The sequence below is a fragment of the Gossypium raimondii genome, chromosome 13, assembly GCF_025698545.1.
Source record: "Gossypium raimondii isolate GPD5lz chromosome 13, ASM2569854v1, whole genome shotgun sequence".
Lineage (NCBI taxonomy): Eukaryota > Viridiplantae > Streptophyta > Magnoliopsida > Malvales > Malvaceae > Gossypium > Gossypium raimondii.
In genome coordinates, this window is record NC_068577.1 from 49,838,314 (window position 1) to 49,910,402 (window position 72,089).

General features: G+C 32.0%; 5 protein-coding genes, 1 long non-coding RNA gene, 1 other non-coding gene and 1 pseudogene across 7 annotated transcripts; 5 read left to right on the forward strand and 3 right to left on the reverse strand.

The window, feature by feature from the left end:
* Positions 1-4,778: 4,778 nt before the first annotated feature.
* On the reverse strand, positions 4,779-7,601 carry LOC105782064 (uncharacterized). Its single transcript, XM_012606547.2, has 7 exons — positions 7,390-7,601; positions 6,367-6,510; positions 6,095-6,162; positions 5,939-5,989; positions 5,772-5,831; positions 5,253-5,690; positions 4,779-5,054 (listed from the first exon to the last, which is right to left on the reverse strand). The coding sequence occupies exons 1-7, from the start codon at positions 7,520-7,522 to the stop codon at positions 5,016-5,018; spliced, it is 933 nt and encodes a 310-aa protein (XP_012462001.1). The 5' UTR covers positions 7,523-7,601; the 3' UTR covers positions 4,779-5,015.
* Positions 7,602-9,123: 1,522 nt separating this feature from the next.
* On the forward strand, positions 9,124-12,753 carry LOC105782065 (serine/threonine-protein phosphatase PP1). Its single transcript, XM_012606548.2, has 4 exons — positions 9,124-9,539; positions 11,194-11,753; positions 11,919-12,188; positions 12,366-12,753. Exons 1-4 carry the CDS (start codon positions 9,365-9,367, stop codon positions 12,387-12,389), a joined length of 1,029 nt encoding a protein of 342 aa, XP_012462002.1. The 5' UTR covers positions 9,124-9,364; the 3' UTR covers positions 12,390-12,753.
* A 3,272-nt stretch (positions 12,754-16,025) lies between these two features.
* Positions 16,026-16,098, reverse strand: TRNAR-CCG (transfer RNA arginine (anticodon CCG)). Its single transcript has one exon. It is a non-coding gene; the product is annotated as a tRNA-Arg (tRNA).
* Positions 16,099-18,239: 2,141 nt separating this feature from the next.
* Positions 18,240-19,324, forward strand: LOC105782066 (actin-related protein 2/3 complex subunit 5A-like; annotated as a pseudogene).
* Positions 19,325-21,741: 2,417 nt separating this feature from the next.
* LOC105782061 (cell division cycle 5-like protein) lies at positions 21,742-26,739 on the forward strand. The gene is made up of 4 exons (XM_012606544.2): positions 21,742-22,102; positions 22,795-24,507; positions 24,968-25,249; positions 25,733-26,739. Exons 1-4 carry the CDS (start codon positions 21,926-21,928, stop codon positions 26,435-26,437), a joined length of 2,877 nt encoding a protein of 958 aa, XP_012461998.1. The 5' UTR covers positions 21,742-21,925; the 3' UTR covers positions 26,438-26,739.
* Positions 26,740-27,078: 339 nt separating this feature from the next.
* LOC128036062 (uncharacterized) lies at positions 27,079-28,033 on the reverse strand. Its single transcript, XR_008192899.1, has 2 exons — positions 27,738-28,033; positions 27,079-27,429 (listed from the first exon to the last, which is right to left on the reverse strand). It is a non-coding gene; the product is annotated as an uncharacterized LOC128036062 (long non-coding RNA).
* Positions 28,034-28,649: 616 nt separating this feature from the next.
* Positions 28,650-32,260, forward strand: LOC105782062 (low-specificity L-threonine aldolase 1). Its single transcript, XM_012606545.2, has 11 exons — positions 28,650-28,866; positions 28,974-29,104; positions 29,394-29,841; positions 30,092-30,203; positions 30,502-30,552; positions 30,672-30,743; positions 30,829-30,961; positions 31,087-31,145; positions 31,558-31,658; positions 31,780-31,846; positions 32,039-32,260. Exons 3-11 carry the CDS (start codon positions 29,399-29,401, stop codon positions 32,075-32,077), a joined length of 1,077 nt encoding a protein of 358 aa, XP_012461999.1. The 5' UTR covers positions 28,650-28,866; positions 28,974-29,104; positions 29,394-29,398; the 3' UTR covers positions 32,078-32,260.
* Positions 32,261-50,518: 18,258 nt separating this feature from the next.
* LOC105784462 (protein LIGHT-DEPENDENT SHORT HYPOCOTYLS 1) lies at positions 50,519-52,319 on the forward strand. The gene is made up of 2 exons (XM_012610349.2): positions 50,519-51,681; positions 52,104-52,319. Exons 1-2 carry the CDS (start codon positions 51,081-51,083, stop codon positions 52,115-52,117), a joined length of 615 nt encoding a protein of 204 aa, XP_012465803.1. The 5' UTR covers positions 50,519-51,080; the 3' UTR covers positions 52,118-52,319.
* Positions 52,320-72,089: the final 19,770 nt, after the last annotated feature.

Sequence of the window (72,089 nt, forward strand, 5' to 3'; positions counted from 1 at the left end):
TAAAACGACTTTCTCACACTAATGTCACATATCATTTGGAAATGGTTGAAATTCAAACATAGCTATTGGCATCTATAGTTTGATTCTTAACATGGTTGAAATATTTTTTTTTGGTGCATAAAAGTTCAAACATTTTAAGGGAACAGAATATATGACAAGAATATCTTTTTTAATCTTATTGATAAACTTCAAGTGTATACATAATATTTATATAGCAATAGTCATGTAAGAATAAGAAAAGTATATAATATATTTTTAAATACATGAAAAGATACATATTATATTCCTAAAAGATAATATCTCATAATAATATAATATCCTAACACCCCCTCTCAAGTTGGAGCATGCAAATTATAAATGTCCAATTTGTTGAGAAGGTATTCAAATGGTAGTTTACCAAGCGCCTTTGTAAAAATATCAACCAACTAAACGAGGTCAAGATATAAGAATGTGTGATTAACCCATCATGGATTGCATCCTTAATAAAGTGGCTATCCACTTCAATATGTTTAGTACACTCGTGAAAAACAGAATTCTGTGCAATATGCAATGCAGAATGACCATCACAAATAAAGAAATAGCTTTAGGATGATGAACACATAAGCTCAATAACAAGGCTTTCAATCACTTGATCTCACAAGTGATGGAAGCCGTATATTTATACTCAACCTTAGCAGAAGACTGAGAAAACATATCTATCACCACAACCCCTTACTCAAATGGGGCAAGAAAACAACAAAAACAGATGAAAACATCAAAAGGTAATTTGAGACACATGTTGGTTCCTCATTGCAACCTTTACCCTTCTTGCAACTACCACTTCTTTAGCAGTCCGTGGATAATCCATACTAATCAATTCATCATCAAATGCATTCAAATCCGCAAAGATAATGCGACGCGAATAGCATAAGCTCAATCATCGAAACTGTCGAGCTTTAATTGAATAGGAGTAATAAAATCACCGAGTTATTCTTGAGGAGCCAAGAAAAATGGAGTGTTAGGTTCAATTTTAGGTGATGATGATGAAATAGAATCGCTGCCAACCATTGAGAACGATAAAAAATTTTGTGTTAAAAGGCAAGTGATAACCAACCCGAAGGCTGACACCGCCGCACCATTGGGCAAAACAAAAGATAAACAGTTTGGAGAAGAAAAAAAAAAAGTGGAACCTAAGCTCTTGATACTAGGGTAATCCCTTTCAATCTTATTAATAGATATTAAGAGTATACATAATATTTATACAGCAGTAATCACGTATGAGTAGGAAAGATATATAATATATTCCTAAATATATAGAAACATATATAATATATTCTTAAAAGATAATATCCCATAATAATATAATATCTTGTAATAATATCCTAACAATATGAAATATGATCAACATATTACATACATCCTATGATTAAAAGACATGCTATGGATATGGTCCTGGCTCCCTCCATGACGATGATGGAACCATTACAAGCATGGTTGATGGTGATGGAGCCGGTGCAACCATGGTTATAGTCTGACCAGATTTAGGCGGAGGTGGTGGCGATAATTCTACGACCCTATAGATCCCTATGTTCAAAGAAGATGAAGCAGAAGTAACCCTCCGTGCAACAGCCTTGCCGCTGAAACCAAACTGTGAAAGAAGCAATCCATGGATCAAAAACAAAGCAATCAAGCGTTGAATGTTACAAACAATTTTCTGATTCTTCATACTGTTGGAAGCATTTGTTTTTAAGCAAAGCCTTTTGCAAGTTTATGGTCTTTTATATATATAATTGGGAGGAAGTTTCTTTATGATTCATCAATTGAAGTAGAACTTGTCAACCTGTGTTTTTGCCTAAGCAGAGATGAACAAGTCTTGGAACTAATGAAAATATATTTCCTTGCTTTTAACTAATTTTTAATTAATATACCACATACATCTCTAATGTTTTTAAATTATAAATAACTTATTTTTCAGAGTAAACATATTGTTCATATAAGAAAACACTTATTTAATAAGTCTGATCACACAATGATGGGACTTATATTAGGTTAGGATTGAGTCAACCACACATTGGAAGGCAATTTAGATGAATGATGAAATTGATTTTGATGTATTTTTTGAGAGGAGAATTTCTTTTACATTTTTACCATTCAAAGCATTTTGTTTTAAAAATTTTAAATTTGCAACAATTCATCAAAATAGATTTTAAGCAAAATTCCTAAAGCCAATTTTAAATAAAAGTTGTATTATGGAAAGATAAGATTTTGATATATTTTATATAAAACCCTAATTTTTTAAAATAAAATTTATTAAAGAAAGAAATAATGTTATTAAATATATTGAATGCGCTTTAACTCATTTGACCTCACGTTCTCTTAATATTAATTAAGTCAAGACTCAATCACTCCTATCTTTTATTCTTACACTTACATAAGTTTGTTTATATATATATATATATATATATATATATATATATATGATTTAATTTCTACTTACATTAGCTTATAATCTGTTTTATAGTCCTAAAGCTGATCAAATATTAGTGTCTTTAAAACACTAAGTCTAACATAGGGCAAGAAATAATTCAATCTCTACGAGAAGAAGTTGAACACTACAAAAATTTATGTTCTGAAAAGTCTGCAATTATGAAGCAACTATAGGATGAGATCGACATACTGAAGAAAATCGTTGATTTAAACATGATGGACTGTTCAAATGTAACCAACAAATGGCAAGATGAACCTGGGGCAGATAAGAAAGGGAATTACATTTGGTACCTTTAAAAATTAAAAAAAGAAAATTTCTTTTTAATTCTTTTTAAAATATAAAATAAAATCATAAATTAATACCTAATAAAATTTAAATTTAACTTTTAAAAAATTTATAATTCAGTTTTCAACTCTCTAAAAAAACTTCTAGATATGAAAAATAGAATAACAATGACATGTTATTAGAAATAAAGAATGATAGATTCAAAGATTATTAGCTTTAGCTTTCTTTAGTTAATGGTCATTGGGTAGAGGAGAATGGAAAGAAGGTTTGAAGAATTCCTCATTCCAGGAAGAGACTATGGGAGGTTTTGGAAAGGAATGTCTACTTGGGTTTGTGAGTTGTTTACGTCTCTTTTATAGTAGGAAAGAAGTGTAGTATATATTTTAAAGCCGTTTTCGTGGAAGTTTGATTTGATAATTTTAACAATGATGGTGATGTTACATCTTAAGATAAGACGTCTTAGGTGATTTTTCACGGTGAAGATGTCTTGTTCCGAAATTCGGCAAGTGAAGATTCGCAAACTAGCCTTGGAGCTTGCGAGCTAATTTCAGATCCATAGTACTGTTGGTTTCGTTGAACAAATATGTTATGACGTTGGCGAAGTATGCTATAAAGTCCACAAAATTCGCTGCCTAAAGTATAACAAACAATGACACCTTTAAACACGTATTTTCTTCTGATATAAAAGCTTGAGCCTTGAGGAAGTTTATATAAAAATAAAATACAACATTTTATCAACCAACTGTAAGATTATTATTATTATTTTCTTTCAACTTCATTTGTTTCTATGATCGCAGAAAACCAAACCATAATTATTTATTACACACATGAAAAAAGTAGACGGGATGAGGACTGTATTCTTTGATCATGTCGATGGTGGCGCTGCTGGCGGTGGCTCTGGGAGTTGATGAACGACGGGATTGATAGTAGGGGAAGGTGGTGAGGGAGGCGTTTTGCCTCGTTTTGCAAGCATTCCGTACTTGAAGGATCCAGGAAAATCTTCAGTGGCTTCCACCACGACACCAGCATCGGATGTTAACAGCCCCAATATTACAAAGACTGCGAGGAAGCTTGAAATGGTAGCCATGGATGGTTACTGCTTATTGTAGCATCAGACTGCAAATAAATGCCCGTTATATGCTTTACGAGGTTTTCCATCCAAAGATTTCAATTAACAACTTGTGATTATAGTTTTGCAGTTCACATTATTCATGGAAAAAGGCTATTCAAAGACTTTGACATTTTTTTTTTTACCACCAAAAACTTGGATATCTTAATTAATTTCTTCATGCATTATTAGAGGTTTTCAGGTTGATATATATCATTATTAATATAGCAAGAAAAATATAAAATTACATTAATTAACCAAAGTAAAATATAAAGTTTGTATTAGATGTTGTAATGATTTACATTTGATTTTATTTGTGTAAAGGTAATAAGTTAATAAAACGAATCAGGTTTAAATTAAAAGTATTACTAAGTTTATCAAAATCCATAAAAAAATAAATATAAAATTTTAAGGGAAAGCAATTTTTTACCAATATTTAAGTAATAACATAAAATATATATTATAGCCATGACTAAAAACAATTAAAATTTTAGATCAATATATATTTTATCAAAATTAAAATAATAATATAATTTAATAAATATAACTAAATCAATTTAAAAATTTAAGAGGTCCCCACCAACCTCTAAATTCACGTCGATTTAATTATATATTCATTTTTCAACTAATATAAATAAAAAAACATATCCACTTACATTAATGTAAAATCTCGTATATAAGATATCACACGATGATTTCATCTCTAGGGAAATGACAGAAGTTTGGGCTGACTTTGATCCGGTCTTTTCTCTGACCATCAAATTATGGTTAATATTTTATGTAAATATAGATATTTGTTCTTTTTTTACAGAAAATGCATTGTCTTTCACTTCCAAAATATACATATAAAAGCACACATGTATAGAAACTATTTGTTAATGGTGAATGTTATTACTCGTTAACTACATATTAAAAAAGTTGTAAACTGAAAAATAGTGTTGGAGAATCCACTCTTGCATGAAATAGTCATCGTTTCTACACAATGTCAGAGTTTATAAATTAGAATAATCCATGAAAATTCAACAAATAAATCAAGCCCTAAGAACCAGAAACATACAAGGATAATTGAATCATACATTAAAATGGAAAAAGATTAATGAAGAAAATGAATTATACAAGCTCCTTGCCCTAAGAATTAGTTGACAACTTTGAGATTCATGATGGCTTCAGCCCCCTTAATGCCGCAGCAAAAATCTAAAAACATAAACATGGAGCAATCAGATATACATATCTTCAATTTTTCCAAGTTTTTTGCCAAGGTATTTGAAAGATTATATATCTCCGTCCTCGTATACGAATGTACGTCAAACACGGATACTTTAAGAAAAATGAAGAGTTACAATAGCATAGAGTTAAACACCAGAAATCATATTGAAGTAAATGAGTGCTTACCTTAGATGGGGCACCTGAATCCTGTTTTGGACGTGTAGGAGGTTGATTGCGACTACTGCTTCCCTCTTCCTCGACATAGTCACTTTGCTTTGAGGCTGAATTTGCCTCCATGGATCCTTCCTTTAAGTTACCATCAGGTATTCTATCATCTATAAATATCGTCCGCGTTTCAGTCGATACTGAATCAGGTGCACTGTTCAGGATGGCATTTGTACGAATATTTTGGTCCTTTGAAAACTGTGTAGCAGCTCCTCGTGCACCAGCTATTGCTGCACTGAGACTAGATGATTTCTCAATGGCAGATGCTTTTGAATTCGGAAAGGAAGCCGCAATCGATCCCGGCTTCAAGGAGAAAGGATCCCTCGGGTTTGGTAATGGAAATTTTACAGGTGCCGGACCGTCAACTGGGACAAGGCCTCTAACAGCAGCCTCATATATCTGTTAGAAATATTTCCATCAATAACAATTCAGAGCAAATTGAGAGAGTGGCATAAGCATGACTTCTTGCACACAGTTTACCTTCTTTTCCAAATTATAAATACGCTGGTATCCTCGCATCTCAAATGGAACTAACAATTTCTACAACGAACCCAAAAAGAAAAACCAATCACAATATAATATCTAATTGGAAAGAAACAGAACAAGAGAATAAATAGAATAGGAACTATCCAACGTGAAAGTAAAACCTTTGGTTGTTCACAAAGCCAGCAAAAATCAGTTTGTCCTTCTAGCCTAACCTGGGTACACAAAGAAAAACAAGAAAGAAAAATGAGTGGATCGAAATTGTTGCATATCATGTTGAGCACTGAATAACATAAGGGAAGAAAAGCTAAGTTGCTCACCCCTTCAGGTAGTGCCTCCCATTGAACCAATTCTTCACATGTCAAACAGCCAGCCACTTCGACACACCCTATGCCACGGAATAATTAATCTAGATTAGAAAGAAATAAGAAAAGGAGATCATTCAAAATTCAGATGAAATCTTTCTGCTTTCAAAAAAATTATTTTATCAATTTGCAATGTACCGATTTCAGTAAATAATGCAAAAACCGAAAACAAGCAATAAAGCACCAGGAATACCAAAAGAGATCAGATTAGTATAGAAAGGACTAACCTAGCAGTCTTGAGATAGGGTAATGTTCTGGAAATTTAATATCGGTAATTCCATTCAATGCGTAAATTTCCCTATAGAAATCCTCCATTGCTTTGATCGTAGATTCATCCGGGACTTTACTGGCAGCATGTATCCAAAGGCGGCCTGGAACAAAAATACAATATCACTTAGAGGCAGGTTGATTTCGAAGTATGGAAAAGAAATTTTCATTTCTCTAAATCGATATAGACATTCCCACTTCAGGGCTAATGCAAAGAATTGAAACAGAATATCTTGCTGGGGTCTTCTAGAAACACTTTCCCATTCGGGAACAGTCCGTTTCAACTGGACATGAAAAACTTATTGCTTACCAGAGCTTGAATGTCTACTTATTGTAGTAAACTAAAGTACCATCAAAATTGGCAGCATATTTATGCTTCTATTACCATCAAAATTTATATATCCCTCTTAATTCAGACTACCTCACCCTAATTTTCTTATGATGGAGTCACTTTATCAACTTCAATTATAGGTGTCCCAACCATTAATCAGCTAATTAGGTCAAAATAATCAAAACAAATTGAAAATCAGTAATTGTAAGATTGAAAAACAATCAAAAAAATTTTGGAACTTCTTTTACTCCTAACAACAAGCATTGTTTCTATAAGAAGTAAAGAAAACAAAAATAAAAAAAACTCCAAATTAAGTTCCGATACAAAGCAGCTAAAAACCTGAACCTTTTCTTCACTATTGAGTAAAGAAACTAGATATCTTATACTGTTGGGAAGGAAAATAATGGAAGCACCAAAGCTCCTAACCTTACTAAGGATCAATCAACCCCATAACTTAAAATCCTATACTATGGAGAAAAATATAAACATGAAAAGCATAAAAGTTGGTACTTTTTCCAAAAAATCTCCTACATATTGTAGAGTTTTTATCAAAAAAAAAAATAACCCCGTGAAATATAACCCCCCAAAAAATAGGGTATTAGGATTTATGCATAAATTTGAAAGCTTTATTTAAAGAAAAAAGAGCGGATACCTCTGATTGGAGCAGGCCAAGACCTGCCTTCTATACGTTTGATCCCATAAACTAACAATGAAGCCCATGGCTGATGCATCGTTAAACATGGATTCGTGTAGTTCCCTTCCTTTCTTGGCCCTGCTTTTCTCATTGTTTTTTTCCTTAACAGCGTTTGGTTGGTGAGAAACGCTGACAAAATCTGGGTTTTCGCAATAGGTTGAAGACGGAAGAAAATTGGGGGTTGTATCTTATAGATGTCACGTGACATTAAGGATTGCACGTGCTATTAAGAAAAAGTGAAAAACACCAAAGTCGTTTTTATTTATATTAAATCCGATTCTGAAGCCTAAGTTCAATACAAGTCCCCCTTGGGGGTGAAATAAATATATTCCTTTTATAAATTTTATATTATAAAAATAATCCTTTCAAAAATATAATAATCCATTTTTATATAATTTTCATTATAGATTCGGATTATATCTGCTCTTTTTTGATACAATATTTAGAATTACCCACAATTCATTCCTAACTCATAAATAAGAGAATAATGCGTGTCAACGCACTATAATCCACGCCCTTCTACAAATGCAACAATGTTTATGTCAATTAAGTTAAGAGTCAATCGATTAGTTTGAATTAAAGAGAAATAATCTATTTTTAAAAATGCAAATAATGGATAGTTTATCAAGAATAGAATAATATATTTTTTGACTCTTGAACTTAACAATTAGGTTCATTTTGGTCCAAGAACTTAAAAAAATATAAAAGTTTGTGTTGTGGCATTTTAAGATTGTGACATGTCATCACCTGAAAATTTTTAAAGTGTTACATGTAATATTTTAATAACTGAATTAGCATTAGAATCAATCAGACAATTGATTCTTGGTTCAATCGATTTGATCAGTTCAATTGCTATACCAACAACAATTAAAATAAAGAATTACAATTTTATAAAATAAAAAAATTTATTAAACATATTCAACTACTGGTTTTTGCCCCAATTTTTAATTTTCTTTTTATCAATTTTGAGTCATTTCTAGTTCAAAGTCAACCCTTTTGTTTGAACTTTGGACTAGTATATTAGTCAATTCGATTACCATTTCAGGTATGTTCCAAGAACACTAATCACATCATTCAGTCTTAATGTAATCCTAATTTAAAATCAAAATGAATCTAATTATTAAGTTTAGATGTCAAAGTAAACTAAAAATATACAAATATTTTTTGATAAAAACAATACAAATATTAAAGTGAATTTAGTTGGGACAACATATTATATTATCTCACTAATAATTGCACCCAGATAAAAATGAGCCTGTTAAAAATATTTTTTATAAAAATAATTGAATGGTATAATTATTTCTTTTTAAGAAATATTTCTATTTATTTAAAAATAATAATTTTATTCTTATTTTCATCAGCTTACTTGATATTAATAAATCAAGTGGTGAAGTTAATAAAAGTAGGTATAGATAGATATTACCTAACTTACTCAAGTCATTCCATGGTATTGAAAATTAAAATATTTTATCCAATAAATTAATTATTTTCATTTCCTTTTTATTCATATTTTGATTAATCTAAGCGGTTCTGATTTTTTTATATTTTAAAATTGAATTTGACATAATGCTTTTATTTATTAGGTTAAAGTTAATTCCTTTAATGTAATTTTACTCATAATAGTAATAATAATAATTCACAAACATAAACTAAAAATTCATAAATAAAATTTCCATCTTTGTTTTCTACATACCCTTTTTTTTCCCCTTTAACGCTTCAACCAAAACCCTATACACACATACAAAAAGCTCAATTTCTCTAGAACGACCTCGCCAATTCGCTCTTTCTTCGCTGGACGGCCTGCTGTTCTTCGCTCTCTTTACCCTTTTGCATCCCTCAGAAAAGAAGAAAAAAAACCGTTGACTTTTCGTTTGGGGGGGGGGGGGGCAAACTCGAAGACCCCAATTTGTTCAAAAAGAGAGAGGGTTGAAAAATGGATCAAGGGTTACTGGATGATATTATAAACCGGCTTTTGGAAGTTAGGGGTCGACCAGGGAAACAAGTTCAGTTATCTGAATCAGAGATCCGGCAGCTTTGTTTGGTTTCTAAAGAGATTTTCTTACAACAACCTAATTTGTTGGAACTTGAAGCCCCCATCAAGATTTGTGGTATTTTTTCACTTATTTTTTGAATACCCAATGCTTATTTTGTATGGTATTTATGATCCATATGTTTGCTTTGACTGACTTTGATGAGTTGAAGTTCAATTTTGTGACTTTAAGGTCTATCTTTTGGGAACTGCATCCTGGATTTGCCCTTTATTTTCTCATTTTTTGTTTATTACCTTGGGTTTTATTTACTCTTAACTTGGAATTAGTAAGTTAAGCTAATCTTGCTGAGTTATAAAGCATGAATTAGCTTGCAACCTCTCATATTACATTGGGATGGTTTTCGCTTATTAGGTAAAATTCATTGAGTGATGTTTTAGTTCGCTGTGTTCGTTTCATTAAATTGCAGTTTTATACCGAGGAATGACCTGGTTTTCTGTGTTTTTGGTTGCTTAAGGTTGGACTTCGGAGATGGTTCTGTTCATCTTTTAAGTTTTCAAGTTAGTGGGAATGTTATGATGATTGTCTATCTCGCATGTTCTTCTCGTATTGGATGAATTCACATACGAGCGTAGGTCAAAATGGCCAACTCAAAATAAGGCTTTCTTATGCTTTGGATTTTACAGTTGTTTTCAAAGTGGTCAAGATGGCTCACCATATTTTATTTTGCACCTAGACATGCATCATTGTTTTTTTGAAGACCAACTTTCTTTGTTAATCCTATGACTTAAATTGCTTTGGCTTTTTCTTTTTGTGAATTGGGTGTTCATCTAGTTGGGGTTTCCATTTGTGCTATATTATCATTGCAGCCTAATATTTGTCTTTTTTCTTTAATTACTTGTGGCATTGCACCTGCGGTATGCTAGTTATTCCTATCTCTTCGATTATCTATCTGTTTGTGCCCATTTTTCCTTCTGTTTGTGTCCTGAGTGTTTAATTTTTGGAAATTCTAAACTGTTTTGTCCTATACTAGATCTTTTGGAGAATTCACGTGAGTGTTTTCTTCATTATCTAATTTTGTCTCACGTATGTTGTTTACTAGAAATTTCTGATGTGATTTAGCTGAACAACCTGCAACAACCTGCAAGGACTCCAGTTTGTAATGTCTTTTGTCTTAAGAGCTCAAACTAGAAGTTTAGAATGTTTTGCTGCATGTTTGCTTTATGAATTTGATGCATAGATAGCCAATCATATTTATTTGAATTCTGGATCTTCTGCTCTAAAAGTACCACTGATTTGGTTCTTGGTATGTGATAATTTTCCTTGGTGTAGCATGAATGTTTGGTAGGACTACTCAATGGAGATGATACAATGTTGAATATCCACATTACTTATATTCCTTGTCTTTGTCTCTCTCTCTCTATCTCTTTCTCTGCCACATTATAAGTGAAACTTTTTGCTACATGTTGATATTTCTAAAGTATGGAGTGCTTCAATAAGTGCATGTCTTAAAATTTTAAACCAAGACAAAATCTCTGCATTATCCAGAGTAGGGCTGAATATTCATGAAACAATAAATTCTTTTAACAAAAGTACTTCAAATTGACTATTGTGTTGCAGTCGTGCTACTAGCTTTATTATTTATCGTATGAGGTAGCATTTGGGGGAAATTGTTTTCATCATATTGGTCCTAATTTTTACTTCTATTTTCCAAACGGTTATATAGAATGCTTTTGAATTCCTTTCCTGTCTGAAATCTGTTTATGACATTCAGGTGATATTCATGGTCAATATTCTGATCTTTTAAGGCTTTTTGAGTACGGTGGATTGCCACCAGATGCCAACTACTTATTTTTGGGGGACTATGTTGATCGAGGCAAGCAAAGTCTGGAGACCATATGTCTTCTTCTTGCTTACAAGATAAAACACCCTGAAAACTTTTTCCTCTTGAGGGGTAACCATGAATGTGCTTCTATAAACCGCATATATGGGTTCTATGATGAGTGTAAGAGAAGATTTAATGTTAGGCTATGGAGGACATTCACGGAATGTTTTAACTGCCTTCCAGTGGCAGCATTAATCGATGAGAAGATTCTGTGCATGCATGGAGGCCTTTCTCCCGATCTGAATAATTTGGATCATATTCGAAGTTTACAACGCCCGACTGATGTACCAGACACAGGTTTGCTCTGTGATCTTCTTTGGTCAGATCCCAGTAAAGATGTTCAAGGTTGGGGAATGAACGACAGAGGTGTTTCATTTACTTTTGGTCCTGACAAAGTGTCAGAGTTTTTACAGAAACATGACCTAGATCTCATTTGCCGTGCCCACCAGGTTTTACTTGCTTTAGCAGCTTACTTTATGCTTAACATGTGTTAGGAGTTAATATTCTATGTTGTTAATCAAGTTCTAGAAGAATGTAGCAGCAGGAGCAAATGCACATCTCATTTGTTAACCTATTTTATGTTTAACTAGGATATTTTAATATATTATTTGCAGGTTGTGGAAGATGGATATGAGTTTTTCGCCGACCGACAACTTGTAACTATATTTTCAGCGCCCAATTATTGCGGGGAATTCGATAATGCAGGAGCCATGATGAGTGTGGATGAGACTTTAATGTGCTCCTTTCAAATATTGAAGCCTGCTGATAAAAAACCCCGATTTAACTTTGGGGGCACGGCCACAGCCAGGCCTGGTAGCGCTTCTGCCAGTGTCTTTGGCAGCACGACAACAGCAAAGCCCGGAAATACTCCAGCAGGAGTCAAGGTAAATGCTCTGAGTAAATCCTCAACCATTTAAGTTAAACTAAAGGAGTATAGGCACTCGTGGCTATGAGTAAGTCAACTATGTTCATATGCCACTGTTTTTGGCATCTCCCATGGTTCTCACATTGTAGCTTCCATTTGTCACTAACTACCCTATATGTTTTCTATGTCATTTCAGTCGTTCCTTGGCACAAGGATTTGAGAGCCCCATATGCATTGTGGAAGGCAGAGCCAGGTTATGTCATGAACAAACCACAATTGCAGTAAAGACAACTTTGAGGTCCTTTTGATTTCCATATATTATGCTCAAATTTGTAAAAAAGATTGGAAGAGAAACAATCATTAGAACTAATTCAAATGATCTGTTCTCTTATTATATAAATTTGGGTTTGAAGATAGAAGGCCATAATTTTCCTTCTCTCCCCGCTTGTACACTATCTGCTACCCTTGCTGCCATGAATATACTAAGGTCTTGCTCGTTCAGTGTGCCAGGACTGTAACTGGTCTTGTTCTTTTGGTGATTCAGGGACATCAAATTGAATTCGGTACAAATTTTGTGCTTCGTATCTCTGATTTTTTTTCCCCAATTTCATGCAATATCGTAATTTAAGATGTTTTGATGATAAAAGGAGCTGCATATCTGAGTTACCAAAGATAAACATTTCTTTGGATTGTTGGTATACATGGGTTTACATATGTGTATGGTGAATTGAGGTCTTTAGTTTACCCATTCCATTTATCATAGACATGGTGAAAGGGCTTATATGTAAGATTGGAAACACTAGCTATTTTGTTGAAGAAATGTGAAAGACTTTGGAGGAAAAGATTGTTAGGTATTATATGAAAAAGTTTTTTATGGTAAATTCATATCTAATAATTATAATAATTTGTATTATGTTTATGTTTACTTGAGAAACAAGTTATCGTGTCTAGTTCTAACCTATTTCCTTTTTAAAAAGATAAAATTAAAAACACGTTAAATGAAAACTATAATCTATTTGGATAAACTATAAAGATAGTCACTTTTATTTATTTCAAATTACATTTTAGTCATTTATGTTTAAAATGTTACATTTTAGTTACTTATATTATCGTTTTGTTACGAAGTGATCACTCTATTATTTTTCTAACGGTAATCCTACATGGCAGTCCAAAAGAGTTTTAAATGTCAACTTGAATGTCTCATGTGACAGTCCAAATTAAATTTATTTATTTAAAAATCTATTTTCATCTCAATAACTGGGCATTCAAGTTGGCATTTAAAACTTATTTGGGCTGATGTTAGGGAGGTAACGGAGTTTAACGGTATAGTGACCACTTTGTAACAAAACGATGACATAAATGACTAAAATATAACATTTCAAACATAAAAGACTAAAATGTAATTTGAGACAAACAAAAGTGACTATTTTATATTTTAATCTATTTTTGAAAATAAAAATATGGTGGAAATAAAATGCATTAAAAACCATATTTGATTGAAAATTTTAGAAAAATAGAGGACTAATTTCTTAAAATAAATTTACATAATCTTATTTGAAACATGCTGCTTGTAATTCAAGTTGCTAATTTCTTTCTATTATTTTATGGTTTGAATAAATTGAATTAGTATTTAAAAATTTAATTCTCTAATTTTAAAAAGAATGTGATTTTAGCCCTTCATTTAACTTTCACCTTTTTAATCCTTAGATCACTTGAGAAACATAATGTTTGTTAATGTGGCACACGCGTAGATTACCGTGTTGGTGCTATGTCAGCAATTAACTAATTTTTTAAAATTAAAAAATTCAAAAAAAATAGTTTAAAATTTTAAAAATTATTTAAAAAAATCAATTGAAGTAAATATCTTAATCGACCTTTAACCAACTCAATAATTGCTCTTCTGTTTAGGCTTCTTTAGATTTAATTAGATGTTGATTTTAAAAAGTAAATAAAAAAATGAAATCGATTTGAACTCAATGATTGGTGTTTGGTTTAGGCTTCTTTGGTGTTGATTTTAAAGTCCATTTGTTTATGTTTGTTAATTAGGAATAATGATTTTCTTCCTTGAATTTGATGGGTTCCATCGGATGTAACATCTCTTTTCTTGCTTGTAATTTATAATTTCTTTATGAGCAACGCACGCTTCAGTTTCAATGCCAGTGGTTTTGATTATTTCCTTTATTCAATTTAAAATTTTCAATTAATCTAATGTATTGGTAATAAATTTACTATTTCGTGACAATGCGATAATATACATAAATAACTTTATATTATTATTATTTGTTTAAATTCATAATCTCCAATAGTGACAACTGAAATTAATTAAGGTATCAAGTTGCCTAGTGTCACATGAAACCAATGTTGGTACGTAGAATCAAATAGCAGATTCAGCAACCATGCCCACCTTTTTCCTATCAATTTCTACGTGCCATGATCACTGCCACTAGTTTTTGTAAATTAAATTATGAGATTCTTGTATAATTAGTGAACTTGATTAAAATAGTAAATTTTATTTATTTTAATTAAATGCAATTATGATAAAAATATATAAATACTGTTCATGGCGGAAACATGTCACATTTTTTTCCCTTTCTATTCAACGTCCCTGATTGCATATGAAACTAAGGAATAATAATTTCAGACGTAATTGAAATAGATTTTATTATTTGATTTTGTGTTAGAAGATTTAAAAAAAAACTTAATTAGGATAAAATTACTTAGAAATTATTAATTGGATGATTCAATGACAAATATTTTCTATTATACTTTTCGGAAAATCTACTCTCTTTTTCTTTCAAATAGCAATGTTGATAAAAGTACAAATTTATTTATTAACAAAATATTATTTAATGGCATTATTTGAAATAATAGCATTTTAATAATAAAATTAATATTAAATACATAAAACATTATTTATTATTAAATTTTTTCATTTAAAATATTTTAATAATTCATATCTTATATATCAATTCTAGAATTTTTTAAATAGAAATATATACATAAATATTAGATATTAATATTTGAAATAATAATAGATTAATAATATTTAAATTATTATATTAATATTAAAAACCCAAAACAATACTATGTTTTTCTGGTTTCCCAAGTTTTCACTGAAGCGAGCCTATTGATTAATTTTTCGCATTCTGTAGAATCATTAAGGGGTAGATGCTCTGCACGAGTTTTAAACTTGTTCCATACCCAATATGAGAATCAAACCCTTGACCATTGGTTAAGGTAAGAGAAACCCTTACTATCTCACCTAATTCTTGTGATTCAATACAATATTATTAAAGTATAATGTTAGTATTAATATTGCATTAATCATGTAAATGTTTTAAAATTATTAAAATAATTAAAATATTGTAATAATGATTTAAAATAATATTAGTACTAATATATATGCTATTAGTATATTATAAAACATTTATTAGTAAATATTTATACACTATAATTGATATATTTCTTATTATAATAGTAATATAAACATTTTAATAGTATAATATTAAATAATATTTTATTAAATTAATAAGTACTATTTAATTATATTAATAATTTATTAGTTATGTTTAATAACACTATAAATCCTAATACTTCTTTTTTAAAATCTAAAAATCATAATGTTAAGAGTAATATTTCATATGAAATTCATTTTAATGTTTCTAAATTTTAAAATTTAAATCTATTATCGATTTAATACTAATATTTTATTTAAGATAAGTTTTGATAATAAAAAAAATCATGTCACGTAAAAACTAAAAAGGCTATTTTCTAAAATTGTCTTATTTGTTCACTTAAAATAGAGAAAAAAAAACAAGCGAAAAAGGAGACAAAAAATGGAAAGATTTAAAAAAGTCGTTCACGGTGGGACTCGAACCCACAATCTCCCGCTCCGGAGGCGAGCGCCTTATCCATTAGGCCACGCGAACTGGTTGTTTGCAGTTGCTCACAAATAATATTTATCTTTATTTTGTATAACCTATGCCGAGTAAATTAAAGTGTAGGGTACAAGCTAATATTTAAGCTCCAAAACTATTAGGTTAAAGTTGGTTCCATTTATGCAATATATTTCATCCATTGTTTTGCATGGTTGAAAGTAGAAGGAATGTGCTGAGAGGAGATTAGCAAGTATGTCCCAAGGGAAGAGAATTTTATTGCGGTTTGGCTAGCCAAGGGGAGATAATTGATCGTTAGGGATTTGATTATTTACAATGAGTTTCTCATGGGTGTTGTCAACTTCTTATAATTATTAGTAGATATGATTGGCGTTGTATTCCTTAACTTAGTGTTTCAATGATTACATTCAAGTGTTTCTCTCTTACTTTTCATTAAAATGAATAATTTTTTTATTAATTAAGATTCTTGATTCAGAAATAATAATTTATTATTGAATTTTTGGATTTATCAATGTAATTGTGCATGTCAAATTTCAAAACGATCTAATATCTTTATCATATTGATCTAAAATATTGTCAATACTAATTCATATATATTTAACGGTTGAATTTTTTAACACAAATAAATAATTATTTTTTCTTTACTCCAAACTTGACAAGCATTTTCTATATGAATGGAAAACAAAATACGACTATTAAATTATTAAAATATTAATTGTAAAAAATTATAAAAGGTGTTAAAACCATATTAATTTTACACCAATATAAATAGATATCTCCTAATAAAATTAAATTCATTTTAAAAAAACACACCAATATTCTTCATAGAATCCTAATTAAAATGTGAACCAAATTTAAAATAAAAATAAAAATCAAATGATTCAAAAGAATATATCAAACAAATTTTAAAAGTAAACACTCTTAATAATCTAAAAAATAATAATAAGGTAAGGTTGTTAAAATTTTTAAAAATGGAGAGAGAATAATAGAAAGTATAACCGTTAATAATTTTTAAAAAAATTAAATTAAAAAAGTTAATATTAAACTATTTAAAAGACAGTTTTAAATATTATATTATTCTTTTATACGTTCTATTTGGATATTAAAAGGAATAAAAGAAAAGAAAATATGAGTCTAAATTCTATTTCGACTCTCTTAATAAAAATTTATTAACCAATCTTTTTTTCTTGGAAGGTGTTTGATGTTTTCTAATATTATAATTCCAATGATAGAAATGATATTACTGGAAAAGTTACTGTTGTGTGGAAGCGTGTAAAAGAGTAAAATTATTATACTAAAAAATCACACTAAGTTCAATTCCCAGAAAAGAGAGGTGGATCACAAGGATCGCTTAAGTACCAAGTCTTTCCTAGCCAGAATATTTCTCAATCGTAATTTAATAGCACAATAAATCACTATAATCACACTCACAGTTCATGCAGAATAATACAATAAAGAACACAAGAATTTAACGAGGTTCAGCAAATTTTGCCTACGTCCTCGGGCGCTACCAAATATATTTCACTCCAAAATACAAGTGAGAATTTACAAAGAGAGAGAGAATAATGCCTTAAGTAGAGAATGGCAAATATGAGATACAGAATGAGAGATGGTTATGCCTATTTATAGTTGAGGTTCAGGGATCAACTTGCAAAGTCACTTTACGATTAGGGACCAAATATTGCAAATACTCAGATTTCTTATGCCAATATCTCGATACCCATATCTTTGACTTTCCAATATTTGATACCCATATCTTTGACTTTATTTGATACCCATATCTTTGACTTTCCATAAATATGGATGATTTCCAATAGTTACTTTACAATATTTTGTATGTATTAAAAAGTATTGACTAAAATTTCAAAATTTTACATTAACACGTTTGATGCATTCAATATATTTCTTGAATGTAATGTTACTTTAAAAATTACCCTTTGGAATAAAAGATAATATTTATGTATTTTTATATTTTCAATAATCATTATTAACAAATATTTGAATAAAAGATTTAATAATCATATTTTTCAATAATCATTTTATTAACAAATATTTTAATTAATTCATAAGGTATGATTTTCACACATTTTGATTGAATTCATTGCACGAATACATTTGAAAATATTTTTTGTTTGGCAAGTGATTGATTAGAGAGAACGAGTGAATTAGTGATAATGGCAGAAACGGAGAAATCTGCGGGATCTGATAACACCGAGGATATACTAGCAAAAATAGAAAACAAATATCTCTGAAGATCGAGAGCTTAATTAAACAGTTGAAATTTCTAATATTAATTCAAGTTTCTCATTTAAAAGTTTTGAAAGGAAAAAAAACCCTAATTTTGTAAGATTGGTTTGTTTCTATCTCAGGTATAAACCCATTGAAGCTATTAAAATTGCACTCGAGACTTATCCTCCTCAAGACGAACGATGCAAGGTTTCGTACCCTAAAATGAAAAAAAAAATTTGTCCATTTTTTTCATTTTAATTTGGATATTGGCATTTGCAGTATGCTAATTGGATAGGTGTGCGTAAAGCATTAATAGCTATAAAAGATGTTGAAGGAATACTCCGTTCTTTAGATCCCCAGTACTATGATATTCTTATGAAGTGAGTCTTTTTTCTTCTTTTGGCATTTCACTTGTATATTTCACTCAATGATAGGGTCTCTTTCAAAGTTTTTTCTTCTTTATGCTTTTCCTCTTTTAGTAGTCATTAGTGCACAACTATTGTTGCACTGAATGTTACATTATTTGTGATAGCCCGAAATAGGGTTTAATCGGAACAGTGGTTTCGTAACCACAAATCCGAAGTGAAATAGTTTAATTTTATAAATTTTTATTAATTACCGATTGATTGAAATATTGTGTGAAAATATAGATAGGAAATTTTAATGATTTAGTGCCTAATTGAATTTTTAGGACTAAATTGAGAAAAAAATGTAAAGTGTGTCTAATTAGTGATTAAATGACTTAATTGAATTATTGCATGAAATTTGAAGTGTTTATGTGGCAAATAGACCATAAATTAGTTTATGGACACATAATGGTAATTCTAGAAAAATATCTAAGTAAATAAGTCAAGGGTATTTTTGTCAAAATTAAATAAAAGACAAAATAAGATGAAAATAAATGTCCATCTTCTTCAATGGGAGATCGCACCACATGTGATCAATGCCTTAAGATCCATGAAAAGCTGACAGAGAAGCCGATTTTGGATGCATACTTCGTTCCCTTGCAGACACTATGAATACAGTTTGACTCTAATCACCCCTTCTTCCCTTAATCACCCCTTCTTCCCTTTGAAAATATAATTATTATATAAATGTCCAACATTTTCTCTTCATTGTTCCACATGCATGTCAACCATAAGTTTTGTCCATCATTGAACGATTAGAGGCAGAGACTATAATTTATCATAAATTATTAACACAAATATTTGGCTTTTTAGCTTGGGGTCATTGCAAGTGCTTAATTATCAAATCATATTATTAGTAGAGGTGTTCATGGGCCGAGCTCGGGCCCAAAAAAATTCATCTCACATCCTAGGCCCGGGCCCGGGCCCGACCTGAAATATGGGCCTGAGATTTTGTCCAGGCCCGGCCTGGGAAAAAATCCTAAGCTAGAGCCTGGCCCAGCCAATTTTTTAATAAAAAACTAAAAATTTATTTTAAAAATAAATATTTTAAAATTAAAAAAATAAAAATATATATTTAGTACATTCGGGCCGGGCCGGGCTCGGAACATAAAAGCGGTGTCTGAGACCCGGCCCGTTTAGAGCCCATATTTCGGACCTATATTTTTACCCAAACCCTCCCATATTTCGGGCCGGGCCGGGCCACCCGGCCATGAGCACCTCTAATTACTAGTAAATCAGTTGTCTTTCTTTGTTTACTGCATTTTTTTTCCTTTAGTATATAAATCTTGTTACTTATTGATTGCAATGAAATTGTAAGAACAATGCGATTGATATACCAATCTGGTAGAGAAAAGAGAGTGGAGATGATGTAGTCCATAAATTAAGGGTCCAGTTATAAGAATAGGTTAATTATTATAGGAATTTCTTTTACATTTTATACAAATTTTTATCAAACTCTAGAAAAAAAATTGCATTAAAAACACTCTTTCTCTTTAACTGTCATCTTAACATGATCAATGTCATTAAGTAGGCTGGGGTTAATGTTTTCCATTAAATTAATAGTTATTTGTATAACTAAAACTAGTTGTCATTGTTGAAATTGAGGACTTGGTTATTAGCGGATTGAATGCATTTGAAGTCGTTTTCACCATAACATCAACTTATCCTCCATGTTCCTCTATGTTTACTTTGGGCTCAAAGGAGCATTTATGAGATATAACTATTTCAGAGTTGGTAATCTTTTGCCTATATATATATATAAGTCAATGCCGTGTGGAACTCATATATAAGTGTAAGAATTATTTCCTGTTTTTATTATATTGTTTTGACCAATCTTATATCTAATGTGGATTCCTCTTTTATAGAGTCATAAAGAAACTGGTCAATTCATACAATGTACTTTCCCTTACTATGACCAACTTACTTTCATATACGCAAAATATCGAGCCATTAAAAATTATGGTTATGTTGGTGATGTTTGGATGGTATAATGACATGATAGAATGCCACAGACTGTTATAACTTGTTGATGCTGTAAAATTTAACATATAGATTATGGCATATAAACTAATGACTTCGTGTAACTTTTTGTTAATGTATAAACATTATGTTTGGATATAAAATATAATTCTCAAGCTATTTATTACTTCTAATCTTTTGCTTTTTAGTTTAGAGGATAATTAAATTATTTGTTTAGCTAATGATATTCTAGCACATTAAATATGCATTGCGTTTAAAAATAATAAAGTAGGCTATATATTATTTTTCTAATATTATATATTATTAATTCATATTTTAATAATAAATATATTAAAATATGATTAAATTTTTAAAAATAAATTTTAAAAATTTGGAATTACATTCAACCAATTAAACAATTGAAAAAATGATAACTTTTAATTAAACCAAATGCCTTCTTCTTGGACTTAGCTTTTCTATATATTTTCATCTACACATGTTAGTTAAATTTGACGTGGAACATATTTAAAAAACAATGATTACAACATATATTTACTTATTTCATGGATAACTTGAATTTAATTTATTAAAAATAAAAACAACCCTCTTAAATATATGGAATAAGTTGTTTATGGAATAGGTATAAGCTAGTCTTGTATTGGTTTATGTGCATTTAATGTTGAAATCACAAATGGTAAATGGAAGGGATTTAACATTCAAGTTAACACCAAATTGACAAAACAACTTGATTGATACACCATTAAAACTTTAAAACTTACCATAGATTGGAGATGTAACACAAAAACTATAACAATTTCTAACTATAATCCATGAAAGATTATTCTGGGTATAGATAAATTTATTGATTTTAATTGTAAAAACATTGAGATTAAATTATTTTTAAAAATTTAAATAATTAAAACAATCAAATAAAAATCTAATTATAAATATTTTATACCGACAATAATGTGAATGTGGTAAGAATTATTGATGAACAAGTAATGCATATTTTTCTTCTTATTTTAGTTTTCAATTAGCGGGCTGAGGATCTTACTTTAATTATACAAATTCTAAGGGGTCAAAATAAAAAAATTATAAGATTAGGATCCCTTGTTCTGGCTCCGCAGTTACTCTTTAAACAGAAAATCTAGGGTTTAAAGAGCTTAAAATTCAGAGCTTTTTCAATTGAAAATCTAGGGTTTATAATTTTTGAAGCTTCCATTTCAATCAAATCTTTCAAGGGAAACAAAGAAACGTGAGCGAAGATGAGGATTATGATAAAAGGAGGAGTATGGAAGAACACGGAGGATGAGATCTTAAAAGCGGCGGTTATGAAATATGGGAAGAATCAATGGGCTCGGATTTCTTCTTTGCTTGTTCGTAAATCTGCTAAGCAATGTAAAGCTCGTTGGTATGAGTGGCTGGATCCTTCCATCAAAAAGGTAAATTTTCCTCTTCTTTTCTCTCCGTTTTAAAATAAAGTTTTAACGTTTTCGAGTTTGAGCATTTTCATTGGAGCTTTGTATTGCTTTAATATTGGTTAGCTTAGTTTGGTTTCTTCTTAAAAGATGAAATCAATTTTGGGTATTTAGGCTTTTCAGTGTTACGATTTGTGAGTTGGAATTTTCCGTGGACATCATTATTGTTAGAATTTTCTTGAGTTGGAGAAGTTATGTTTCATTTTAATTGTTTTTTATTTGAAACCTTTGGTTAGAGTTGCTGAGCTTAATTAAAAGAAACGTTCTTGTTGCTGCATGGTACATGCTTTTTGCTTGCTTGAATGTTTGGTTAGGAAACAAAGTTTAATGGTAAATAAACTAAATAATATATGATTATAAATACCAAATAGTTAAAATATGGAGCGTCAGGCTTTCAGATACAATTGTTTCATATGGATTGGCAAAAGAATTAAGGGTGGTCTAATTATTAGGAATTGCACTCTTCTGTGAATCAAACTGCAGGTAGCTTTCTTGCTGAGTAGGTGTTATTGTATTTCTTTGTGAACCCTTAAGGTTAATTGAAGTGTTTTTACTTTATTACTTTTGATGAAGAAAACTAGCAGTAATTTTTATAGTTATTTTGATAGAAGTAAGAACTTTCAAGTGATGAATTTGTGTTTTGTTGATGTATGCAGACTGAGTGGACTAGAGAAGAGGACGAGAAACTGCTTCATCTTGCTAAGCTCATGCCAACACAATGGAGAACGATTGCTCCAATTGTTGGTCGGACTCCATCGCAATGTCTTGAACGGTATGAGAAGCTCCTTGATGCAGCCTGTGCTAGAGATGAAAACTATGAGCCAGGTGATGATCCCCGGAAATTGCGCCCTGGAGAGATTGACCCAAATCCCGAATCAAAGCCTGCTCGTCCAGATCCTGTTGATATGGATGAGGATGAGAAGGAAATGCTTTCTGAAGCTCGTGCTCGGCTTGCTAATACTAGAGGCAAGAAAGCGAAGAGGAAAGCTAGGGAGAAACAGCTTGAAGAGGCCAGGAGACTTGCTTCTTTGCAAAAAAGGAGGGAGCTTAAGGCTGCTGGAATTGATACAAGGCAACGGAAGAGGAAGAGGAAGGGAATTGACTATAATGCTGAAATTCCTTTTGAGAAGAGGCCTCCTCCAGGCTTTTATGATGTTGCTGATGAAGATAGACCTGTAGAGCAGCCTAAGTTCCCAACTACTATTGAGGAACTTGAGGGAAAAAGAAGAGTTGATATAGAAGCACAGTTAAGAAAGCAGGATGTTGCGAAGAATAAAATTTCACAGAGGCAGGATACTCCATCAGCAATATTGCAGGCAAACAAGTTGAATGATCCAGAAACGGTAAGAAAGAGATCAAAACTTATGCTGCCATCACCCCAGATTTCTGATCATGAATTGGAGGAGATTGCAAAGATGGGATATGCCAGTGATCTTCTTGCAGAGAATGAGGAACTGGCTGGAGGGAGTGGTGCAACTCGTGCTCTTCTCGCAAATTATTCTCAGACACCACGTCCAGGAATGACACCTTTACGAACCCCACAAAGAACACCAGCTGGAAAAGGTGATGCTATTATGATGGAAGCTGAAAATTTGGCTAGGCTGAGAGAGTCCCAAACACCATTACTTGGTGGAGAAAATCCAGAGTTGCACCCTTCAGATTTCTCAGGGGTCACACCTAAAACACAGATCCAAACACCAAATCCAATGTTGACTCCTGCTGCAACTCCTGGAACTGCAGGTCTTACGCCTAGAACTGGAATGACACCATCAAGGGATGGCTATTCTTTTGCTTTGACCCCTAAAGGAACTCCTATCAGGGATGGGCTCCACATAAACGAAGAGATGGACCTTCATGACAGTGCCAAACTTGAGCAGCGGAGACAAGCTGATCTAAGAAGGAATTTGCGATCTGGACTTGGTACTCTTCCGCAGCCAAAGAATGAGTACCAAATAGTCATTCAGCCACCCCCAGAAGATAATGAAGAACCAGAGGAGAAGATTGAAGAAGACATGTCTGATCGGATTGCTAGAGAAAGGGCCGAGGAAGAAGCACGACAGCAGGCATTACTTAAGAAGAGATCAAAAGTGTTGCAGAGGGAGCTTCCGAGACCTCCTAGTGCCTCTCTGGAATTAATTAGAGATTCTTTGATGAGGACCGATGGTGACAAAAGTTCTTTTGTTCCCCCTACTTCAATTGAGCAGGCTGATGAAATGATAAGAAAAGAGCTTTTGTCCTTGCTGGAACATGATAATGCTAAGTATCCACTTGATGAAAAGGCAAATAAGGCGAAGAAAAAAGGTGCCAAGCGTCCTGCAAATGGATCCATTCCCAGTATTGAAGATTTCGAAGAAGAGGAAATGAAAGAGGTTTGTCATGCTTTTCTTGATTAATTATGTTGGCTTCATTTCATTATTTCATGTGTATTTATGTTTTCATACCTTAGTGAAGGTTTTTATCATCATATTAATGGTTTCTTATTAATGTAAGAAAATTTTGTTTTGGTGCCTGCTATAGAATTGGGTTCTGTTTTGTGATATAAATTGCCTATTAAAGAATCGAGTCATGCAAACAACCTAAAACCTCTTACAAGTAGTTGAGACTTGATTTTCATTTAGTTGCACCATATAAATATTTTGGTGCATGTAATTTTTGTTGAAAACCAAAAGAAAATCAACTACTTACAGTTTCCAGATTCAGGTCCCTGTCAGTCTGATCATTTTTTTTGGTCATTATCCTCAACTTTTGTAATATCAGAGATGATATGTAAGCATAACTGATAGTGATGCGCCTTCTGTGAACTGATAAAAAACCTTATTTTTTTGGCAGGCTGATTCTTTGATTAAGGAGGAGGCTGAATTTCTTCGTGTGGCAATGGGGCATGAAAATGAATCTCTTGATGATTTTGTGGAAGCACATAATACTTGCCTAAATGATCTCATGTACTTCCCTACTCGTAATGCTTATGGTCTATCAAGTGTTGCTGGAAATATGGAGAAACTTGCAGCCTTGCAAACTGAATTTGAAAATGTGAAAAAGAAGATGGATAATGATAAGTCGAAGGCAGAAAGCATGGAGAAGAAGTACAATGTTCTCACACAGGGTTATGAGGTATGTCATTAGATATATGCCGATAATTTTCATTTAATAATTTTCTTCTACTAACAGCATCTTATTTTTTATTGCAACTGTAGCATTTGAGTTTTAACTTCTATCATGCATTTTCTGTTATTCGATTTCATTTGGAAATTTCATAGCACTTAAATGAAAGCTTTATTCGGTATGTTTTCTTCATACATATCAGAATCTGAAAACCTTGATGCCTTGAGATCTGGGTTTGGGAGTCTGTATCTTTGTTCAAGTTTTTGTCATATTTTTCTTCCAATAATTTCTACAACCTGGTGAAATCCATTTTGGGTAATGGGTTGGAGTACTAGTAATTTACTCACTTTACACGTAGCTTACAAGTGATTGATTAAAGTGTGACACTCTAAATTCGAAAGCACAATATCATACTTTTAGTAATGGAACTTGGAACTTGTTTGAAATTTCAATTCCTGACGTGCTAAACAACCAACATTTTTTTATGATCAGAGACGGGCTGCAACTCTTTGGCGTCATATTGAGTCTACTGTTAAGCAGATAGATACTGCAGGAACAGAGCTAGAATGTTTTCAAGCATTACAAAAGCAGGAACATTTAGCGGCATCACACAGAATAAATGGTCTCTGGGAGGAAGTCCAGAAACAGAAGGAGCTTGAACAAACCTTACAAAGACGCTACGGGAATCTCATGTCTGAGTTGGAAAGGATGCAAAGACTTATGAATGTATATAGAGCACAAGCAGAAAAGCAAGAAGAGGCAGGTGAAAAGAATCATGCTCTTGAGTTGTCTGAGGCTGCAGCAAGCCAAGTTGCTGTACCTAGCGCAGGACATTCAGAGCCTGCACCTTCCTTGGAGCATCTTGACTCTTCTCTTGATGGCCTACCAAGTGCAGAAGTTGATGTGAATGCTGATTCAGGAAAAGAACATGCTACTATGGATATTGGAACAGATGGAAACATGCACATAAATGAGGCATTGGTTGTGGAAGACAAAGGAGATGATATCACACAGACAATTAATAAGATGAGTGGGGATGCTGCTACAAGTTCTGAGGTTGCTACAGAATCTATAAATCCGGATTCAGTCTCTACCAAACAGGAAAGCATCCAAGAAACGGTTGAAGCTACCGAGGTTGACAATTCTTGTGTCTTGGGTGGAGACACTGCTGAAAATCAAACTGGAATGGAGGAATAGCTTTTTGAGCTCTGAACAAGTATTGAGTTTCATCAGACAGCAAGAGATTAAAGCCTTATACAATGAGTAGTATTGGGGCATTTGATGGAACCATATCTGCTTCTCTATTTTTATAAATCATGAAAGTGTTACATGGATTCCAGCTATGTTCAGAGCTTTTTATGTTGTATTTCTTTGCATCACTGTATTTTCCAGTGCCAGAGTTTTTTGTCTCTTAGAAGAAACCTGGAAAAGAAATACCGGTAATATGAAACATGTGATCATTATAAGATTTGAATAACTGTTGTAGTTTTTTTGGGGAATCCTGGTTCTCATCGAGTTACCTTCAATTATCTCTTTTTATTCATTGGAAGTCCGGGGCTGAAAAACATGTGTTAATGATTGAGGGCACATGAAGGGACACAAAAAGGGGTAAAAGAATTCTGTCGCATATTTTCCTACTCATGCTTGCCAATGTACTTAATATGGGATTGAGAAAATTATTTTGCATTGCACCTAAATTATCCTCTTATTAGGGTTTATGCAGCTGCGTTTGATTGATAAAAAGGTCATCCCATATCTGAAAGTATTGTAGCTAGATCTTATGATACTACATTTGTGTTATGATCATGTATAATATTATTTATTTTTTATTACAAGTGTATAAAAGTAAAGTGTTATTTCAAAGGGAAAGCAAACACAGTCCAAAACAGCATGTTCAAAGAGGATCCAAGTAGCGCAGATAAAACAGCTTAAACACAGAAAAGAAGCAGACAAGCAGCAGTATGGTTAAAACAGACAGCACCCAATCTGAAAATAAAGAACACCAAGTGCCATGATTTTGACTGTAAATGAAAATCAAGTGAATTCACACCCATCGCATCTTCATCACTAATTTTCTTCTCTTCAGTCAGGCGGCAACCAACCTTCTCTTCCTGCAACTCACTCTGCTCCTGGGGGATTATTACTATTATTATTATTATTATTTATCCAATTGAGTCATCACCAATGTGCTGTGATGGCCACATAAGGGAAGAGTCAGAATTTCATCCTTTAGTCAAAAAGTATGTTTTGTTTTATTTATTTTATTCTTTAATCCCAAATTTTTGTTCCCATTCTATTTGCTTACCCAATTTTCAAGCAGCCTTATCTACACCTTGTATTTTAGAACCCAGAACTTAAAAATAATATGACACGATAAAATAATGTAAATTTGATATAAATATAGGAATATATAAATTTTATTTACCATACTGAATTTTATACAAATATAATAAACCAAATAAAAAAAATAGAAACACAAGAATACAAGAATACGTACACTGGATAAGCTTTGACTGCTTGAGCCACCATTATAAATAAGCCTTCTCTCTTCTGTTCTTACTATTCTCTCTTCACAAAAATCTTCTTTAAAATATTTCTCAATCCTCTTAGCCTCACGCAGGTATGCTTATATACAAACATACATACATCATTTATTACATAAGAAACTAAATTCTTCTCTCTATGATGTTATTTTAAATGATTGAAATGATCGACCATGCATGCATGCATGTTCTTACCATTAGCATTCGAAGGCGCAGAAAGCATCCATAGTTGTTTTGTGCATAAATTTGATAGTGTCATCTATGTTTCTTTTTTCCTCTTAAATTGTTTAAATCTTTGATATATATGTTTTGTTTTTTCGTTTGTAACACTATTAGTTTTGATTTTGAAAGAAGATTCTACGATGTAATACGTGTACATAATTGACTGAACCAGGTATTGTGGGGGGTTGTTGGCTAGCTTTTCAATCTGATGTTAACTTTTTATTACTTACAATGAATCTGTCATCCACTATTTTCTTGGCTGACTTTCATTCATCAAAGTAAGAGAATTTGAATTGATCCCCTAGTAGAAAAATATTTTCTTTTTGGTGAAGAAATCAAGTTGAAACACATTTAAATCACATGCATGATGTAAAACTCCAAATTATTACTAGGAAAGCCAAAAGGAAATTTTCTTCTCGCAAGCTTCCAACATTACATGATATACAAGCGACAAAAGCTAAATCGACCCACTAATTCATATATGTTATTTGATTCCTTCATGGAAACCAAATATCAAAGAAACAAACAAAAAATCATAATTCCCTTATTTTGTTTTCTTCCAACAAAGAAATGATCAAAAGGCCAAAAGAAAAAAAAGGTATTTGAATGCTATTAATTAAGTCTAGTTTCATTCCTTGGGGTCAGTACTTTATTAGTCAGCCTATTTTATGGGTGATTTAAAAGTATAAACATGATGTTTTAACTTTGAGAAGATTTTTTTTTTTAATTTTTCATGTCAAGTTGGTTCACTGAATATTATTGTGTTCTTCAGAACAGTTAGTTCGAGTTTAGCTAAAATAAGTGGTGTGTTTGAAGCCTAAGGTGTCATAAGCCCATAATTTCTTGAAATTCCTTTCAAAGGTAAAGTTCTGTTTTTTTCGGGTTTAATATTTTGCACGTAGTAAGTATATTTGTTGTAAAGCGTGAAATTTTTGGGTTCTAATATTTTTGCAATTCTCTTTTTGCAGAAATAAGAAACAATTAAACTGTTTCTGTCAAGGAAATTTGCTGCAATTTTCAGTTTTCTGGGAAACGTAGAGGCAAATTTTCCACTTTTTCGTTCTGGTTGTAAGGCAAAGAACAAGAAGAGCTTCAACTGGTAAAATATGGCCATCTCTCTCTATACACACACATGCATATATGTATATAATATGCATTTTTTAAACGGGTTTGTAGATTTTTTTTTAATGGATGGATTTCTTGAGTTTTCTTGGGATTAGTTCAACATGTTCTTGGCATGGTATAAAATTCCCTCTTAAATGGAAAGGCAGGGAAAATTTTTACCAGAAAAAGAAATGTAGTAAGGATCAATTTTCTTGGTGTAATTAATTTGGAGAAAGGAATCATTGGATTGTTTTGATTGATCTTTTTTGTGGGATAAATTTCAGAAACAATGGTGACCAAAAGTGTAGATCTTCGATCGGATACGGTAACGAAACCAACTGAGGCAATGAGGGCTGCAATGGCAACTGCTGAAGTTGATGATGATGTCTTGGGTGCTGATCCGACCGCGGCCCGGTTGGAATCTGAAGCCGCTAAGATCATGGGCAAGGAAGCCGGTTTATTTGTTGCATCAGGCACCATGGGTAACCTCATTAGTGTTCTTGTTCATTGTGATATTAGGGGAAGTGAAGTCATTCTTGGTGACAATTGTCATATCCATATTTATGAGAATGGTGGGATTTCAACCATTGGAGGTGTTCATCCAAGGCCGGTGAAGAACAATGATGATGGAACTATGGACATCGGTTTGATTGAAGCCGCCATTAGGGACCCAAGAGGAGAGATTGTTTACCCAACTACAAGGCTCATTTGCTTGGAGAATTCACATGCAAAGTAAGAGCTTTGTTCTAGTTTATGAAAATGTTGTAAACATGATCAATTTGAACAATGAGCGTGTATCTGGATATGCGTCAGAAATGGATACTTCAAGAAAAATAAAGACTCGAAGCAACTACTTTTGCATTGGCACTACATTACAAGAATGGATCATATATGCACTATAAATTCTAAATTATGCTTATGCCGACAATATGATTATATACATATTGAAATCCTCTGGTTATGGTTTACTCAATTCATGCAGCACCGGGGGTAGATGCTTGTCTGCGGAATACACTGACAAAGTTGGTGAGCTAGCTAAGAAGCATGGCTTAAAGCTTCACATTGATGGGGCTCGCATTTTCAATGCATCTGTGGTGAGCAACACATTTTTATATTTTCAGTCTATTTTCACTCGGTGTCTGTAGTAAATATGTGTCTAGTTCAAGTATGTTCAATTTGTTTTTCTAGTTATTTCATGTTTTTGGAGGATCATGTACGTCCATACTAATGTCCAAACAATATAGGATATAAGTATTAAACGCGGGTACTTTAAGTAAATGAAGAATCTGGGCAACACGACTAGCCTTCTATCGGTGTTGTACGCCTGTGTTTAAATGTATACACAAAAACTGTCAATTATCACGGTATCTAACTAAAGTATTGGTCTGCCAGGCACTTGGAGTTCCTGTTAACAGGCTTGTACAAGCTGCAGACTCGGTCTCGGTATACTTCATCTTAATTTAAACTGTCTTTTGCCAGAAATACAACTTCGACTTGAAATTTTCTTTATCTTATAAACAATGGATTTAGATTTTTTTTTTCATTGCTTTTGAATGCTGTAGGTATGCTTATCAAAAGGTTTAGGTGCTCCAGTTGGATCCGTCATTGTTGGATCCAAAAGCTTTATTAGCAAGGTAAAATCTGAAGTTTTTCCAGCTAAAAGACCTCTGCCATATACCGAAATTTATCTTCAAACTTCGTTTTCTTTGTTTTTTTTAGGCTAGAAGACTTAGGAAAACTTTAGGTGGTGGGATGAGGCAGCTTGGTTTCATTTGTGCTGCTGCTTTTGTTGCTTTAAAAGAAAATGTTGCAAAGCTCGAGGGTGATCACAAGAAGGCTAAGGTGTTAGCAGGTAAATTATGGTTTGAGGTTTCATTGCTTTGACTCTTCATTTTTTCATGAAATACTCGTATCCAACACCTATGTCGAGCATCAAATTAAATTCTTGGATTTTATGCTGGTTTTGTATTGTTTCAGAGGGGCTAAATCAAATTAAAGGTCTAAGAGTCAATGTTGCTGCAGTGGAAACAAATATCGTGAGTACGCTCGTTATTAACTAGCAATAATCACAATCTTTTCCTTCACTTTGCATTAAACTAGACACCTATACTTGCAAAGTACTCAGGTCCAGTTTGGTTGTAGTCGATTCAAGCTCGATCTATCAAGCAAGTTGAGCTTCGAGTCTCGAATTTCAAGTAGAATGCAAGTTTGAGCTTGGCTTCGCTCAATTATATACCCCTAGTTGCGATTCGATCTATCTGAGTATAGAGTAAAATAAGTTACAATCCTGTTTTTTTACTTGTCGCTACCTTGTTCTCCAAGAAAAACTGGCTGTAAAAAATTAAAAACAAATGCCTGAAATGAAAGTTGGATCAGAAAACTGCAGAGAATCACTTTTACCAACTGGATTACCATGCTTATATTCTTCATGTTACTGTATTTCACCAGATATTTTTTGACATAGTGGAGGGATCTAAAATCACAGCAGAGAAGCTATACAAGAAGTTAGAGGAACATGGTGTGCTTGTGATGCTGGAAGGCCCACTCAGGTCTGTATCTGTGTCTAACATCCGTGTTTAAGAAAACTAAACATACCCGTGTGAGACACACTTGAGTCCGAGTAATAATGATACACAAGCGAAACTGACGTGGGTCTTAATGTTGATTCAGGATGAGAATTGTCCTCCACCACCAAATATCATCAAGCGATGTGCTGTACACTTTGTCATGCTTTCAGGTAATCAACCTTGTCCCTGTTCCGAACCCAGCAGATACGGATTAATTAGATTCCAAGCATTTGCAACCACTCTTCTTATTCCGAGGCTTCGGCCTCTACTTTTGCCAAAAAGAAAAGAAAACCATCCATGTTGTTTCTTGCCTGTTGATCCATGTGATGTTTACATATTCTTGTTTGTTTGGATGTTTGCAGCAAGCTTTAATTGGAGTGCAAGTAGAAAATGGGAACTAAGTCAGACATTGCTACTCCTCTAATAAACCTCTAAACATCATGTCAAGATGTTACAGTGGGGGAACATGATCATAAATATATATGTAAAATCCATTCGTATTAAGCCTTTGGAGATTCCATCATCCTCGCTTAGTAGCATGTAACTTTTGTTATTCATTGGCGATTAAAGTTTAGTTTTCTTTATATTTCATCAAAGAATATTTTTTTTCGAGATTATTGAGAGAAATAAGCGTACAAAGAATTTAGAATTGGCAACAAATTAAGGATTTGCGGGTTCGAAGAGTATACTTGTCCATGAATTGGGCCGGGTTGAAATGCAATCCCAACCTTATATAAATTTTGTCCAAATTGATTTAAAAAGCCTGAATTACTATTTATTAAAATAAAAATATTAAATGTAATTTTTTATAATGATAAATATAAATAAAAAAATATTTTTTTTACTATTAAATAGTAATTTGAGTATGTGTAAATTACAAATTGCATGGTCCAATCCTTGTGGAAATTATCGAGTAATTGGAAATCAAAAGGAGGGCCTTAAATTTTGTGAACAATGCGGAGTTGAATTTGTTGATTCTCGGATACGAAGATATCAAATGGGATACATAAGGCTGGCATGTCCAGTAATTCATGTATGGTATTTGAAACGTCTTCCTAATTATATCGCTAATCTTTTAGAGAAACCTCTTAAATAATTAAAGGGTTTAATATTCTGCGATGCGTGGTTTGATTGAAATTATTATTTTATAGTTTAGGAATAAAAAATTGTCATTTGAATTTGACATGTCTCCTAGAAAAAGTACTATAAAACTCAGAATTATAAACGTATTCAATACTCCCAAATAAAAAAAAAGTACAATTCATGTACTCATCAAATAATTTGTCGCAAAATTCTTTAAATTGAGTAATTCAGATATTCGTGATGTTGAAAAGTATGAAATCTACTTTGGTGACAATGACAAAGAATGTTGTTTTAGGACAATTAAGAAACAGGACAACCTTACTTTGAAGTTTCAAAAATTTTCACCATATCAAAGGGAAAACAAAACATTTTTCATGTTTATTTTATGTAGTTTCCTAACACGACAAACTTAAACTTCAAGATTTCGACCATCGAGTACAAATATAATGAGTTCTACAATCTTTTGAATTTAACATTATAGTTACATTTATGATGCATAAAAATAAAACTTTAAATTAATCTCATATTATATATTATTATATCAATTTGGAAATATTATTTTCTAATAAATAGTTAATAATTTTAATTAACTCGGAATCACTTCTCATAATTTCTTAAACAAAACAAGACTTTGAAGCTTATATATAAAAAAAAAAGGTTACGGATTGGTAGGAAGATTCCTAAATTTTGGTGATATTCATTGTTTAGTGATTAAAGCTTACTTGTTATTTGCTTCCAACTCCATGCCAAAATTGCTACTTTCTTCATTCTCTTCTTTTGGTTTGGAAAACTTGAGTTTCAAGTCCAATATTTGTCCGATGTGATTTTGATTCAATTTTACCTTAATTCATTATATTTTATCATTTTTATATGGTTTAATATGGGATTTGATACCCGAGTTTGACACGGTTTTTCTGGTGTCTTACTTGTGTATCTGTTACATGTATATGACAAAAATTATATATTTTAGTATCCAAAGTTAACAGTGTTAATTGTTTAGGGTTTAATTTGGGTTTTAGTGTGGATTTGTTGAAAGTTAATTGTTAATAATATTATTGAATTTTTCATGATTTTGTTAATAGAATAAATTTAGTCTTGATTGTGAATTTGTTTAATTTTACATTTAATTTATCAAATACAATCCGATAGATGTGATTTAATTCGGGTTTTAAGGTTGATTTGATAAAATTTAATTACTAATATTATTATCTAATTAAGAGTTTTGGATAAATCAACTCTAAAGCACAAGTTAAACACTAAATAGAAAAAACTTCTTTGCTATCCATATAAAAAAAAGCATTGTGATAAATTTAAATTTAATAAAAATATTTTATTAATATTAATAATTAAATTATATTTTAAAATTAAAAAATAGAAGATCAAAATCCTTCAAATAAAAAATAAAAATAAAAACACTAATTCTAAACCTACGACTTATTATTGAAGATTCTACAAATATTTGTTGGCGCCTTACAAGTTTTTATGGTTTTCCGAGTTCAGTAGAAACAAAGATAGTTGTCCTTGCAGTGGAATTTTTCTTCTCCTCATAATCTCCCTTGGGTATGCTCGGAGGGTTTTAATAATTTGTTGATAAATTTGGTATGTCAATTAGTCCCGTGTTTCTGGTTATCCGTCGCCCACTTAAAATTTAAATAGATTTGGACAAAAATATTAAGTTCGTTTAAAATATGGGTTGGGCTCAGACTTAAATATTCAAGGCCCGATTTTAGCCCAACCCGACCCATTTTTAAGTTTATAATACTTTATATTATGTTATTTTTACATATTATGTAATTTATAACACATTAAAAAAATAAACCTATGCTGAATATATAATACTACTTTAATGTAAACATTAAAATAATGTTAAGATGACTACATAAAAAATTGCAACAAATAAAAAATAAAATTATTAATATTAAAATAATATAATATAAATATTTTTAATATATATAAAAATATAATATGGGAAGGCCTAAAATGGGCTTGGGTTAGTCTTTTGCAAATATGGGTGGGTTTGGGCAAAATTTTAGACTCATATTTAGGGTCGGGTCGGGCTTGGGTAAGCATAAAGTATGTTAATGCCCGACCAGATTTGACCCATGAGCACCTTTAGTGCCAATTACCCGACTCATTTGTGTGGTTTTTGGGGTTGTCTTTTTTACTATCACTTGACTGAAATTCTATTTTTAGTTTTTGGGTTCACCTGGGAAAGAGGGTGAGGTACGAATGACTTGATTATGGAGTGCCTTGACCGAGCTCTTGCGAACGCTAAATGGATTAGTCTTTTTCTCTATAATTTGGTCAACGCTACTTCTGACCAAAATCTTCAATGCTTACCTGCGGTGCTCGTAAGTTTCGCTTTGAGAATGCTTGGCTATTAGAAAGTGATTTTAACGAGGTGGTGCTGTCTAGTTGGAATGATGATTTGGGTATGGGTGTTGTGTCGAAATTGAAGAATTGTGGCAGGAGATTGTTAGATTGGAGGTGGAAGCGATTAGAGAGTAATTATTAGGAGCATATTGAGGAGTTAAAAGTGAAAATTGACCATAAGTGTCGACTATATCCCACTGCACCCGAGATTGCTCAATGGCATTTAGATTCAGGTTCTTTATTTGCGCAGGGGGTTGTGTGCTGGTGACATAGATCAAAAACTTTTTGATTAAAATATGGTAAGGCAAATTCTCTTTATTTTCATGCTCATGCTTCTAAAAGGAGGAGGGTAAATCGAGTCCATATGCTTCGAGACGTGAACAACCAATTGTGTTTTGATATCATCTGTTGTAATTTTAAGACCTATTCTCGAGTTCTTCCCACATTGATTTCAATGCTTTCTCGAATTTTCTTGTTTGTGTAATGGATACTTAGAATATAGCTCTGGTTGCTCCTTTTATGGAGGAGTTCAAAGACATCGTTATGATCATGGATCCTATCAAATCTCCAAGACCGGACAATATGAATCCTCCTTTTTTTCATATATGTTTGTTGATTGTAGGTCATGATGTATTTGAGCATTATTAGTGGGTAACTTGTGCTTTTCTTGAGACTCTTAATAATACCAATATTGCCTTGATTCTTAGGAAGGATCGTCCTGGCAACATGCAAAATTTGAGACCTATTGTTTTATGTAATGTGATATACAAGATTGTTGCCAAGGTCCTTGCTAACCCATTAAAGAATTTTTTTCCCTAGTATGATTTCTCCCATGCAATATGTTTTTGTTCCTGGTAGATTAATCACAAATAATATTCTTGTTGCATTTGAAATCATCCATCATATGAAGAGTAAGGGCCGGAGAAAGGTAGGCAAAGTTTTACTGATAGATTGAAATCATTTATCATATGTATGATAGGATGGATCAAAATTTCCTTCGTTTTATCATGATGAAGATGGGTTTTACTAACCAATGGATTGACTAGATGATATTGTGCATTACGACAGTTTACTATTCTATTTTTTTTAATGGAATGAAGGTAGGGTCGATTATGCCTAGTAGGGGATCACGTCTATAACACCCTTATACCTAACTCGACTATTGGATCAAATATAGGAATGCTACATTAAATATTAGAGTATTAACCAATCAAAATTTAACAAGAAAAGTTTCATTTGGAACTTATTTGTAACTTATTGAGTCATTAATTAAACAATATCAATGATAGGGGGAGCCCGATAAGTTTCTTAAAACATTCTAGTATTTAAAACAATGTTTTAAAGTGAAATATGAATTTTTGTGAAAAACAGGGCACATGGCCGTGTGGCCAAATCGTGTCTACCACATGGTCGTGTAAGTCTTTGAGGCTTGACCAATTCCAGCACTCACACGACCGTATGGCTAGCCTGTGTTACTCTTTGACCTCGTGTTGGCCAAAATTGAAAGAAATTTTGCAATTTTTTAACTTTTATACCTTAGTCCCTGCATATCAAATTTCAATAGCAAACCAACCAATTGATAATTTAAACATTTAAAACCACCACAACACCATTTTACCATCATACTATTCAAACATTTAGATTAAGTTCTTATAATTTATAATGTTTAAAAAGTTTGCTTTTTAGTTATTCCTAATGAAAACACACACTAAATACCTATGTACATGTCATTCTAACCCAAAATTTAGAAGTCATACTCTTTTGGCCTCGGGATGTGATGGGAAGAGTAGGTCTTGTACCACTTCTAGCTTCCCTTTGATCTTAACCTACTCGTTAAGCTAAAATAGCTTAAGTAAGTACTGCAAGAACTTAATCGTAAACTACGTTTTATATTGTAAATACACATATGTAATTATTCATAGTAACAACCACATTTATTAAAATTACACTTACCAATTCATATTAGAATAATTAGGACATATGGAAAAGAACTGAAAATTGTCATAGCAAATAACTGAACACCGTCGACGCGAATAAACAATAAGTGCACAATATATTCCTTAATAGCATGGCATTTATATCCTAACAATTCATATCTATCTACTTGGGCTTAGTATCAATTATACCAGCTTTCAATTTCTTTTAATTTAGCCCTTAATCTTATAATTTCACATATAATTTCCATTTAGTTCCATATATTTTTCACACACATACAATATTCTTAATACACATAACTTACTTTACCACTTTAATTCTCATTCACATTATTGTATCAAGTTTACTATCTTTATAATTTAGTCCTTTAAATTACTACTATACATAAATCTAAAATTAAACACTTAATTTATAATTCTTACTATAGATATCTAAAGAAATAGGATTAAATCCTTGTAGTACTTACAAACAAGGCTTGATTGTAGAGTTTCCTTCTTTCTTCACTCATTGGCCATACCTTTTCCTTTGTCTGCAATTAGTCCTCTTCTTTCTTCTCTTTTTCTTGATTTCCATGATAAACATATAATATTTACTTGTTAATGCCATAAACATATAATGTAAGAGCCCGATTTTTTAGTGGTGTTGGAAACAGTGGTTTGAGGCCACCCAATCTGACGAGTAAGCTCGTAAATATTAATAATATTTACGAGTCAAATATGGTTCTTAAATTGGTAATTTATCTTTTACAATGATTTATTAGGTTCGAGTGGTAAGACCCTAAGGTCAAGTGGTTTTAGAAAGTGAGGTATCGGGACCTCATTTTTATAAATCGAGCCGTAAATATTTTTATAAATATTTACGAAGTGTCATTAAGGTGGTATTAAAGTTTCGTTGAAAATTTTTAACGTTTCGATAATTAATTAAAAAAGACTAAATTGAAAAAAGCTTAAAACTTGCTAATTATAATAATTAAGTGATTAAATGACTTGATTAATAAATAAGGAAGGACTTAAGTAATAAATATACCTAAAATAATAAAATAAAACAATTGAATGGCAAAATTGCAATTTTGATAAAATTAAAATAAACAAATTGAAATTTTAAAAGCTTCCTATGCATTTCTTCTTCAATTTTCGGCCAAAACCACCATAGGAGGAGCTCTAAGTCGGTTTATTCATTTTTTTTTCATGTGATTTCAATTCCTAATTGTTTCTTGTAATTTTTATGTTTTTGAGATCGTTGCAATTAGGTCCAACTAAATCATACCTTCGTTTTTTATTTTATTAAAAATTTTGGAATTTTCCATTGATAAATATTAGATGTTTTTGACGAATAACATGGTTTTGGAGCTTTGATTTTGTTGTGTGATGATTTTGTAAAGTGATTTTCTTATATATTGATTTTCGGATTAAATTGTAAAATGTCAAAATATTAAGGTTTGATAGTGAATTTTAGGTTTATTAGGGGCTATATGAGGGCCTAGAATATTTTGATAGATTATTGACTGAGAAAATTAGTTAATTTGATAGATTAACTAATTAAGGGATTAAATTGGAAAAATTGTAAAAGTTTAGGGTAATTGTGTAAATTTGAAAAATAAAAGGGTATTAATTGTGAAATGAATTGGAAATGAAATATATGCTAATGAATGAGTAATTTTATATTCTAGATCAAAATCTCGTAGATACTCGTGAAAAAGGAAAAATAGTGAAAATAGTCCCTAAACTTCTGCAATTACTACAATTCAGTCCAGGTAAGTTCGTACGGTTAAAATTTAACATTTGTATAAATTGATGATTGGTGTTATATATATGTTCTATTGTTGGAATCGAATTATTGTTGGAAATATATTATCAAATTTAATACTCAGTTTGGATTGAATACGAGATTTCAATACAATCGTGATTTGGTGTATGATAGGGGTTTGGGGTGGAGATAGTACTGGAGGGAGATATCAGTGTTATTCCCAAGTAAACCGGAGTTCAGCATTTCTTGCGAACTCTCGTGTTTTACTTTCTGTTTGGCGTAACTGGGTGAATTAGTTCTTACGACCTTCCATTCAGCTCTTACGAGCTTTTGTTCAACTTTCGAGCTTCTGTTGACGATGTACTCTTATCCGTAAGTCGTTCTTTTGAATGGAAAAATCTCAGTAAGGTGATTTATTTAATGAATTTGGAATACATGTTATTTATTTTTGTATTGATTTGAATACAGATATATTTATCGATTGAAGTTGTAAATGACAGGGAGTTGTCATGGATGATTTTTTTTACTTAATTTATTATTGTTAATTCGGTAAGATTTTTCTTTAACTCGTCGAACTTACTAAGCTTTATTAAGCTTATTTGTATTTTTTAATGTCATTGTAGATTTTCGGAAGGTTGGACGATCGGATCAGCACTCAAGTCACACTATCCAGCTTATCTCGGTAGTTTTTGAAAAGTTCAATACGGTTTATATGACATGTATAGGCTTTTGTGCGGACTTGGTGAAAGTTTGGCTTATGAAAATATTATGAATAATATTTTTTTATATAACGAACTTACATATTGGTATACTTGGTTGACATGTTTTTAAGTTGTCATTTGAAGTGCCTAAGGGCATATTGGTTGTATGTAGTAATAATACATGTTTAAGACTTTATTTTAACTTGTTTTGAATGCCTTGTTATGGCTTGTTGATGTGCAATATGTTGAGTCTAGGTTGGTGTCAAATTGGGTGAGAAATATGGCTTGAAAAATGGCCTATTTTCGTCCACACGGGCAGAGAAACGGATGTGTGTCTCAACCGTGTGTGACACACGGCCAAGTGACATTGCCGTGCGTCCCCTGTATCTTCTTAAGAATGCAAGTCAATATGCTCTTACGGCCTAGCACACGGACGTGTGACTTGGCCGTGTGACCCAAGTCAGAGAGTTACACGGGCACGGACACGGGCTAAGGCACAGCCATGTGTCCCGATTTCGAATGCTCACACGGCCTAAGACACGAGCATGTCTCTTGACCGTGTGAGTTACACAGCCGTGTGACCCCCTGCAGCTTTGAAACTTTTCTACTTTTTCAGAAAAATTCTCTGAGTTTCTGAATTAGTCCCTACTTGTTTCTAATACATATTTCAGGTTTTCAGGGCTCGTATAAGAGACAATATATATGATTTTGATTGGTTTTATTATGAATATTGATATGTAATGAAACGTTTGAAATTTCTATCTGTTTGACCCGTAAATACCGGTAATGCTCTATAACCTTGTTCCGGCGACGGATACGGGTTAGAGGTGTTACATATAACATATTTATGCTCAAATAATAAAAAATTACATGAACATCATGAAAACTTTTTATCTTTTACCTTACGTCCTTATTAATACAAACTAACCCCTAACTTTCTCTCTCCTTTCAAGTAATTATCAATTCTTTTTTCATGAAGCTAAAGCAACTACCTTGCTTTACTCTTGATTTGATTTAGAAATCAAGAAACAAAAAGAAGAAACAAGCTTTAAGGACTCAAAAATGGTGAAAATGACTTAGATGGAATAAGAACAAAAGATGGAGATGGAGAGAGTAGGTAGGAGATGTTGGCTTGTTTGAGAAGGAAGATAGCTTTCATATTTTCTTCCAATTTCTACACACTTCATTAAAAATATCTCATGATTTTTAACTTCAAAATGGTTAATTTGCTACGTAGTCCCTCATCCTCTCATCCTTGCACTTTGGCCCAATCATTATCTATAAATATCTTGTTTTACTAGTTACCATTTTGACCTTTATCATCTTTACAATTCTCATTTATGAATCACATTTTATTTGGTAAAATTTCTTCTTAATCCTTCCTTGTTTTCCATCTATTCTTATGTTACTAACTTAATTTTTTAATTTTTATTCTTTTGCCTGACTACTTTTCATTTTCCTACAATTTAGTCATTAACTCAAATCAAATTTTCCTATCCCGAAATTATTTCTAATTTTTATCAACTCTAGTTACTTTCTATACGTTTACTCTAAAATTCCTATTTAATCTATTTCCTAAAATTCTGTAATTTTCCTAACTCAACACGCCACTGAACCGCACCTTCTATACTTTGAGGATGCTACAACGTTACGGTGATATGATTTTTCCCTATCTTTTTATATGTACTGAAGGGTTGGATTTTTTTATTTGATTGGTTGAAGAGTGCGGCGATGTTTATGGTATTTCAGTTTGTTGAGAGAGCCCTATGATCTCGCATCTCTTTTTTGTTGACAACAGTTTCTAATTTCTTTTTCGGGTTTCGCTGTTTGAATGTTTGACAGTCATGAATATTCTTGAGATGTATAGACAGACTTTGAGTCAGGCCATTAATTTTTAGAAGTCAGGAATTATGTTCAGTGTTAATAAGTAGCTTTAGGATAGAGTAGCGGTGCAATCATTACTAGGTGTCGTAACACCACTAAATCATGTTTTTTTATTTGGGATTGCCATCTTTCATTAGGAGATATAAGAAACATGCTTTCTCTTTTCTTTGGAATTGACTTAGTTAGCTTATTCATGGTTGGGTAAATCGTCTTTTATCTAAACTGAGTAAATACATGGTTGTTAAGACAGTAGCTCAAGTTGTTGGAGAAAATCCAGTTTGAAAAAGGTTTTCTTGCAAAGCGGGAAATAAAAATTTTGAAAACCAAGCTAGTTTGTGATATTTATAGCAATAAACCAATTACCGAATTCACATATATGTTTTCGACTAGATGAATCCTTGTTGTTTCCAGCTTTCAACCAAATGGCTTTCTCCGCTATTCCCATACCACAAACTGCTTCGAGTTTGAGCTCGAATGATTCAAATCAAAACACAAAACTAGAAATTGTTTTCTTTTCTTTAGTGTGAAAATGAAAATCTATTCCCAAATAGAAACTAACAAAATTTGTTATTCCGGAAAATAGATTTAATAGTTGAGAATAAATTCTCTCTATTGTCGGACAAAATAATAAGATCTTGAAGTTCTGTAAATAGCCCTACCGGTGTCATCTATTTAATAGAAAAAAGGAGGTAGGACCCTTGTTGAATTGTAGAGGTTTATTTCAACTAGAAAAATGAACTCCTAATCTAACTAGGAGTATAATGGACGACAACCCTAGGTAATAGTACTAGGGTTTGTCGTCCATCCCTTTAACATGAGTGGCTTTTGGGTCTTTCCCATATCGAGTTCAATTATAAGTACTTCTTGGTCTTTTTCAATTCAATCCAACCTGATATTTGTTTTTTATATCCTAAAAGAAACATCTTAATATATTTCTAATTAAATAATCTTCTCAACCTTCTAATTTCATTAAAATCATGATGACTTCACCGCAAAAAAAATCTATGAGAAAATATATTTAATATTTTTATATTCAACATAGACCAGATTATGGGTCGAGCCACCCAGCCCGGCCCGAAGATCCGCCCGAAATGTGGGAGGGTTTGGGAAAAAATATAGGCCCAAAAAATGAACTTAGACAAAAAAATAAGACTCGTTTAAAAAATGGGCCGAGCCTCGGGTAAGACATTTTTGGCTCGGGCCCGACCCGGCCCGAATTCACTAAATGACAAAAAAAATCTGCTCTTTTTTTAAATGTTATTTTCTTGTTGTTTTCTCCCTATTTTGTTACCATTTTACTATTATGTTGCTACTATTTTATTGTTAATTTTGTTATTATTTTAAAGGCATTTGCTTGTTAAATTGCATTTATCTTAGTGTTATTTAAGTCTACATATTTTTTAAAATTTATTTTCAATTTGTTGGGAAATGTTTATTTTGATGTTTTTAGTATTTTTGATGTATTATATAAATTTAAAAATTATATAAAAATTAATACGGGTGGGTCGTGCCCGAGCCTAGAAATGGGCTTAAATTTTTAGTTGAGCCCAGTCTGGCCCATGAGCACCTCTAATTCAACGGTTCACTATGACCAAATGATTTATCTTCATTTTCGAACTTCATTTAATTCGAAAAACATAAATTCATTTCTAGGTCATTTTCATTTTTCATACTCATTTTCATTTTGGAGAAAACCACATTCATTTCCAAATAGTTCTATTTCTCCATTTTCATTTTCATTTTGGAGAAAACCATAATCATTTCAAAGGTTTCCCATTTCTCCATTTCCATTCATTTTTTGTTCATTTGATTCAACATGTAATTCATTTCTAGTTTCAAGGAGCTAGCAGATAACTAATTGGACATATGCAATTATGGCTCAAATGATTTATAATTAAGTTTAACATTTTCACCTATTAATTATATACTCATTTAGTCACTAAGTCATTCCACTATAGTATCGTAACTGACCTCTTTCTAACGACATATCATTATGAAAGCAACTCGATCAATGCTCGTCCATTGACCTTGTCATAAATGTGTTACCCTCATAGGATATCTAAAATCTTTTTGGGATAATATCCATTCTTCTAATATGATCCTATTTTATCTCATGGTAACCACTACATCTTCATTCATGAAAAATCGCTATCAAATAGAAATCAAGTCATTCATCACAAAGACAAACGACCCGTGGTCACGTTTACTTTTCATCAACCATGTTTTGCCAATGAGAGGATATCATTTACCCATGTCTCAGTCTATGAATTTCACTATTGTGAATGATGTTACATACCATAAAAGTCATATACCAAATGCACCAGCTTTCAATTCCTTATTTATTTGAACTCAGACTTTTACTTACATCAAAGTATACGAGTCACGCATACATAATTCATCATCCACTCTAGATTTAGGTAGGCCACACTATGAATGTCACAAGTGAATAAATCCATAAATGGATTTAGGATCTATTCTTCTTAGGTCTAGTCCGATGTAATGTCAGTCTAGTCAGTCACACATATGTCTTTATCTTCTAGGAGTCATCCGCTCTGATGCTTAAGACAAAACATCTCCCCAATTGAACTTGGTAGACGACATATTAGTCTTTTAATCAGTTTGCTCATTTCTGATTAGACTAAGAACATGTTTAGGTTCGTCTACTAATACAAGTAGTCTTTTCGTATTACGATCCGACCACGTAATACCGCTTAGTATTAGTTTACACATTAGACAACCAGTTAGCAACATTTGCTTCTATTTTGCTTTGCGTGAAAAAACCATATGATGACAGTTATATAAAGTATATTAATGTAATAGATAAATTTGTTTTATTAACCAATCAGTACGATAAAAAGTTACAAGTTTACAAACGAATATACTACACTAAAGGCACCAGATCCAATATAAGCTCTACCAACTTTCTACATAAGTGTTTTCTTGCTTCCGGTTAGCACTTGTGTTACATTACAGAGAATGATAAATTCCTTTTAGTGAGGTTCAAGTGGGAATGCAAGTAGAAAAATTCATTAATTCTCATGGGATAAACTCTATGTACTAAAAAAGTTTGAGGGTTTGGCATTTCACAATCTTCACTACTTCAATTTGGTGATGCTTGGTAAGCAAGCTGCAAGGTTTGTTTTGCAGCCAGAGTCTCTTCCAAGTCGGGTTTTGAAAGCTGGATATTTTCCACGAGGTGAGTTTTTAGACAGGGACATTGGTAATAATCCTTCTTTTGTATGGATGAGTATTTTTGCTACTAAGCACCTTGTTTTGAAAAGGTTTAGATAAAGATTAAGAGATGGTGAGTTAATAAGAGTGTTCCATGATCCGTGTTTGGTAGATGATAATAATTTTTATATTGATTTGATTATATTGTCTAGCATGGAGGAATCGACAATAAGAGATCTGTTGAATAATGATGCTACCGATTGAGAGTCGATGCTTGTTAAGGGAAATTTCCCCCTTATGATGTAAAGATAATGTATCAGGTTCTGATAGGTATTTTTCATAGACCGAACCGATTAATTTGGCACTGGACTAATGATGCGTGTTATTCGATTAACTCGAGGCATCAATTAGCTCTTGATATGTTTTCTGATTTGTATTTTGTGAGGGAAAATGGCCATTGGTTGAGGTTATGGAACAATAAGCTCCCATCAAAAGTCAAAGATTTTATATGGCGATGTATGAAGAATTATGTCCCAACCGAGATGCGACTTATTAATAAGAACTGTATTGTGAATGATAGGTGTGTTCGTTGGTTGATGATGTCAATAAAGTGGCGGATAAGTTTTTACTACAATGGGAAGCTGCGCAAAATGTTTATAACAGTGGTCATGTAACCACAACGTCGACTGACATAGTGGCAGTCGGTTGGAGTTGCCCGGTAGCTGGAGAACTAAAATGTAATGTAGATGCTGCTGTTTTTTAAGAGAACTGATGGTCGAGTTTTGTTGCGGTAGTTCGAGACCATGATGGCCAGTTGGTGAGAGGGTTATCGATCACTTTGATATGACAATGAATCCTCATATAGCTGAGATAAGTGCTATCCGTGAGGCATTGAAATGGCTTCGTAGGCATAATATGGATGATCTAATTAATGAGTCGGACTGCCGGATTATGATTAATGCGCTCAAAGAAAATCGTAATGACGTGTCAGATTTCGGATTATTGGTCCAAGATTGTATGTTTTTGCAATCAAGTTTCACCAACTTGTCGTTTAATTGGATTAAAGAGAAGGCTAATAAAGTAGTTTACCACTTAGCGAAGGTAGCTTTGTTACAAGCACCCTATTATTAGTTTGAGGAATTGTTAGAAGTTTCGTCTCCAATTATTCACGCAGATTTATTTGATCACTCGAATGAGCTGAATGAAGTGTATAGGAACAAGTGTATGGGATAAATCGAATATAGTATTTGGCCCCTCTTGATTTTTTTAATTATGTGATTTTGCTTGAAATATTGCCTGATTAATGATATTTTGAGTTTTAAAGTAGAAAACAAAACTTTCGACATAACTTAACATGATTGTATGTTGTTTAACTAGTAAAAAAATTAATGTAATAAGTTTATAATTTATTGCATCGTAAACTATTATTTTATACATAGAAAACTTTTCTTTTAATAATGGTGAATTAATATATTAGTTTATACAATAAAATTAAATGGAATACATATTTTTTTAAGGGTCATGTCAGTTTTAAGTGAAAATCAAACAGAAAAGGAAAAAGTATAAAATCCAATGGTAAGATGCCATCTACTTTCACATAAATCAAACCATTTGATGGACTTTTTTTTGTTATTATCAATAATTTCACATAAAAATATATTAGAATTGAGCAAGTATAAACTCATTTCAATCTAATTATTAACTTATAAAAATAATTATAAATTTTAATCAACAGAGTAAATATTTTTTATTTCCCTAATAAGAAATTTTAATTTTAAAAATATATACTAATATTTTTATATAAAATTTTGAAAGATTTATTATTAAATAAATATAAAGTAGAACCAAATCAATACAAATACGATAAATAAATAACTGTAAATAATTACTAAAACTCGTCTAGGACAAAGATGCATCTTGAAATTAAAAACTTATACATTACAATTATATACGATGGGATTTGAACCTAAATGCTCGATCCTTTGAATCTTAATGTAACTTTTGTAGAGATCAAATGATTTTTATACAAATAGTAAAAAATTTAACTCCATAAGTAGGGTTGAGATTTTGTTGCATGTCTTAATTATTTTTTTAATTTTTAAATAAAACTTAAAGACATGTAATAAAATTACACTTTAACCCTTAAAATTTATAATTCATTTTTGCACTTAAAGTAATTTTCTTCACAACATTGAATTATATATATATATATACCTGCTCATCAATTACCCTTAAAAACCCTAAGAAAGGAACAAACAGAGCTGAGGGAAGAGTGGAGTTAGATTCCTTTCCTTCACAACATTGAATTATATATATATATATATACCTGCCTAGTGCCTGCCTATAACTAGCTCCTTGGTTCCAAGTTCCAACAACTATGGAACTGGGCGTTGAGAGTGTGTGTTGGATTGTTATTGAGATTCCAAATGTGTGGGTTTCTTACTCTTAGTGGGAACAATTTGTTTTCTATTTTTAACAACCCCTCTTTCTCTAAGTACTTATTACCATCATGGCTACTGTTTTTTAAGGTAGGGCAAATAACATTTGGGCACTGTTTCTACTTCTTCCAATAATTCAATAATACTGTAATTATTATAATATATAAAATTTTAAATTTTAAATACGAAAATATAATTATATCGTAATTTTTATATTATATTTATTAGTGTATTGTAATATCTAAAAATAACATTATTTTATTGTTACACCGTTAACGCTAGTTAATAATTCAATGATCATAACATAATGAATTGTTAACGTTAGAGACCATATAATATATTTTTTAAAAGTTCAGTGACTAAAATAATTAATACCATATGTAAATGACTAAGCTTGCAGTTTACACAATAAATTATTACTTTTGATATTTTCTTAAAAGGAACTGATTTTTATCTGTGATAATGCTAATTAAGTGATCTAAAATGTAATTTATCCCATATTTTAGATTTGTGAATTTTAAAGAAAGTAATTAACATAAGGGTAAACTACATAGATAGTCACTTGATTATAATTTTTTCATTTTAAACACGAAATAAAAAATTTACAATTTAAGCATCCACGTCACAGTTTGATCATTTTAATTACTTCCATTAAAATTCAAAAAAATCTGTTAAATAATATTATTATTTTAAAATTACACCTTTAGATTGTTTGTTTCATTATCATCATGTTCATCATCACCATCCACCATTACCAAAACAGTAAAATCCTAGAAAAATTCACTAAATTTAGTGAATTTTTCTAGGATTTTAATGATTTGGTAATAAAGGATGTTGACGATGAACATGATGAAACAAAGACACCAAACGTGTAATTTTTAAAATAATATTATTATTAAACAAAAAATCTTTAATTTTTAATGGGAATAATCAAAATAATGAAATTATATAATATGAATATTTAAATTACAATTTTTTTTATTTCAGTGCCTAAAATAAAAACTTTTGATAATTGGATAACTATACCCTTAAATACTGTGTAAAAGAAGAAATTGAAAGGTTAATTCACCATATGTCCCTAAACTATAAGTCAAATTTTAGTTTGGTCCGTAACATTCACTTCTCCTTTAAAAGTCGCCAATACATGATACCAACTGATAGTGACAGATATGTTAGTGTTATTTATATCTTAAAGTATTTTTGAGTATAATTAATTAGAAATTATTTATTTTATTAATTCTTTAAAATATCATTTATATATATAAATACAAAAATAACTTATATACTAATCTAAGTTATATTTTTGATAAAAAGTGAAAAATATAATAAATATAAGGAGTAAAAATTACTAAAAGGAAAATGAATAACGGGGAAAAGACAAAAAAAAAACATTATTATTCAAATATAAATATTTACTATGATGGTGCATTTATTGTCTTTTTCATTTAAGGGAGGCAATAAAATTACATTAAAAGAAAGACAAAAGAAACAGCCCAAGCAGTTGTAAGATAATCCGTCATTTTCATGTTTTGGTGGATTAGTAAAATTGTGTAAATTCCAATTTGGTTATCCAAATGTGTTGCAAAGTTAGTGAAATGCTTTGAATCTGTTTTGTTTAATTTTAGTGAAATGGGCAATCCCCGCGTTCCCCATAAATTTACTTCATCAATTTTACCTAGAAGTGAAATGGACAAATAGTTTTAAGCTTAGCTTGAAAGATGGATGCCAATTCTCCAAACAAAAGATACAGTATTAATCTAAAGATTAAATTTCCTTTGGAGGACAACATGAGATATCATTGTATCCTACAAGCCTTCAAGGGGGAAATCATGTGTAATAAAGGGTAAACAAATTGAGAGGGATTTGGGCAATTGCTGTGAAGCTTCCTATACCATACAACATTCTCAACTTACCCATCATTTCTTCTTTGGTTTTTGGAATTCTATTGTAATTTTATGGATTTTTAGTGTTTGGTAAATCATTCAAAATTTTTAATCTATTCAAAATATTTAATATTTTATTTCTTTTACACATGCTTGATAATATAAAATTAAAACAACCAGATAGAATTTTTTTCTACAAAGACATGTGAAAAATAATAAATAGAACAAAGCCACCTATCACTTAATGGAGAATATTTTAATTAAATCAAATTTATTTTATTTATTTTAATATTATACTATTTTATAAAAACTTTACTTTTAATTTTTGATTTTTGTTTAGAATAAGGTGAAACGTTTAAAATTAAAGATAAAATGTAGAATATAATTTTTTATAATTTAAAATCTATATTTATCAATCAATCTAATCATATTTCATAATTAATTTTAATATATATTAAAATATAACTTAAATTCACCACTTAAATTTTCAGTACTTAATTTTTCCGCACTTAATTTTCAGTTTATCAAATAGCACCTTAATTAAGAACTTTATAATAATTTAGGTATATAGTATGTTAAAATACTAAAATATAATGCTTACACATGGATCATCAAAGTCAAGTTAGAGATGGAAAAGTTGATTGAGTTTTAGCTCGGCGGACATCAACATTATTGTCAATATAAGAGGACATGGATTTGAGCACGTTGAAATACGTTTATCCTCCTATGTAAGGGTTAGGTAGGAGTTATGGTAATTCTAGGCAATACATCAAAAAGTTAGAAACAAAAAATCTTTATATGTGTAGATTAAACCCTTCCGTTTGGATAAAAGCATGAAATCTTGTCCAAAATTTGGAAGAGTTTAGATAAAAGCCTTAAGTTTGAAAAATAAATTTACACAAAAAAAAAAGATTGTTTAAAATATGGATCAAAGTTAGACTTTTAACGTTCAAGACTCGAATCCAACTCAGTTCGATTTTATTCATTTTCTAATTATTTTGATATATTAGGTTTTATATTACATAAATTTTAAATCTATAATAATATATAATACTAAATTACAGGACACTAAACTATACAATTTTATAAAGAAATTATATTAAACCAAATACAGTTTTGGTTGAAACTGTAAAGTGTGATATTTTAGGTTCAAATCTCAATATTCTCATAATATATATATTTTAGATTTATCAAAATATAAAAATAGCATTTTTTGTAAAAATAGAAATAGAAATAAAAATATTGATAGATGACACCATCAAACACGCTATAATATAAAAATTACAAAAAATGTTAAAATTTGGTAAAAAATAATAAAAAGGTTGCATTATTAAATATAAATTAAAATAGCATTTTTTTTGTAAAAATAGAAAAAACAATATTGGGTAATTTTTAAAAAAATAGCTTAATTCGATAGTTTTTTTTTTTTTTAAACGACATTGTTTTAGTATTTTACGGCAGCTCAACGAAGGAGAGAGAGTTTCGAAGAGAAGAAATAAAAGCGGAAATATTGGGGTACAGCCCAATGTCACTATCAACTCTGCCTTCACTGCCAACTTGTCCTATTTTTGGCAAAACAGTTTCCTTTTAATTATTTAATACAACTACTTATCAACCACTGGTGTTTCACTTACTGAACCCTTCTCCATTTCTCTTGACCCATTGGTCTATAGCATTATATTCTCTCTTTCCTTTGTTTTTTGTTTCACTTCATCTCTCTCTTACTTTATCAATAGTGTTTTAAACTCCAGTTTGCTTCTCCTTTTCGCTCATAATTTCATCTCTGATCTCATCTTTTTCTTTGCTCTTTTAGCCCTATTTTCCTACCCTCAAATTGTTGCAGTCTCGTCCAACTGAAACAATTTGCTAAATTTTATTAACAATGTGTTCCTTCTCTAAATGGAGAAACAATTACAACCCTTTTTCGGTGTCTCTCTAGTTTGATTGTTTCTTTCTTTCAATCTCTTTGTTATTTTAATCAGTTAACTGTTATGGAAGCCATGCAGAATCTTGCATTTCATCATTTCTTGAGCTATCATCGTCACCCATATACCTGAAGTTTAAAAAGAAGGCTTTGAAACTGTTCTCCCTCCTTAATTATCTATCTAGGTTCTGTGAGGTAATCCTGATCGGGTTATATAGAAGAAACAAGTGAAACCCTAAAAGATTGAGGACATCATCAGCAAAATAATGGACTTGGTTTCCCCACAAAGCAATCCAAATAACTTTCCGAGTCCGATTGTAGGCTCAAACCCCATAGCAAACATCACTGCAACGCCTGCTTCTAGCACTGCAACTCCACCCACTCCGAGTCGGTATGAGAACCAGAAGCGCAGGGATTGGAACACTTTCTGTCAGTACCTGAGAAACCACAGGCCTCCATTGTCGCTTTCAATGTGCAGTGGCGCTCATGTTCTGGAGTTTCTTAGGTACCTAGATCAATTTGGGAAGACCAAGGTTCATAACCAGACATGTCCTTTCTTTGGCCTCCCAAACCCGCCGGCTCCATGCCCATGCCCTCTAAGACAAGCCTGGGGTAGCCTCGATGCACTCATTGGTCGACTCCGAGCCGCTTATGAAGAACATGGGGGTAGACCAGAAGGGAACCCTTTTGGAGCTCGAGCTATAAGGATTTTCTTAAGGGAAGTCAGGGATTTCCAGGCCAAAGCTAGAGGTGTCAGCTATGAGAAGAAAAGAAAGAGGCCTAAGCAAAAGATGGCACCACCACCAGCACCACAACAACCACCTCCACCACCAGCACCACCAATACTTGCCGATGCCACTGCTGCAAGTAAGTAACTAAACACCTGAAACTCAAGCTCTCTTTGATTATATATTACTGCTAATTTTTTCCCCATTTCTTTGTATAGGAATCTTTATTAGAACTCAATAAAATTTTATGTTGTTTACTTTTTCCTTGTTTGGGACACTGCCATGTTAAGTGGGTACCCTTCAAATTGCTCTTTTAGGGGACAGTTTTGAATGGTAGTGACAGGGATGATCAGTTACTAGGAAGCAGAGGTAATTGGGAATGAGTAGTACCAAAAAGAAAATGATGGTCTATATTTCTGGTCAATTCATATTTCAGATTATTGTGTACATATATAGGCTTTCTAGTTTTGGTATGCTTGGTTTTTCTTGGGAATTTTTTAATCACAAATGTGCTCTTTTGGGTTGATGCTAATGGATACATTTCTTTTTCCCTTTTTACAGGGAGTACTATATAATTGGAAGAAGCATAGGGTCAATTTGCAATCAACATATAGTCTGGATGATATGGTTTTTATGGGTTTTGATTGTATTAAGGTATTTTTTTCTACTTTTTATATTTCAATGGCTTATTTGATAATGTTATACACAATATTATATATATTAATGTAATGATATCTATGTTGCTTTAATATATAAACGTGAAAGCTATTTATATCCTCTCTTTCTGTCATCAACCAACCATTTTTGCTTAATTAAACAATATCTATAGAATTTACCCAAATTAAGAAAGAAAAAAAAGGTGTTTATATCGAAAGACAAGGCACTGGAAGTCAAGCAAGGTCGGTTTGTTAAGGTATATTATAGTAAAAAACACATATTTTATCGCAAAAGGACAAAACCTAGATTCATCTTTTCTAATATTAGTGAATGACGACATCTGAAAATACACCCAAACATGCTATAAATATTATTATTATTATTATTAACAAGTATTGGTGCATGCATTTGAATTTGTTCATTTTCTATATTTTTATGTTAGTCACAAAGTTGGAAGCACAAAATCTAATGGACTATAACTATAAAGAATGTAGTTTCCATATATTTATTTTGGATATATATTGAGCATTGGAACTGTAACTATAAAGAAGCCATATTTGTATGTATTTGAGTAATGAGTTCCAACAAACCGTTTTCATGGGTTTTTTTTTTTTTTTGAAGAAAATAGTCCTCGAAATGAACATATAGAATCCTTACTGCACTGCACCGTCCAAGAAAACTGGCTAATTTCTTAGCTTTCAACCTATATATATATATATATATATATATATATATATATATATAACTGCTTCATATAGGCATACATACGTGGATGTCCCAACATGAGTAGTCATATACATTGCAGCACAGAACTCGACAGTGCCTTTACAGAAACTGTGTCGGGGTCATACAAGAATTTCCTTTGGATACTTGTTTTATGAAGCTACCTTTACATTTGACTGTTTTTGCAGATCTTATATACAATAACCCAAAGTTTAAATTATATACAAGAAAGAGTTATAAGAATATTAGCAAAGCAAAAATGCATGATTCAAGTCGCGTTTGCATTGAATTACACATTTAAGAATATCAATGGAAGTGTGTGTGTGTGTGTTGGGTATTTTGACTCAGCCTTGAATATTGCAGCAATGGTTAGATCTTACGATAGAAGCATCCTGCCAAATTATAAGTTGCTATGTATAATATATAAATACTTTTGGATTCTGTGTTTAAGGTATTTCGTATTTATATTTATATAAATTTCAATGCGTTAATAATTCGTATTATATGTACAATTTTAAATATTAATATATTCTTATCAACGGTGAAGATTCAATCGCGTCGAGTCGAATCGAGTTGGCGAATCCCATTTTAGCAACCGAACTCAATTTGAAATTTTTTCGAATCGAGTCAAATCGAGACGAGTTAACGAATCATATTATTTATACTCAACGTTGCATTTACATAGACAGATTATTTAACTAGTAGACAAAGTACAATATTATTTAACTACATAAACAATATAATGATTTTGTCTTTTAATTTAATATGTAAACATTTATCAAAACAACCTAGTTTTGACTTTTAACTTTAGAAAATGTAAATATTTATCTAAACGACGTAGTTTTGCCTTTTTTATTCAGATTTTTATTCGAGTTAAACCGAAAATTTTAATTTTTATTCGAGTTGATCCGAATAACTCGAACTATTTAATTCAAAATTTAAATTTTTATCGAGTTTTTGAATCAAATTAGATTTTCTCACCCTAATTCTTATTATGTGTTTGTATATACTATCATGTTTTAAAAGTTAATTGCATCAAACATTACCAAATTATCATATTCATTTTAAGTTCCCTATATATGATTGGAGCAAAGATTAAAAATTTTATTTTAGATAATACAATTCAATTGAATTGAATTCAATTCCATCATCTTTCCTTTTCTTAATATAGAATATCTAAAATTCAATCGCGATAAATATTAAATTTGAGAAATAATATAAAAAAGTATATTATGGAGATTTTTAACAAAAGGTGGTACATAAAATATATATTAAAGTTTAATTTTTGATAGCCTCTCCTCTATGGATAATGTTGACGATTGAAAGCTTAGCAAAATCCTATTTTTTGTGGAGAAAAACCAACCAAAGTGTAATAATTCATGTATTAAACAATAATAAAAACACTATTGTTAATATATCAATATAATAAAAGGAATACCAAAAATTATTATTTTATTTTGAAAAGGAAGACAACATTTGCAAAGGCTACCTTGGACGCACAAGGCACGATCCCCTATAAACAAAAGAAAATGAGTGTCCGTACAAAAAATCCCGCAATCTACGGTCAATAGTGTGGAACTTGACACGTGCGCCTACCGTGTGGTCCCTACCAAGCCGCGTGCTCCCACGTGGACAATTGTACAGCTTGTCGGGAACACAGGACAGTAAATTTTGCCTCGTCTGCCGTGTTCACGGTTTCCGCTGTCCGATTTTTGCCACGTGGTTTTGCATAATCCGTTCGATATACGGCCTCTGTGTCCGTACGACATGAGAGCTTTTTTCTAAAATTTTGTTCTTTCGGTTTCTTTTCTTCCCTTCTCAGGCTGTCGCCTACTTTTGCCATTTAGGGAGTGAAACCTTTTATAGTTCTATGAATGATTTAATTTGTTATTATTATTCGTTACTTAAAAGTAATTTTTAAAATATTTTTTATACCATAAATATTAATTTTGTTATCATTTGAATTTATTTAATTTTTTAATAATATAAGGATGAAATTAATTCTTTTAATAATAAATCAATTAATTTGATACAGTTCTTATATAGATCATGTAAATATTTTAACTTATTACTGAGTAATAATGATTACAAATAAAGTCAAATTGAATTTGAGTTGGATTTATATATAGTATTATTGCAATTCATGTTTGCTTAAACTTGGTCAGACTGCAGCTTTGATTAGGCGAATCTGTAATATTTTGTCTTAAGAAAATCATTGGATTCTGAGATATATTTCGAGGGAGTATAAGCAGGTTGCGGATGTTTAGCTAAGCAAGCTTTGATGGAAAAATATAACCTGCAGGTGTTCGATGTTCCACCCGAAGTTACTAGTTCCTTTATCGATAGGGATAGGTATACAGGCAGTTTTTATGCTTAAGTTTATTTTGTAATTCATTAGCTTGTTATTTTCTTCACTAAAAAAAAAAAAAAACTTGGTCAGATTGAAATACATCTCTCAAATTAAATTCGTCCATATTTGTGAATAAATAATACAAATTTGTTTTAGGTCTACATATATTATTTTTAAATGTTACTTTTAATTTAATATTTGATAAATTTATAATAAAAATTTTAAACATAGATAACGTATTTTTATTGTTTACATTATAATATTATATATTATTGTATGATATAAATTACATAATATATAAAAATAAAATATCATATTACAATATTTATGAACCCTATGTTAGAACCTCATATCCTTAAATGCATCCTAAACAAGCCTTTAAAATTAACAATAAAATCTCAACCTCACACACATCCGTTACCACTCAAGCACAACTTGCAAATTGATTCTAGATAAATGATATTTTTTAATTTTCAAATCATTTCCAACACAAATTTAATTAAGGATATAACATTATCGAGAGTAATATGAGATTCTAACATAGGGTTCATAAGCATTTGGTTCAAAGAATGTCAAATTTCTCGAGGTAATTATCCTTTCAGCTTTTATCGTTTTACCCTTAATTGTATATTTATCTCCTCAATTCATATAAACAAAGTAATTATTTTTAAGGTTTATCTCATTAATTATTTTTAAGTTAAAATTTAAATTTGGATTCAAGTTTTGGCAACTCATTTCTTTATATGTCAAATGCTGATTTACTTATTTTTAATATTTTCCTTTTTTTAAACATCACCAAATTAAAATTTAATAACTAATTCATTTTGAATTTTGTAATTGATGCAATTTCTTAGAATATTTTGCTTTTAATCATAAAATACAATTTTGAATAGATGAGGACAGGGCGAAGCCAAAAAAATTTTTTAGGGGCCGAAATGAAATATTAATTTTTAATAGTCTATATTTTTATAATTTTTAAATGATTAAATCAAATTTTTATAATTTTAGGGGGGCAAAGTATAATTTTAACTTTACTTATTTAAAATTTTAAATGCCTAAATAACAATTTTTCATTTTAGGGGGGGCCAAGACCCTGCCAGCTAGAGGTGCTCATGGGCCGGGCCGCCCGGCCCGGCCCGACGGCCCGCCCGAAATATGGGAGGGTTTGGGTAGAAATATGGGCTTGGGCAAAAAAACGAGGCCCGATTAAAAAACGGGCCGAGCCTCGGGCACAACTTTTTTGGCCCGGGCCTGGCCCGGCCCGGCCCGAATATAATAAATATTTTTATTATTTTTTATTTTTTTAATTTTAAAATACTTTTAAAATACTTTTATTAAATTTTTTAAATTTTAAAATTTTTTTAAAATACTTTTTTAATTTTTTTAATTTTAAAATATTTTTAAAATACTTTTTTTAATTTTTATTTTAATTTTTAAAATAAATTTTTGGTATTTATTTAAAAAACGGGCCGGGTCGGGCCGGGCCGGGCTTATGAATTTTTTCCTGGGCCGGGTTGGGCAAAATTCTAGGCCCATATTTCGGGCCGGGCTGGGCCCGGGCCTAGGACCCAAGACGAATTTTTTCTGGGCCCGGCCCGGCCCATGAGCACCTCTACTGCCAGCCCCTCTAGATTCACCTCTGGGTGAGGATAGAATTTATTTGTATTTAAGATATAAACTCATTTTCTTTACAATCAAATCTCATATGATAACGATAAATTTAATTATTAATTGAGAATTTTTAATATTTGTCTATTGTATTACGTATGGTCGATTGTATTGCCTTAATTTTTAATTAATTACTATTTTAAGTGAGTGTTTTCATTATTAATTATAATGATTTATTGGTTGAGAAAATTAACATTTTGTATATTATTACCTTGGTTTTTTTTTCTATATTTTCATAGTTACCTTTCCTTCTCAATATAGTTTAATAACATTTTCCATCCTTATTTGTAATTAAGGACAATTTAATAAAATATATTTTAAAATAATCTTATATTCAATCAACTGAACATCAAAACTTACATTTTAGTCAAATGAATCAAATAAGCTAATCTAGCATAGTCGATAATGCGCTAAGTACTCTTATATTATGGTAATCCTATAACTATTAATCAAACGCTTCTTAATAGTATCAAAATTCCAAAATATCTGGGGTAATCTCAATACTAACTATTCTTTAGGTAATTTTACATTCCCTTGGAAGGGTGATGTTTTTGTCAATTTTACTCTAATTTTCCATGTCTTTAATTTATTTTACTTAAATCAAAACCAAATAATAATAATAATAACAACTGATGAGTCAAATTCTCCAATTATTTGATATATTCTTCAAGTAACATTTCAACTACATTTAAAATTAATATTTAGTCTATTTTGTTACATTTTATCTATTATATTTTTCCGATAATATTATTTTTATAACAATTTACCATTCTTTTTATTATTATTTTGGTTAAACTAGTCCTTAAACCGTAACAAATAACATGTTTCAATAATTAAAATGTATTTTTCTTCAATTTTTCTTTTTCACTTTGATTAAAAGAGAAGCCCTATTTACTTATTGCTCCTCCTCAAATCCGATTTATTTATTTAATTAAAATAAACATTAAAATAAGATATATAATATAGACTTCAACCTTTTGTAGTAAACAATAAAAGATGCAAATATATTTTTAAGTAATCTTACATTCCGTCAACAAAACAACATAATCTTATATTCCAACCAAATGAACTAAATAGAGTAATGTTACATGTCTAGTAAAACGCTATGTGATCCATTAAGATAAAATGCACTTTACCCTAAAAACACTATCGTATGATAAGGTAAAACGTTTTAAGTGATGAAAAATTAAATATTATAAGTAATTAATTTATTTTATGAATTTATTTTTGTAAAAACTATGTACATAATATAACTATGTTGATTGATAAATGTAAAACTTGATTCTTAAATTTTTTAATTTTAATCTTATAAAATATAATATTTTATATTATTTTGGATAATTAGTTAAGTATAATAATTTGAGTGTTTCATTTAAAAAAACAATTTATTTCAAGTATAATTTTTAAACAATGAAAACAATTTAATATTGTTTATCTATTTATTTATCTTATTTAACAATTCTTGTTAAAAGTTTTTTATTAAATAAAAAATTAATATCACTATTTAACAATTTATTAATTATCGCTTTTTAAAAAAATAATGATAAAAGAAATTGATTAAAAATAGAAGCTATTTTTGGACATTGTAAATGTCATCACATGGAATAAAAGTTTTCTAGACAAAATAATAGGCACACAGTTATAAGTAATATATAGGGTTAATTAATTTAATGTACAAATAAAATTATAATTTTAATTAATATATTTGTATAATTATGACTAAAATTAAATTATTTTAATATATCTGAAAGTAAGAATTAAACCATTAAATGCACAAACAAATGGATTAATGATAATCGAAATATATCTGGCCTAAATTAAAATAAATTTGGACAGGCTCCGCCCTTGATGGAACTTAAAATTGAATAAAATTTAGACTAAAAATCACACGTAATAAATGTGCATGATAAAACTTAAACTTGAAAGATCCTTAGTTAAAATTGAGTAGTTTTTTTTGTATTATTATTTTAGATTTTAAATTGGTATAATAATATTTTCATTAAATAAGATAATTTATAATTAATATGTTAATTATATAGTTTTTTTAAAATTAAATACTCTTTTAAGACGATTGTGAATAGAACCCAATTATTTTAGTGGTCACCGTTGATAGTTGAAAGTTGAAATTAACATTTAATTGTCCAAATTAAACAACGGAGGTGCATTATTGGTGTTGATTAAAACCTGTGCATAACCCATACCAACTTTGACAAAACGAGATTTTATTCCAATAATTGATATATTAAGTCATACATTATTATCCTCAAAGTAAAATTGTATACAAATCTAAAATATTTACTGTTGATGCTGAATTGAGTGGTTTTAGTAAAATATTTGCATTATCCATAATAAGAAGTTTAATTTAGGTAAAATTACAATGGTTAATTCTAATCCTACTTATTTTATTTATCAAATCTACAAATGTTAGGGAGTTTGTTTTATGATTTAAAGTGGAATTTAGAGAATTCGATTTTTTATTACTAAAATAATTGTGAAAAAAATTACTTTGTAAATAAATTGTTTTAGCGCGGTTTAGATTGTAATAATGTATTAGTAGTTTAGATTAAGCTTTTATCCGCGTAGATTTTAGTGAAAGAGTTCTTTTACTATAGTTGCAATGAGCGTGAATGAGGTCGGACTTGGTCTTAAATTACCTATTCTGCTATTGAAATTATAGTAGTCTGCAGATTTAGGATTGGATCTCAACTCCATTTGTGTTCTTTAGTTGCAATTGAAGTTACAACTCAACCAACAATTCAACATTTTTCTCGATTTTAAGGATGAAGCCAAGAATTTTGTGTTAGGTGAGTCCAAATAAAATTAAAAATTTTGTGAGAAAAATTTGATTTGCCTTTGTTACAATATCGATATTGTGTTTGTTGTTATAACAAGGAATAAAACAATACAATAATACTAGATAAGCAAGGAGAGAAAGAAGATCAAGACACTAAATTCGTTAACCCAATTTGAGTCTAACAATCTCATCTTTATGGAATTTAGTTTAATGAATGAATTCACTCAATAATTTAATTCGTACAACTAATCATTTAAGCTCGATATCGAATATAACTCTACAGAAACAATTAAAAGAACCAAAATCCAAAATATCAAAATAAATCACTCTCAAAAAGCATAAAAGAAACATGATTTTTATTTAAATTTAATTATAAATTATATGAATACTATTTTTAAATAATAAACTAAGCTTTCAGATTGATTCGACTGAAAAATAAATAAATAAATTGAATTTTAAGTAGAAAATAATGGCACTATTCATGGAAAATCCAAAATTGAAGCATCTTTTAGCATTTAAATTAGCATAGCCGCTCTGTTAATGGTGTGAAGTGACGTCAAATTTTAAACATGGTGGGGTTCATCTTAATTGTTCTAGTTTATATTTGTTGAGTTTTTCTCTCTTTAATGTTTAGTATATGCCCATTATCATTATTTGTCGGTCTTTGATCAGGTTTATCATCATCTAAATTTGAATTTGTATAATTAAGATCATCAAGATCTCATTTTTTTCATATATTCTTCGAAGTATATATCATCTTAATTCTACCTATCGTTGAAATTATGAAATATACAACATGCTAATACGATCCAACTTTATTTTTTATGCTATACTAAGGTGATGTTGTTAATATGGAAAATATTTTTTCCAAATATTTTCTTACCCACATTTCGAAACCTTCAATGTCTCAAATTAAAAACATCACAAGTTGTCTACAATACTTGTGTCTGACACCATTCTCTCAGATGATATCATACCCTATAATATGGTGCAAGAAAACCTTTTCTATTTGCATAATTAACATTGATATTATAATATTTGGATTCACGGTCCAGATAATTTTTAGTTTTAATTATAAAATCTTATACAAACTTAATTTAGAAAATATTCAACTACTTAAGTATAACAACCCAAATAGAGGTCCAACCACCATCATCAGTTTCTTCAACCTCCTATCACCGGATTAGAGTGGTTTGGATCCCCTTTCTGCATAAGGGGGGCCTTCCCACGCTTTTGATGGAATTCTTTCTCCTTTTCCTTAGGTTCGTTGCGAGACTTTTTTTTTTACCAAGCGTCTAGTTTTATGTGTTTGTTAGGTGACGTCTGCCACCACGATGGAATTTTGGAGTCAAATCTGAGTTCTATACACTATCTGGTAGTGTAGAGTGGCTGTGACAGCAGATTCGACCATTTCCGCGCCAATTATTTGGATCTGAACTTTAAGGGTATCCAGAAGATTGGGATCTTGGAGAGACATCATAAAATTTGGAAACAAGGTTACCATAGCCATTCCTGAACTTAATGTGGCTTCAACAGTTCCAATACAAGCATCCTGGTATCTCTTATATCTGGAATCTAGCAAAGCAATCCTGGAAACTACAGGTTTCCCTGAAGTTCCATGATAGTTTAACGCAAGTCTGACTGCTCCAAAGTGGATATGTGAATATCCATGTTGGATCCAGTCCTGTGGAAAGTTGGAGGGGATTTCCAGAGTTACAAATTGCTCTTCTTGGCCGCCATAGATGATATGTTTATCGAATTTAGACGACTGTACATATTCTTTAACATTTTTCCTACTAGTAGTAATAAGAGCTTTGATACTTCTAAGAGGAGAAAAAGAGGGTCTTTGATAAGTAGAATAAGGATTTACAAGGGGTAGATCCGTAGCTTGGACCTTTTCTTCTTCAGTGAAATATTCTATTTCATATAATGATGAAATCTTTTTTGCAGAGTGGGACCGTAAAGGAAAACTAGGTAAGGAAACTGGTGCTTTAGAAGTAGATAGTCTGGAATTTGAACTCATGATTTAAAATATCTCTTCCCTTCTGAATCTGGGTTTTCTAATGAAAGAAAGTCTAACCAGGCTCTGATACCAATAGGGGACTGATGAGTATGAAAACGGGATATCGCAGGTTAAAGGATCATAACAGCAGGTATGCTATGCCAAAACACAGGCCTTTCCTCACGGCCATTCAACAGGCACTGCCTTTTAGCTGTTAATACCTTTAAACTGGACTACTTCTTCAATCTCACCAGATTCTAATAGTATCTTGTTTAATTTCTGATGTGCAGGATCCATATAATAATGGCAAGCACAGAGCATACTTTTATTTGCTGCCGGTTGTGGTGGTGGTATTTTACCATTTTCTTTCAGGAATTTGATTTGATCTTTCAAATTTTGTATTTCTTTCTCTCTTTGTACAATATGAGAGAAGAAATCTTGTCCTGGTGCAGCTGGTTCATGGGTAACTTCTTTCAGTCTTTTCTGGAACAGCTTGATCAAATTCTTGATCATTTCTGAATTTTCATCAATTGACTTCTCAATTTTTGACACCTTGGTGTCAATTTGATCAACTTTGTGATCAATCTTTTTTAATGCAGAATTTTGGGCCAGAGCATTCTCTGTTTACCAATTGAGAGTAGCCTCAGCTGCTGCAATTTTGACTTGTCAGCCTTCTGCATTTGCTTGTAACTTTGACGGGATTTTTGGAGCATGAAGATACTCCTTTCTTGAAAATTATTCAAGAGGTGGAAATTCTTAATTATAAGAAGAATTGGTTGTCTCATACATCTGTATTTCAGAAATTCTCTGAGCAGGGACAACTGGTTTTTGTTCTTCTTGAGCACATGTCTGGAACTGATTGTGCTTTTTAACCCATTTGTTAATCTTTTTGTAGCACGGCTGCCGTAAGGGCTTGGCTAGCCATTGATCTGGGTCTTTTCTTGGTGGAGACGGTGATGGTGATGGAGGTTGATCCTGAACTTTAGGAGGTTGCGGACTTTTGGCTGAATAGTCCACAAGATAGACAAATTTTCCGTTATCCTCCCCTAAAGGGCCAATATCCGGATCTCCATTTATCCATCTATCGTAAAACTCTGACTGAGTTGATTTTTTCTTGTTTTTCTTCCTGCGGGATCGTCTGATTTCTTCATCAAGATCTTCAAAGGCATCATTTTGACATCCTTGACAGGAACAATTAATATCCCAGGGACAATGTCCTGTGGGATCTTTAAAAAGATACAAAGGCTTTCCGTTGGGCTGGAAGCTTTGTATAAGTGGTGTTTCTGGACCTGGATCTGGTGCTTCAAAAGGTATCGGTTGTAGCATCATTTGTGTGGAGAAAATCGGAGGAGTTGGTAACTGCTTTAGATGACTATGATCAAACCTGATCTCACTAGTGCCATCTGCCTTGGTAATTATCTGGCTTTTAGTGAATCTGATTGGCTGATCATGTTGATGGATCTGTTCATAATTTGTCACCCACTTTTCCGGTAGAAGCTTCAAAAGCTCCTGTTTAGGGATTTACTTTGGGACATGTACACAGTGGGGTTCATCCCTTGTATTGACTGAAATAAGGAGGGAATCTTCTGATCCTTGGTTCGTCAACTTGAAAGCATGGTCCTGAACTCTATACACTATCTGGTAGTGTAGAGTGGCTGTGACAGCAGATTCGACCATTTCCGCGCCAATTATCTGGATCTGAACTTTAAGGGTATCCAGAAGATTGGGATCTTGGAGAGATATCGTAGATTTTGGAAACAAGGTTACCATAGCCATTCCTGAACTTAATGTGGCTTCAACAGTTCCAATACAAGCATCCTGGTATCTCTTATATCTGGAATCTAGCAAAGCAATCCTGGAAACTACAGGTTTCCCTGAAGTTCCATGATAGTTTAACGCAAGTCTGACTGCTCCAAAGTGGATATATGAATATCCATGTTGGATCCAGTCCTGTGGAAAGTTGGAGGGGATTTCCAGAGTTACAAATTGCTCTTCTTGGCCGCCATAGATGAGATGTTTATCGAATTTAGGCGACTGTACATATTCTTTAACATTTTTCCTACTAGTAGTAATAAGAGCTTTGATACATCTAAGAGGAGAAAAAGAGGGTCTTTGATAAGTAGAATAAGGATTTACAAGGGGCAGATCCGTAGCTTGGACCTTTTCTTCTTCAGTGAAATATTCTATTTCATATAAGGATGAAATAGGGGGCTGATGAGTATGAAGACGGGATATCGCAGGTTAAAGGATCATAACACCAGGTATGCTATGCTAAAACACAGGCCTTTCCTCACGGCCATTCAACAGGCACTGCCTTTTAGCTGTTAATACCTTTAAACTGGACTACTTCTTCAATCTCACCAGATTCTAATAGTATCTTGTTTAATTTCTGATGTGCAGGATCCATACAATAATGGCAAGCACAGAGCATACTTTTAAACTCATGAGAGACTTTCTTACATAGATAGACCATTTTCAGTCAGGAAGAGAAGATGAGAGATTTAGAGAGACATAGTTTATGAACACACTCGTATTTTATTTTCTAACTCCTTCTACCTTACAACTGAGAGACTCTCCTCCTTATATAGAGAGAGATCGTCCTTAAGCAGATAAGAAGGAATCTGCTCTTACATCTGTTTTTACATAGACTCATTATTAGACATGACTAAAAGGTAGTGACTCAGCAGTCTCTTAAAAGTAAGAGGACAACAATAATTTACATAAGGACAAAATAGATAAGAGGGAATCTGCTTTATTCTAATGACTCATCATCATAATCAGTATCTATGTCGGACGTGATATTCAATTCTTCAATCTTTATCCTTTTCTTTTCACGTGCTCTGTAGCATTTGAGATACATCTGTTCAACGCGTCTTTCAAGGTCGTCAGGTGGTATCACATCACTTGTGTCTGTTTGTTGAGGTGGATCTATCTGGGATGATTCTTGGATATCTTTCCATCTTGAGTTATCTTCTTGCACATCCTTCTATACTGGTGTGTCTTGTACTGCCTGGCTGCAAAACATCGGATACTCTTGTGACCATTCCTTTGGATTAGGTATATTGGACTGGTATTCCATTAAAGCATCTTTCAACTATTGTTGATAAGGTGTCGGTGGATCTTTCTGGACGTCCCATGGTGCTTGTGAATTTCCTGAGGGCCATATTTCTGAAGGTATGAATCTGTTGAGTTGGCATAAATATTTCTGTAAGTCCTTGACATCAAATGGATTTTCATAAACCTCATCAAAGTATGTCCTGTGAATCCATGCACTGGGGAGAGAGGCTAATTGAGTAGTTGGTCCATTTTGCATGAAGTATTGAGGCTTATAGAAAATAATCACAACATATTGGACTCGAGTATTTTTGAAGGATTCAAACATGATCATGTTAGCCCAATGTTCTAAAGGATAAAACCATTTTAAGAACTTGGCTAGGTTTGCCATTTCCGGGGCTTCTTCATTGTTGATGGCATTTGTCAGGAAATGCTGGAGATTTGGAATAAAAAACTCAATTCCTATATGAAAGAGATGAGTTAAATACCAGAGCATCCATTTTAATTCTTCTGGGAATTCACCAAATTGGAACCTGATTGGGTTTATGAACGGGTATTTTGGATGAAGTCCTAGAGGTCTTAAAAATAATCCTCCAAAATTCCTAAAGATATCTAACTGATAAGAAAGCATCATGTTCATAGCTTCTCTATGGAATTTTTTTTTCAAGGATTAGACTTAATACTTCCGGAGGATGTTCAAGAGGATTAGGTTGACAAGGGATTGAGAAAGGTGAAGGTGGTTGTCGGGTGTCTTTTTTCTTTCCTTTTCCTTTTGAGGAAGAAGGTTGAAACATGAACACTTCAATGGGTTTGATTATGGAGGTTTCAGGTTTTTCAGGAGGTCTTGTAAGCATATCAGCAAGGACATTATTTTTCCCTTTTATGTGAATCACATCAAAGAGAAATCTTGAAAACCATTCTGCCCACCGGAGAAGTTGAGGATGAGGAACTTCTTTTTGTTTGAATTTCAGCATCTTTGGGAATGAGGACATATCCATTTCTACAAGAAAATGATAGCCTGTTAGATGAAATTGGAATTTAGAAATTCCATACTTGACTGCTAAAATTTCCTTGAAGGTGGAGTGATAATGGATTTCAGCATCAGTAAATCTTCCACTTTTGTATCCACAAAGACGTCTTTTGCCATCCTCTTCTTCAAACAGTATTGCACCCCAATATTTGTCACTTGCATCTGTCTGTAAAATTCTTCTTCCTTCAGAAGGAATCTGCAAGGGTGGTAAATTGGTGGTTTTCTCTTTTAGTTGCTGGACTGCTTTGGTTTGTTTTGGACCCCATGATGGTGGATCTTTTTTCAGCATTTTTCTTAAAGGATTTATCAATTTTGCAATCTTGGAGACAAAGTCTCTGAGATAATTAACAATCTCTAAGAATTGCTGGACTTGTTTCTGAGAGAAGTTACTGTCTGGGAATCTCTTCAATTCTTCTGCAATGTGTGGAAACGGTTGATATTTTCCATCCTTGATAGTCATACCAAGAAACTCAATGTCTTTCTTATTTGTCTGCATCTTCCTTGTAGAGAGCATAATTCCCTTTTCTTCAATGATTCTTATGAACTTTTCAAGAAGCATTACATGGCTTTCTTCATCTGGACTGTAAAGCAGAATATCATCGATATAAATCAGGGCCTGGTCCATGATGGGCTGGAAAATCTTTATCATCGCCTTTTGGAATAGTGATGGGGCAGTTTTCAGACCAAACGGCATGACTTTCCATTGAAAATGCTTATTTGGAATACAGAACCCTATTTTGGGCCTATCTTCTGGGCTTATTCCAAGTTGCCAAAAACCTGCTTTTAGATCAAACTTGGAGAAGATTTAGGCTTTCGCTAGGCTTGAAAACAGATAGTTTTTATTCGGTAGAGGAAACTTGTCATCCTGAAGGAAATCATTAAGAGGTTGGTAGTTTATTACCAATCTTAATTTCCCTCGTGTTTGCTCAGATCTCTTATTAACATAAAATGCTTCACATGCCCATTGAGAATCTGATGCTTCAATCAAGCCTTCTTGCTGCAACTGTTGACATTCTTGTTCAGCAAGTTTTTGATGTTCTGGATTCATTCCTACATGACTGGCTTTTGTAGGATTGATATCTTCATTCTTCTTGAAAGGCAATTTGATAAAAAACTCAGAGTTTTGCCATAAAGGATGATTGCATTTCTGAAGAAACTCTGAATGAGACTCTGCACATGTCTTTTGTTTTAATTTTTCAACAATCTCTTGGATTTTTTCAGCACAAATCAAAAATAACCGAGGAATAGGTATATATGGCTTGAACATCTGTTTGTACCTTATTCCATCAGGTAAAATTCTTAATTGTCTGGCTTTGGTATAAAGATCAAAACCAACAATCAGATTTTTTCCTGGGAGCTTGGACCCAAGAACTGTTGTTGTGATTGAACAAGTTGGGAAAAACCGGATTTTAATAGGTTTGCTTTTTAACTCTGTGGAAAAAAATTTTCCTGATGCAGAGCTAAAATGTCTCTTGTGTGGTACCCACCATTCTGCTGGCAAAACGTCTGGATTCATGATCGACTCAGCAGCTCCAGTATCAATAAAAGCAATTACTGTAATGGGCTTACTGTATCTGCTCAAGTAAATGGAGATTGGAATGTGTGGGGCTGTGGTTTCAGTGGTTGAAAGAATTTCTGGATTTAATGGAAAATGATTGTGATCTGAGGGTATTGATGGTAGAGGTTTGAAATTCATCTGTGGTTGAGCCATAAAGATTTCACTGGATGAAGATTCTAAATCACTAGATTCAATTGCCTGAATTGCACAAATCGATCGTTCATTTGGCTTATCATCAATGGAGAATAGAGACTCAATGTCATCATCTTCTGCAATTTTGATTCCTGCTTTTTGCTGGATCTGCTGGATCATCTTCGCATTCTTCTTGTTGTTTGGACATGATTTTGCATAATGACCTTTTTTGTTGCAGATGTAACATCGAGTGGATTTTGTTCCTTTGGAGAATTTCTTCTTTTTTCTAAGATATCTCCATTTGTACTTCTTTTTAGAAGTTTTTGGAACAAATTGCTTCAGCTTTCGGAAGTGTTTCTTCTTTCTTGTGGGACAATAGCATGACTTATTTTTTCCACATTTAATCTTTAAATGGGAATCATCACAGGCTTTGTCTAACCTTCGATCACCATGAAGATAATCCTTGAAAACTTTTTTCCTGTTGCATAAGTCTTCTAGGGCTATAAAAACTTATTGTTTTATTTGTACCATAGTTAGATTGAGAACATTTTTATTCTGCCTGTGTAAATTCTGGTTGATTGCCACCTGAAGAGGATCTGGAATAGATGCAATAACAGCTTGTTTTAAGCTTGGAACAGCACCAAGAGCATAGAACAGCTTCATCATAGCATATAAATGCTTAGATAGATCCTTCTTCTGATAAGAACAGCATTTGCGCTTAAAAAACTCTCTTCTTTTTAAAGTTAACTGATCATCAGGATCTCCAATGAAGAAACTGTGGATAATTCTGATTGCCTGAGAAAAGTCTGTTAAAATAAGAAACTGTAACTGATCACCTTGAGGAACGGAATTCCACCAGTCTTTTAACATTCCTGTGAATCTTGAAACAAATTCTACTAGGATGTTATAATGGCTTTCTTCTGTCAATTTTCTGGTATCAAGCCATGAGTGGAATTCTTGTAATCTTTCTGGCCATCTGGTTATAGGAATATCATCAAGAGTGAAAACCATTTTCCCCGTAGAAACATGAGGTGTTGTTCTTGCCTTTGCATTTGATGGTTCTCCTGCCTCTGTCATTTCTTCTTCTGATACTTCTTCTACTTTTATACCAGAGGATGTGGCCATAATTTCTGGAGGAGAATCTGAGACTTCTTCAGAAAAATTATGATTTTCTGATGTCTCTGAATCTTCCGAGATGACTGCTTTGGATGAATTTCTTTGGGTGTCTCAAGGTATTTGTGCTCATGAAGGACTGATATTTTGGGAAGAACTTCTCTACTATAATCCCTTAAGAACATTGTTAAAGGATTAGAGGGTTGAGATTGTTCTTCTTTTTGCATCATCAAAGATTTTGATATCTGCCTGGGTGGAGATGAAGATGGTGAGGAGTATGGGCTTTCATGTTCATCTTCTTGTTTTTCCACTGGTCCTTTTCCCAGAGCCTTTTCCTTCTTTTTCTTTTCTTCTGTTGCTTTTCACTTCTCTTCCTCCTTTTGAGCTTTGATTTGTGCATACAAATCATGAATAGTAGGTTTCTTGTTGGGTTCTGGTGGAGGAATGTTTAATCGAGTTGTTCCAAAGGACGTCGGCTTATCGAGTTGCCTGATTGATGGAAATAGCTCAATTCCATTTTTTGCTGCCGGTTGTGGTGGTGGTATTTTACCATTTTCTTTCAGGAATTTGATTTGATCTTTCAAATTTTGTATTTCTTTCTCTCTTTGTACAATATGAGAGAAGAAATCTTGTCCTGGTGTAGCTGGTTCATGGGCAACTTCTTTCAATCTTTTCTGGAACAGCTTGATCAAATTCTTGATCATTTCTGAATTTTCATCAGTTGACTTCTCAATTTTTGACACCTTAGTGTCAATTTGATCAACTTTGTGATCAATCTTTTTTATTGCAGAATTTTGGGCCAGAGCATTCTCTGTTTGCCAATTGAGAGTAGCCTCAGCTGCTGCTATTTTGACTTGTCGGCCATCTGCATCTGCTTGTAACTTTGACGGGATTTTTGGAGCATGAAGATACTCCTTTCTTGAAAATTCTTCAAGATGTGGAAATTCTTGATTATAAGAAGAACTGGTTGTCTCATACATCTGTATTTTAGAAATTCTCTGAGCAGGGACAACTGGTTTTTGTTCTTCTTGAGCACATGTCTGGAACTGATTGTGTTTTTTAACCTATTTGTTAATCTTTTTGTAGCACGGCTGCCGTAAGGGCTTGGCTAGCCATTGATCTGGGTCTTTTCTTGGTGGAGACGGTGATGGTGATGGAGGTTGATCCTGAACTTTAGGAGGTTGCGGACTTTTGGCTGAATAGTCCACAAGATAGACAAATTTTCCGTTATCCTCCCCTAAAGGGCCAATATCCGGATCTCCATTTATCCATCTCTCGTAAAACTCTGACTGAGTTAATTTTTTTCTTGTTTTTCTTCCTGCGGGATCGTCTGATTTCTTCATCAAGATCTTCAAAGGCATCATTTTGACATCCTTGACAGGAACAATTAATATCCCAGGGACAATGTCCTGTGGGATCTTTAAAAAGATACAAAGGCTTTCCGTTGGGCTGGAAGCTTTGTATAAGTGGTGTTTCTGGACCTGGATCTGGTGCTTCAAAAGGTATCGGTTGTAGCATCATTTGTGTGGAGAAAATCGGAGGAGTTGGTAACTGCTTTAGATGACTATGATCAAACCTGATCTCACTAGTGCCATCTGCCTTGGTAATTATCTGGCTTTTAGTGGATCTGATTGGCTGATCATGTTGATGGATCTGTTCATAATTTGTCACCCACTTTTCCGGTAGAAGCTTCAAAAGCTCCTGTTTAGGGATTTGCTTTGGGACATGTACACAGTGGGGTTCATCCCTTGTATTGACTGAAATAAGGAGGGAATCTTCTGATCCTTGGTTCGTCAACTTGAAAGCATGGTCCTGAACTCTATACACTATCTGGTAGTGTAGAGTGGCTGTGACAGCAGATTCGACCATTTCCGCGCCAATTATCTGGATCTGAACTTTAAGGGTATCCAGAAGATTGGGATCTTGGAGAGACATCGTAAAATTTGGAAACAAGGTTACCATAGCCATTCCTGAACTTAATGTGGCTTCAACAGTTCCAATACAAGCATCTTGGTATCTCTTATATCTGGAATCTAGCAAAGCAATCCTGGAAACTACAGGTTTCCCTGAAGTTCCATGATAGTTTAACGCAAGTCTGACTGCTCCAAAGTGGATATGTGAATATCCATGTTGGATCCAGTCCTGTGGAAAGTTGGAGGGGATTTCCAGAGTTACAAATTGCTCTTCTTGGGCGCCATAGATGAGATGTTTATCGAATTTAGACGACTGTACATATTCTTTAACATTTTTCTTACTAGTAGTAATAAGAGCTTTGATACTTCTAAGAGGAGAAAAAGAGGGTCTTTGATAAGTAGAATAAGGATTTACAAGGGGCAGATCCGTAGCTTGGACCTTTTCTTCTTCAGTGAAATATTCTATTTCATATAAGGATGAAATCTTTTTTGCAGAGTGGGACCGTAAAGGAAAACTAGGTAAGGAAACTGGTGCTTTAGAAGTAGATAGTCTGGAATTTGAACTCATGATTTAAAATATCTCTTTCCTTCTGAATCTGGGTTTTCTAATGAAAGAAAGTCTAACCAGGCTCTGATACCAATAGGGGGCTGATGAGTATGAAGACGGGATATCGCAGGTTAAAGGATCATAACAGCAGGTATGCTATGCCAAAACACAGGCCTTTCCTCACGGCCATTCAACAGGTACTGCCTTCCGTCTTCCATTCGATGTCTATAGTGGTTGTTGGTGCTTGCTTTTGGGACATTGTTGTAGTGTGCCTAAGTACTTTTTCTAGCTGGAGGCATATGTCATAGCCGTGGACTTTAACCCAACAAATTGTGCTATTTGAGACAGTGAATTCGCTTCAAATTGTTGAAGTTAAATAGTCACACAAGTATTAGTATTAGTATTAAACCAATAATAATTCACCTAAGTTTAATATTTTAATCCATAATTTGGGCTTCAATTAGGTTTTTCACTATCAAGATTTTGTTTTTAGTCAATTTTAACAACAAATTTTATATTAATTTAAAATTTTGGTATTTATCCATACCATTTTATTGTTTTAAAAAATTCACAATTCGCTATCGATGTTTAAGGGATAAAATAGAATTTCTTTACAAAATAAAAATCATTTGAAGTGTTTTTGGTGTCTTAAGAATGTAAATAGGTCAAACACAAAATGAACACAAGTATAAGATTCACACTAATATAATTTCTAATCAACATTTAAGAAATTGAGATTATAAAGACAATCAGTCCTAATTTAATCAATAATTTATATTAATTAATTACTAAATATAATTATCCAATCAAGATATTAGTGATTTTATACAAAATTAATATCTAAAATTAATTAATTCATCTGGCATAAAATTAAACTATCACAAGGAAAGGTGCAATCTATTTTTTTTTAAGATTAATCAAGAAATATTGAAAATAAAAAGAATAATTGCTACTAAAGTATGGGAATGCAATTGAAAATACTGAAGGTTTAGCGTCAATATTGTAG

Excerpts from the sequence above, each read along its gene's own strand:
- LOC105782064 (XM_012606547.2), bottom strand. The coding sequence starts at position 7,522 with ATGAGAAAAGCAGGGCCAAGAAAGGAAGGGAACTACACGAATCCATGT. Across the intron at positions 6,163-6,366 it reads CCCTATCTCAAGACTGCTAG|GGTGTGTCGAAGTGGCTGGC; the intron begins GTTAGTCCTTTC and ends TCCGTGGCATAG. Across the intron at positions 5,990-6,094 it reads GGGAGGCACTACCTGAAGGG|GTTAGGCTAGAAGGACAAAC; the intron begins GTGAGCAACTTA and ends TTGTGTACCCAG.
- LOC105782061 (XM_012606544.2), top strand. The coding sequence starts at position 21,926 with ATGAGGATTATGATAAAAGGAGGAGTATGGAAGAACACGGAGGATGAG. Across the intron at positions 22,103-22,794 it reads TGGATCCTTCCATCAAAAAG|ACTGAGTGGACTAGAGAAGA; the intron begins GTAAATTTTCCT and ends TGATGTATGCAG. Across the intron at positions 24,508-24,967 it reads AAGAAGAGGAAATGAAAGAG|GCTGATTCTTTGATTAAGGA; the intron begins GTTTGTCATGCT and ends TTTTTTTGGCAG.
- LOC105782062 (XM_012606545.2), top strand. The coding sequence starts at position 29,399 with ATGGTGACCAAAAGTGTAGATCTTCGATCGGATACGGTAACGAAACCA. Across the intron at positions 29,842-30,091 it reads TTGGAGAATTCACATGCAAA|CACCGGGGGTAGATGCTTGT; the intron begins GTAAGAGCTTTG and ends CAATTCATGCAG. Across the intron at positions 31,847-32,038 it reads ACACTTTGTCATGCTTTCAG|CAAGCTTTAATTGGAGTGCA; the intron begins GTAATCAACCTT and ends GGATGTTTGCAG.
- LOC105782065 (XM_012606548.2), top strand. The coding sequence starts at position 9,365 with ATGGATCAAGGGTTACTGGATGATATTATAAACCGGCTTTTGGAAGTT. Across the intron at positions 9,540-11,193 it reads AGCCCCCATCAAGATTTGTG|GTGATATTCATGGTCAATAT; the intron begins GTATTTTTTCAC and ends TATGACATTCAG. Across the intron at positions 11,754-11,918 it reads TCATTTGCCGTGCCCACCAG|GTTGTGGAAGATGGATATGA; the intron begins GTTTTACTTGCT and ends TATTATTTGCAG.
- LOC105784462 (XM_012610349.2), top strand. The coding sequence starts at position 51,081 with ATGGACTTGGTTTCCCCACAAAGCAATCCAAATAACTTTCCGAGTCCG.